The sequence below is a fragment of the Notamacropus eugenii genome, chromosome 2, assembly GCF_028372415.1.
Source record: "Notamacropus eugenii isolate mMacEug1 chromosome 2, mMacEug1.pri_v2, whole genome shotgun sequence".
NCBI classification, from domain to species: Eukaryota; Metazoa; Chordata; class Mammalia; order Diprotodontia; family Macropodidae; genus Notamacropus; species Notamacropus eugenii.
In genome coordinates this window covers 433,688,710-433,760,798 of record NC_092873.1, presented here as the reverse complement: position 1 = coordinate 433,760,798, position 72,089 = coordinate 433,688,710, and the positions used below count along the sequence as shown (strand labels likewise).

Sequence of the window (72,089 nt, the reverse complement as noted above, 5' to 3'; positions counted from 1 at the left end):
TACATTTGATAAAGACTTGGACCTTCCTACCACACAGCTCTGGCAGTTAGATGGCAGATAACAGTTATGCCTCCTGCCAGCTCCTCACTCTTCCTAGGCCACTAAGACTAATCTTAACAGAAACCTGAAGGAGCTTTGGGGGAAAGGAAGGAGACCTAGAGATGCGGATGATGTCCCATTTGGTAAAGGAGCAAGGGTCGTTATTATTAGGTTCCCCAGGAGGACTAAGTGCTGAGATCTAATAGAAATCAATCAATCAATAAACATTTATTAAACACCTACAAGGCAGGGGATGGAGTGGGAAGGGGGTAGCAGCTAAGTGGAATGGTGGATTGAGCGCTGGATTTGCAATCAGGAAGAATCCAGACTCATTCCTAGCTGTGTGACCTTGGGCAAATCACTTAACCTCTGTTTGCCACTGGAGAAGGTATGGCAAAGTACTCCAGTATTTCTGCCAAGAAATATCCATGGACTGATGTCCAACAGAGTCACAAAGAGTCGGACCCAACTAAAACAACTAAACAAAAACAAACACCTGCTGTGTGCCAGGCCCTCACTGAAACACAAAAAATCCTCATCAGTACTCACTTGTAAGAAATTTCCATTCTAATGGAGGTAAGGAAAAGACAATGAGTACATACGTAAATATGTACAGCATAAGTATAAGATAATTTTTCAGCCTGATTTCACAATGAATTAGAAGAGTTATAGACTCTTAGAGCTGGAAAGATCATAGGTTTCCTCTGGTCCGACTCTTATCACATTAAGGATAAGGAAAATGAGGCCCAGATGAGCTCAGTGATGTGGCTAAGGTCTCACATCTGCACTCACTATGATCTAGCACCTCCTGACGTAGCCGGGAGGCTGGTCAGTCTTCTCAACATCATATCATCCTGTGCTGATGGTTTCAGTCCCGGCTAGGATACTTAGAGTGTGACTTTGGGCCAGGTGATTGACCTTGGAGTCTGTCAAACTTTCCCCTCTGTTGAAGAGCTGGCAAACAGAAAGGAAAGATTATTAACAATTACAGGGAACCCTGAGTGGAACAGATCCCCTTCAGAAAGAATCAATTCCTTCCCCCCCTCCCCAGAGATTTTTGAGGAAAGACCACTTGTCAGTCAGGTCGGTCCTATGTGGGATTCTTGGTTAAGTTCAGCTAATCTGTTTGCACAGTGCTTTTGTTTTGAAAAGGAGCAAACTGAGGTCTGAAGAAAGGAAAGTGACAAGTTGGCTTTGAGTGGAAAGAGAGGAGGAAGGCAGGTACTGGATTCAGATTCAGCCCTTGGTTCAGATTATAGCACTGCTAACTCACAGGCTGTGTGTGACCCCAGACATGCTGCTTCAGCCATGTGGGCCTGAGTTTCCTTAGCTACAAAATGAGAGGGTTAGAGTAGGGTCCCTCCAATTTTCGATCTGTGATCTAATGAAAGGAATCTGTGCCAAGGAGGCAGTGGGAATGAACATATGCAAAGCAACTGGGCTCTACTGGGACAGGGGAGTAGATATGCTATACAGAGCACAGATAAAACCTAGTGTCTGGCACATAATCGGCATGAAATAAATGGTTGTGGATTTGATCAAATGTAATATTGAGAGCAGGAGCACTAACAGCCACATGAAATGGCCTGTAAGTTTTGCTGTGCATTTCTTTGATTCTTTCTAGGGATCTATGTCTGTGGGGGCATGGAGAAAGGGTGGTGACAGGGTCAGAGAGGGAGATGGGGGTGGTGGCAGGGGCAGGGAGGGAGATGGTAGTCTCATCCCTGGAGGGGGAAAAGTCTTCCCAGGCCACTCAGCACAGAGGTGTCCAGAGCTAACTTTGGAACTCCTTGCCCGAGGGACAGCCAGGGGAGTGGGACTCTCTGAGATGATTACACGGTCCCCTGAGTGCCGTGTCATTAACAGCAGACTTCATTCTCCCACAGACTCCTGGCCATGTTGTCAAATTGCCTTTTTAGGAAAAAGTCACCAAAGCATACTCTAGCTACCCCTCTCACAGCTTACATCCTACAGCAGCTAATTGTGCAGGCTGAATCACTATCCCAAAGGGAAAATCAAGCCTAGATAATAGTGAGAGTGGAGGGGTATACCGAGGGAAACCTCTCCAGACTTTACTCGTTTCTGCTTCCAAAGGTATGGGAAGTGGGCATTGCGGCTCCAGTTAGATCCAGGGTTTTGAAAGTCTCTGACTGGTCTCCCCACTCGGCTCAGGAAGCAGCAGGAATTCTGTCTGACCTTGGGAAAGGTCCTTACTATTCTGGAATGAAAAGACTGCTGAGGGGGTTGCTCTCCCCCACAGAGCTGCTTCTCAAAGTCCTTGGACTAGAAAAGACCTACAGCGGTCATCTCAACTCATCCCCCTGCCTTCAGAGACTGTTCTGACACTGTGTGTGGGGGGGTAGGGGGGTGGGGAGGGGTGTGTGTGGGTGTGTGGGTGTGATTGTGTTTGCAGGGAAGTGGTGTCATCTAGTTCCCTCTGCAGCAGAATTCCCTGTGACTCAGCTGCCTTTAATGCAAAAGCCAGTCAAGGCTGATTAAAGGAGGTGAGATGCGTGTCTTACAGCCTGGTGTGCAAACTGGCAGTCTTCTCTTTCTAACTATTCCTGTTGATTTTAGAAAGAAGTTGTCACTGATTATTTTCCTTCTTTCCTCTTAGCTCTCAAGCTCACCTTCAGCTTGAGAGTCTGCTGGAGACATTATAGTTGATTAAGGAGGGTCTGAAAGAAATCAGGCAGAGACAAAATGAGCTGATTGTATTCAGGATCTTAGATCTGCAGTCGGAAAGGAGCTTAGAAATCACCTAATCCAGGTGAAAGAAGAAGAAACTCAAGCCTAGAGAGATGACATGACCTAATCATGGTCACCTGGTGAAGGAGTCAGTATTCGTTCATGGCTCCAGTTCAGCTCTCTTTTCCTCAGAACCCCCTGGCCTCCCAGGGTCATCCTTCTCAAGGCAATTGCTTTGCTCCTTCTCAAGGTGTTATTGCTGACTGACCTCTTTAATCAGGACCAGTTGCAAGAGCTTGAGGACTTTTTGGGGAACATACAGCTAACTTTATGAATGTAGAGACCTTGTTTTACATTTTGGTCCAGTGACACTGGGCCTCCTGGCTATTTCATGATCCAGACAATCCATGTCTTGGTCTGGGCATTTTCTTTGGCTGCTCTCCCTCCTCTGCTCAGACACTGACCTCCCTGGCTTCTAAGTCCCATCTAAAATCCTACCTTCCACAGGAAATCTTTTCCAACCCCTTTTAATTGCAGTGTCTTCTGCTTGTTAATTGTTTGTTATCTATCTGGTATATACGTTACTTCGTGTGTATTTGTTTGCACGTAGTCTCTCCCGTTATATTGTAAGCTCCTTGAGGGCAGGGACTGTCTTTTACCTCTTTTTTTTATAATCCCCAGCACCTAGCACAGGGGTTGGCACATAGTAGGGACTTAAAAATGTTTATTGATCTATTGGTTGAATTCCTACTCAGAGCCTGGCTGTCTTTCAGTATCCAACACATTATAGTCAGTTAATAGATGTTTGTTGACTGAATGACAGAATGAATGAACTTTCTATTATGTCTGGGTTGACTTATGAAAGAAATGATCCCTCCCTTGAGTATCTCCGGCCAGTTTGCCTTCTCCTATATTCTTAATAATTAAAAAAAAACTTATACAATTGTCTGTCTCATCCTTCTGCTAGATTGTCAGATCTCTGAGGGCAGAGCCTGTGCTCTTTTCCCTCACTGTACCCCCTGATGCCTAACAGTGCCTTGCTTTGATTAATATAAGCTTGTGGAATGGAATGTCATTCTATTCACCTAGAGTTCAGGTTAATAATCCTCATAATCATTATTTTTACTATCATCACCGTCATCATTTATTTATTGCTTTTGGTCAGACCTGTGATTTTACTCGTATGGTGAACTCCCAAGAAGAAAATACCCTTTGCCAGTCAAGATTGGCACCCACTTTGCAGCTTGTAGTTTTAGAGAATTGTCTGAGGCACTGAGAGGTTGGGTGACTTGACCCAGTCATAGAACCAATACGTCTGGGGGGGGTGTGTGGTTCCTTAACCTGTATGCCACACTGTTCCTAGGACTGTGCATGGTTGCACATGCATGGTTGAGATTAGAAGTCATACTCTTGACTTCCAGTCCAGATCTTTTAAAAGAAGAAAGATTATTTGTACAAAATTAGCAAAATACTACAGGCAGCTGATTACTTCTTCCCTTCTTGAATGGGTATTCCGTCCTGCCTGACACATTTACTATCCTACTCTGTTTTGATGGACAATTGGCTGGTACCATCCAATGACAGATTTAATCAGTATTTTGTTCTTAGGTAGCAATACCTTGTCCAGGAAATTTGAACTCCTTTTCAGAAAATAAGTCTTTTCATCTGAGATACACAGAAAGTCTTCATTGTCCTAATTCTTAACCCCTTTATGTTCAACCCATGAGAAACAAAAGGAGGCTTTTCTCCAGTGTACTTGCACCTTTACTGCCTGCCTGGGAGGTTGTTGAATCCATCTATATTCTACCTGCGGGCTATTAGTGATTGTTTTCCAGAAGTCCAGGTATGGTTGGCAGGATAAGCTGTTTCTTTGCCTTGTTTTCCTTCTTTTTGTTTTATTTATATATAACTCTACTTTATTTTCAAGTTTGAATTCTTTCCCTATTACGTCACTCTTTCCTCCCCACCCCACCCCCACCCCAAGAAAGCAAGAAAAACAAAACCTGTTACAAACATATGATCACAAGGTGGGCAGCATATTTTATCCTGAGTCCTTGGGAATTAAGGTTGGTCATTGTGTTGTTCAGGGTTCCCAGACCTTTCAAATTTGATTGTCTTTAAATATTTTTGTTATTATATAAATTGCTTTCCTGGTTCTGCTCACTTCACTTTGTATCAGTTCATACAAGTCTTCCTAGGTTTCTCTGAATCTCTCCCCTTCATCATTTCTTACAGTACAATAATATTCCATCATATTCGTATACCATAACTCGTTCACCTATTCCCCAGTTGATAGGAACCCCTCTATTTCCAATTCTTTGCTATCACAAAAAGAGCTACTGTATTTTTGTGTGTATGGATTCTTTTACTCTGTCTTTTTACCTCTTTGGGGTACAGACCTAATAGTGGTATTGCTGAGTTAAAGGGCATGCACAGTGTAGCAGGAAGGAAATAAGTGATTATTAGGCATCTATTATATGCCAAGTACTGTGCTAAGTGCTTTATACATATTATCTCATTTAATCTTTACAACAAACCTCAGTTGAGGAAACTGAGGCAGACCGAGGCAGTTTGACTTGCGCAGGGTCACATAGTTTCTGAAAGCCAGATTTAAACTTAGGTCTTCCTGACTCAAGGTCCTGTGCTCTAGTCACTGGACCACCTAGCTGCCTCAGCTAATGCTTTCTAGATTGCCTAGATCAGTTCACAGCTCCATCAGCAGTGCATTAATACTTGTTTTTCTACAGCTGCTCCAGCATTTGTCATTTTCCTTTTTTTTGTTCTCTTTGCCAACCTAACAGGTGTGAGGTAGCATCTCAAAGTTGTTTTAATGTGCATTGCTCTAATTATTAGTGATTTAGAGCATTTTTTCCTTATATCTATTGATAGTTTAAATTTCTTTCTCTAAAGCAGTGATCTTTCCATTGAGACTTCCTAGCTGGTTCTTAAAGACCCATAGTGGGATCAGTCTATAGCGTCCCCACCATTCTTAGAGGTTGGACAGGGCCTCTAGAATAAGGCAGCATTGACATTTTCTCAGTGCGTGCTGTAAAGGTCTGTGTCATGATCACATAATCATCCAACAGAACCCCCAGCCAAAGTCTATAAGTAGCCCCAATGCCTACAGTTGAATTGCATCACGGGAAGAAAGCCAGCACCAAGGTGACCCAAACAGGTTCTACAAAGATAGAAACGGTGGATGAGATAAAATCAAGGATCTCAGAACTTAGCTGATTTTAGTTTAGAGGGAGACCCAGACTGTCCTTCCTGAATTTCAGAGAAAGGCTAGGAGGGCCACAAAGGAGGATCTGAAAGTGACAGAGGGAACAGAACTGGGTGGCTATTTTACGGCCTGACATGACAGTCACATTACAAGAGCATGAAGTCAGCAATATCTGTTGGCAGTGAATGCTGAATTGGCTGCTCCAACAAGAAGGGAGATTTCAGGAAAGGGCTAGACATTTTTCTGAAAGGGAGGATGAAAGCAGTGGCCCAAGGGGAAGGGAGAGAGAGGACTTCAGTTCCTCTAGTTTCAGTATTTAGGCAAAGGAGTGAAGAGCAGAGAGGGAATTTTACAACAGGCCATTTTCTAAGCAGGTTCTTTGTTTCTCCTGATCCTGGGCGCTTTATTAAAAAAGAGAGAAACACTTCACTTTTTAAACACAGAAATGAGAAAATAAGACTTAGAACACTTGGCCAATGAAGGGTTGAACTGGGTCCCTGGATGAGCAGAAATTCCAGTTCCCTGTCTTTCCAGTCTCATATCTCCCTCAGGGGCAAAGATGAATGAGGCAGAGTTTTAGGGTTATGGGAATCCGAGAATCTCCTAGTTGGAAGAGGCTTCAGGGGCAAACTAGTCCTTAATCTTAGCGCCTTCCTTCTAAGATTACCTCTGATTGATCCTGCATAGATCTTGTTTGCATGTTATCTCCCTCAATAGACTGTAAGTTTCTTGACGGTAGACTAGGTACTTTTGTTGCTGTTGTTTTTATGGGTTTGGTGTTTTGTTTTATTTTTGTTTTGCCTTTGTATCCCCAGCTCTTAGGGCAGTGCCTGACATACAGTAAATGCTTAATAAATGCTTACTGACTTGAGTGAACTACAAAATACCCAGCAAGTGCTAATCCAGCCTTTGCTAGAGACGTCCAGCGAGGGGGGAGCCTCTGCCTCCCAAAGAACCCAGTCATTACCCTTTAAGGGAGCTCTAATTATTAGCAAGGTTTTCTTGACACCAAGACTACATTTTCCACTTTTCCACTTCTACCCAATGCTCCTGGTTCTGCTCTCTAGTGTCAAACAGATCAAGTCTAATCTCTCCTCCTCCACAAGACAGCTTTTCAAATGTTTTAAAGGGAGTATTATGTCTCCCTAAGTCTTCTATTCACTAGGCTGAACACTGCCAGTTCCTTCAACTGATCCTTTCACCCTCCTTTTCAGCCTTCTCTGGACACTCTCCAGATTATTGACCCCTCTGAAATGTGGTGCTCAGGGATGCACACAATTATCTAGATGGAATCTGACCAGAGCAGAGTACAATGGGATCATGGCTACCCCAGTCCTGCTGTGATGCTGCTTTTAATGTGGGCTGATTCCATTAGATATCTTGGCTGCCATGTTGTACTCTTGACTTTGTTTTCTAGCCCTCATGCCTTCCCCCCTCCCCATCTTGTACTTGAGAAGTTGACTTTTTAAATCTAAATTTAAGAATTTACATAAAGTTTCATCATTTTTTTATTCCACCCATGGGTCTACTCTCTCATGATTTTTTTTGGACTCAATGTCAACTATCATGTTAGCTATTCTTCCTTTCCAACTTTGTGTCATCTGCAAATTTGATGAACATACACCATATGCCTTTATCCAAATCACCAGCAAAAATGATCCACAGGATATAGCCAAGCATGGATCCTTGGGATACTCTACTTCAGACTTGCCCAATTTACATTGAACCAATAATGACTGTCCTTTATTTCTTTTTCTAAATGTCCAGCATTCCTTTAATAAAGATTCCTAACCTCTTTTGTATCATGGCTCCTGTTGGCAGACTGGTGAGACCTGTGGAAGTCTTCTCAGAATGTTTTTAAGGAAGGAAGGAGAGAGGGAGGGAGGGAAGGAAAGAAGGAGGGAAAGGAGAAAGGGAAGAAGGAAAGAAGGGAGGGGAGAGAGGGAGGAAGAACGAAAGCTCTTACTAGGCACCAACTATGTGCCAGACACTGTATTAAGCACTTAATAAATATTATCTCAGTGGATCCTCACAACACCTCTGTGAGGTAGGTGTTATTATTATTATTCCCATTTTTTTTACAGTTGAGGAAACTGAAGCAATCTGAAGTCATTAAGGGTCTCTTTCTCTCTCTCTCTCACACACAGACACACACAGCTAGTGAGTGTCCAGTGTCCAAGGCCAAATTTGAACTCAGGTCCTTCCTGATGCCAGGCCCAACCTAGCAGCATAAAATACACAGGATTACATAGTAACTAATTATAGTGACATGTAGTCACACACACATATTTTAGCTCACAGATCCCATGTTAGAACTCCTTGGTTTAGAATTTTTCAGGGAATCAAACTAACTGTTGTATGTGACTCCATTGCCTTCCTTTTTGAAAACTGAGGTATATAACAGCATTTAGACAGCACTTTAAAGTTTGCAAAGCGCTTTACATATTCACTTCTTGTGACCTTTCAAAGATCAGAAAGCAGCTCTTCAAGGATGTCCCTCAGTTATTGCCAGTTTTCAACACCAAGTGTGGATTTGAGCCTGGTAACTTGAACGAATCAAGGTCACTTAAACGCTCTTTCCTAGGTCTCCCCAACTCCCCCACAACACTTCTCGAGTATCTCCCAATTAGCTGTTTTTGTTCTATCCTATTCAATTCAATGATCATTCTCATTGGCACAGAAAACAGAAGTCAAGAAAGAGTTGGACAGATCGTACTCCTCTCCACTGTCAATTATCATTGTTTTCAAGCAATGATCCTAGACTTTCTTTGATCCTCCCCCTTTTTCCCTAATAGAGCTTTTTAAAAATCCACCCCTTATCATTATCTTTAGATTTTTTCCTGAAGCTCAATCTGGGCTTTAGCAAAAATAAGTTAAAAATTTAAAAATTCAAAAATAAGTTAAAAAATTTTAAAAAATAAGTTTTATTGGTGCTCTTAATCTTTTTACATCACAATCATTCCCAGACATACCTTTCTAAAAGCCCCTTCTCTTGTAACAAAGGAAAATAGTTAAGTAAACCCAGGTGACACTGTGAGTTTATCTGAGAGCAAATACGGCATTCCACACCTCTCTACTAAAAGGAGGAAGGCAATGTGCATCTCTTTTCTGGGACTAAGACACAACATTATAATTATGAAGCATTTGACTCAGTTTATGTGTTTTAATTTACATTATCACAGTCTCAGTGCCATATGTATTTTATTAATCTAAAATTTATTGAAGTTTATTTGCTGTTGTTTTGCTACATGGCTAATGTAGAAATGTACTGCATGATCTTATATGTATAAAAGGTATTGTATTTCTTGCCTTCTGAATGAGTGGGGGAGAGGAACAGGGAGTGAGAGAATTTGAAAGTGAAAAAAAATTTAATTGATCCATTATTTCACTGTGCATCCATTCACATTTCCCCTTTTCTTCCTCATGGATATGGTTTCTCTTTCTGCAGAATTTCATCCTTGAGAGTTTTCCATCCCTCTTGGGCTGACTTCTCCAGTAAAATTTAGGTCATGGGATCCTAACTAAACCTTCATTGGACCCTCTGAAATCTGTTCTTTCAAATTCTAGGAGGCATGTCTGGATTCTGGATTCCTTCCCTATTACAAGTTTTGGAGTCAACAGTAATTTCCTTACAAGCTTTCCATAATTTCTACCCCAGCATCACAGTTTTGTTGTTGTTGTTGTTTTTAATGGCAAGATCAGATCTATTGTAGAATTACTCTTTGCTGGTTCCTTCAATTTTTGTAGGAAAAACCTTGTCATTCAGGCAAGTCAAGAAATCATTAGCTGTTAATGCTTTAATTGGAGAGACCCCCAGTATCTCTAATGGGGCTGCATTCTATCATCACTATTCCATCATGCCTTCATGTCAAGCTTGTGATGTTTCAAAAACTTTGGATCTATTTTCTCTTTCTGTTCTGGTTGGTCTGCAGTGTATTCTGATAATACCAATAGTTTCTATTTTCCACGAGCTTTACTAAAATGGTCTCCACTGTACTTCCTTTCTCTGATTACAGTGTTTTCTCAGGAATATCTTTTCTTAACTTAACAATCCTACCCGGCCATTCTTCCTCTCTTCCTTTTACCCATCTTGTTTTGTTCAAATAAGGCAAATTCTTCCCAGAGCCACATTCTATCCATGAGCCCCAATCCAACCTATCTCTGAAATACCTTTGGGGTCAAATTTTACACCATGTATTAGGATCTTTAGTTCATCTTTTTGGTTTCCCATATGTCTAAGGAGGACAGCTGGGACCTGGGGTGGTTGAGATCTGCATAGCATATCTATCAGTTCCCTTTTACACCCTCTTAATGCCTTTTCTGCCAGTTCCATTTCCTTACTTTCTTCAGGAAGCCTTCCATCATCAACTAACCAACAAATAAATAAATGAATGAATGGACAAAGAAAGAAGGAAGCAAGCAAGCAAGCAACTCTACTCTGCATGCCCTCAATACTTTTGCATGTAATGGAAAGAATCTTGGTCTTATGAGACCTGGATTCAAATGTCATTTCAAACTTGTTAAGTCACTCTAGGGCAAGTGATTGCCTTGTTTTCTCTTCTGTTAAGTGGGGATGGTAATACTGGCATTACCTACCTTACGAGGTTATTTTAAGAATTACAAAGTTGCATAGCCATAAACTAAAATTTTTATTAATCACTGCCATTTAATTTCAATTGGTACAGTTGTTTTCACAATTTAATGTAATTCAATAAACATTCCTTAAGTAACTATTATATATTAGAGACATTGGGGTAGCTAGGGATAAAAAAAGTCAGATCCAGTCCTCAAGAAGATAACAATCCAATCAATCCAATGGGGGAGCTAGGAATAAAAAAACTGATATGAAGGAGAATAAGGAATGTGAAAAAAGATTCCAGTGTTAAGACAAAATGAGAACAGGGAAAAAAAAACAATTTTACCTGGGAATGACAGGGAAAGTGTTAGAGGAGGTAAAAGCTGAGTTGGACATTAGGACCATAAATTTAAGTCTGAAAGGTCCTTATAGGTCATCTAGTCTGACTCCTTCCTTTTACATGAGGAAATCGAGGCTAAGAAGAAAAAAAAATTACTTACCCAAGGTTAGAGGCAGTAAATGAAAGAGGGAGAGACTGAAAAAGAATTCATTCCCAAACATGGAGGATGATGTAAATCAAAACACCAAGATTTGAAGACAATTACAGGGGAAAAAGAACGGTCTAACTTGGCTGACTACTTTAGGGAAGGGAATCTAGGTTTTCCCCATGTGTTCTGTCCCACTCCCATCCCTCATCCCCTATCCTCCACACCTCAGCACCTAGCACAGCTGAGCATTCAGCAGGTGTTCAATAAATGTGGTTTGATTTGTCTCATTCTGGTCCTCAAATCTCTACTGCAACCCCCCCACCCCCACCCCCACCACCATCCCTAACTTTGGAGATTTTCTAGGAGAAAGCAGATCAAAAGGGCATTTAGTTCTCTAGGTCAGCTGATACCCCAGGTGGATGTGAAGGGGAAAGACACAAAGAACTTAGCTCCTGGAAAGTTGTGTATTCTGTTTTCTACAGCCTCTTCAGCTGGCTTGTCTTCAGCTCACTTCAGCAGGAAAGCTGAAGGAAGGGAATGGGAAAGTAACATGAAAACAATGATGGGGAAAGGGTGAGAGGGAGAGTGCTGAAAGAAGATGCTGCCAGAGTTGGGAAAGAGGAAAGTTGCCTACAGTCTGCACATCCTGGAATCTGCCTTCTGAGCAACTGCTTGGGAAAGGGGTCACCCCAGCTGTTTCCGGTCCTCTGTGTTGTTCTTTTTATCACACCTATGGTTCAACAGTTTCCCAGAACAACCATCCAAAGGCTGCACTGAACAAGAAGGTCAGAGGGGAAGTGGAAGATCCTGTAGTCTTAAAATGGGACCCCAGCCAACATTTCCCTCTCATGCCTTCCCTCTGAAGTAGCTGTTCCAGTCCCCAGTAGCTGTACCCAGTAAGAATGGGGCAGGGGGCAGCTTGCACTCCAGACCTTCCTTTCTGAATCCCAAGCAGCAGCCGAGAAGGGCTATGAGTGGAAATGTGGGTCTCCTGGTGGGGTAGGATGCTTAAACACACAAATCATCCTGTATTCATCAATTCTAGGAAGAAATACTCCCCACACAACTCTCCTTGCTTTGGCTTTTTTCAAATCATAGCTTTGCACAGCCTAGAGTTAGCCCTATAAGTTTTGCAGGAGCCAGTTTCTGAGCTGGGTTAGGCCAACAAAAGAAGGGATAGTGACTAGGAGGAGTGAAGGCAGCTGCTTCTTTTCTGCCCCAACCTAATACCCCCAACAAGGAAACACCAGGGACTTTGTTTCTCAACTGAACAGAGTAGGGGAACACCTTTTATTTCAGAGATAAACCATGTAATTATTCTGGGGAAGGGGAGACTCTCAAGAGTTTCCACCTCCTTTAGATAAAATGGGGAGGGGGATGTGAATAGGGAGGGGCTGGTGTTATTGGGGGTGTTAAGCTACTAGGCTCCAGAAAGAACTCTGACCCACACTCGTCAGAGATGATGACCTTGGAATCCTGGCACCCAGTTTCCCTGAATAAAAACACTTTAGAATCTGGAGCTACCTTACACTGAAAACTGAGGGTTTTCAATGAGTTGTACAAAACTTCTAAGTTGGAAGGAACTTCAAAGGTCATCTACCTGGCCAAGAATCCTGGAGTCAAGGAACTGGTCTCAAATCTTTCTGCCACTTAACTACTGGTGTGACTTTTGGGTGAGTCATTTAAACTTTTCTGGTCTTCAGTTTCCTCATCTGTAAAATAAGGGGGTTCTAGAGGACCTTAAAGGTCCCTTCCATATCTAAGTCTATGATCCCCAGTGCAGTCAAGCCTTTGAGCCAGGCTTCAAATGAGGGGAATTTCCTACCTCCTAAGGCCAATCAGCTTTGGAAAAGCTTGAATCATGAGTACATTTCTCCCAACACCATGTCCAAACCCCCATCCCCTCTTCAAATTCAATCAATCTGTACTTAGTTCTTTCCTCTGGGGCCAGGAAGAACAATCTAATCCATCTTCTGAGTAATAGCCCATCCAGCTGAATACAATTATCATATGCCCTCTAAGTCATCTCTTCTCCAAGGTAAACCACCCCATGTCCTCTCACAAGACATCATCCTACCATGGTAGTGTTCCTTTGGACACACTACCTACCACAGGGTGTGCCTCCCGTATCCAATCTGCCCCAGGCTTCAGCTCAAGGATGGACAGAGCTGGGATCAATGCTATCTTTGTCCTGCCTTGGACTAGCTTTCTCCTCATCAGTTAGTCAATCAACAAATATTAACAAAGCACATTTGTTTCAGGGACAGTGCTAAGTTTTGGGGATACCAAGATACAAAATCAGTCAGCTAATAAGCATTTATTAAGTGACTAATATGTGGTAGGAGACTGGGGATAAAATGAAAGTCCTAGCCATTCAAAGCCTAGTCCATGCTGAAGAGCCTCATAAAGCCCCTTCTAGGCCAGTCTTGAGATAGAGCAAAGGAATGGCTGGTGGGTTCTAGGAGTCCTAAAAAGAAAGCTGCTTTTCCCTGAATACCTGTGAACTCAACAAAGGACAGGCGCTTCGTCTTTTTTCCCCCCATAAAAAAAGATTGTCAGTAAAACTTTTCTCAAATCCTTTCCTAGAATATTGTTAAATATATAAAACATAAAGAATTACAAAGGAAACCAATTATACTGAAAGTTATAAAAATATTTTTAAAGAGTTCACAGACCCTGGCTCTTAGATAAACCCTCTGAACAGGAAACCTACAACTGTGAATCCCTAGGAAACATTCACACAAGCCAACAGTTTTCTGGAGAACTCATTCCCCCACCTACCAACCTCCTATTGCTCAGGAGAATACAAAGCCCCCACCTCTCTAGATATCTATTATCAAGTCAGTGAGTCTTAGATCAACTTTCACCCAACTCACTCCACCTCCACTGACTCTATCATGATAGGGGCGTGTGAGGGAAGCAGCAAAACTGATAAAAAGACCACTTCTTTCAAGTAAATAGCAGTCCTGTTTACCCAGGCAGTGTAAGCCTCTTGGTGTGTTTATTCTAAAACATTTACATAGCTCCAGAAGAAAGTCAAAGCAGCTGGACTTGGAGAGGAAATCTCTTAGTACCTCTGCCTACTCAGTATGGTGGACCCGAGGAAATCAGCAAGATCCCTAGAACCAAAAGTCAGGAAAAGGCACAGCACCTTGAAATGGAACTCAACTATATCACTAGAGAAGCAATGAGAATCAGGGTTTGGGCTGCACAATTAGTTCAGTGACCACTTGCAATGTCTTACAGCTGCCAGTGCAACATGAGCAGATTTTATTCCTTCTTCCCTCTACCTCTAAATCCAACTCTTGTGGGGTCTCTCCTCTACAGAAAAGTGGTGTGTCAAATGAAGAATGAAGAGGCTGACACCTCATATGAACAGCAAGAGGTCTTACAATAAGACTGTGGACCAGAGTTGTAAGTTTAAATTCCGTTGCCTCCTAAAAAAAAAAAGAAAAAAATTCAAAGAACCCCAGTGATGGGTAGCATTTCCCTCAAATACTGGATATTCTCTAATTCACTCCAAGGACTGCTAGGTGGCAGTTATATTTACCTGCCTGACAATGGGCATCCTATTTCATTTATCCTTACTACTAGCTTTATCCTAAGACACAGAGTGCTTTGGCTCCCAGAAGTCTTCTATGATTTAGTTAGAAGGGACTTTTGGGATCTAATCTGGCTTCTTCAATACAGATGAAACACTATAGGCCTGGCATATAAGGGGGTGCTTAATAAATGATTATTGTTTGATTGAGATGAGAAAACAGCCTGAGAGATCCTGGAGGGATTTGTTCAAAGTAAGACCTAAGTAGCAGAAATTCTATGTCAACCAATCCCCAAGTCTTCTGACTCTGAATATATAGAGATCTTTTTTTTTTTTTTTTACTTACACATTACTGCTGAATAACTACCTCTCACTTTAGAGGAGAAAACTGTGGTGTTTGGGAGTTGTACAGTAGTGGGACCTTAGCAAGAGAAACTCACCTATTTCCAAACAATTCTGTAACTCACCCTTAACCTATCTTTCTTAGGAAAAACTCCTGCTTTCTAAGCACAAATTCATACATCAAGGATATCTTGAGAGTCCCTGAGGCTTTTCACAAAGAGTACCTTTCTCAGGAAGGGACAAAGGGGCAAGGGGCATGTATTTGGGGAACCAGTGGGAGAAGCCCAGTGAAAGCTAATGGGCTTCCTCAGATTTGACCCACCCCCTTCAAGGGGATGCTAAAGCAAAAGCAAAGGTGCTAAAGCAAAGATTATTAACCTTCGTGTCTATGAAATTTTTTTTTTTTGTTACTAATTTTGATCACCATATTTCAATAGAATTTCTTTCCTTTGTAATCCTATGTATTTTATTTTATGCATTTAAAAACTATTTTTGAGAAAGCCTCTCTAAGTTTCACCAGTTTCCTTAAGGGGTTCATGACACAAAAAAGTTAAAAATTCCTGTGCAAAAAGTGTTCCAAGGGAGACCCCATAACATAGCTGTCCATGGGCATGAAGTAGTCACAAAAGTCCTCTATTTGCCAGGTGTAACATAGGACAAGAATAAATAAACAGCTATAGCCTGAGGTGAGGCAGACATGAAGACAGAGTAACTGTGACATGTTGGCTTTATGAGGTCCAGTTCTCATCACTCCTTTCCCTCTATTTACTCGGGGATTACTTAATCATCCCACTCTCTATAAGAAAATAAAAGCACCTTCAGAAAAAGGTCATTTTCCTTTGCACTGGGAATGAAAGGCATTATGGTCCATGAGACTCTAGCCCTCTGCTAACATTCAATCAGTTCCTCATCTCTTAGAGGATGATTACCCAGGGTGTGGATTATCCAGGACACTTTGCTTCTATGCCTATCTATTAGTGCTTACTTTACTGCTGGGTGATATCTCCATTGGAGGCTGAGTAGGGTAAATAAAGAGAGCTGATTCATCCAGCCAACATAATTAGAAATTGTTAGAAACAACCTTGGTGAAAGAGGTGACAATGGCAAAAATATATGTGTGTGTGTGTTTAAGGTTAGGGGTGTTGAAAGGATAATCTGTGGGTTTGCGTTATGTAAATTCTCTTCATCCCACCCTTGCATAAAAATTGATCTAGAACAGGGATTTTTAATCATTCTTTTGTGTTGTGGATCTCATTGGTAATCTAGTGAAGCCTATGAACTTCTCAAAATAATGCTTTTAAGTCATAAAATACATAAGATTATATAGGAAAGCAATTATATATTTTTTAAACAAGTTAATAGACTGCAGATTAAGAACCTCTGACCTAGAATGAAAACAAATAGTTTGTATTACAAGAGAAAAGGAGTAACTTTAAAAAAGGTGATGATGGGAGGGTATTACTCCACTCCTTCCATACAGACGGAAGAGATATCGGGGCACTGAGAAAAATAATTTTCTAGAATGATACATAGGGACAAAAGAGGACTTGGTCAACATTACTTAAAAAGCCTTAAAAAGTGCATAATAACTGCCTGGCATGAGTAACACCACCCTTAGCCAACTGGCTTTGTTCAATGAGGGAACAAACAAAGTGGTGAAGATCTGAACAAGCTGATCCTTTGGCATAGTTTTACTAACCCTCCTGTATAGGGCAGGAGGGTTTAGGTTACAGCACCTCTATGCCTCTTCCCCCTTACATAATCTGATGCAGTTCCCAGTTCCATTTCTACCCTCCCTACTCTCTCCTGTCACAGTAAGTAAAAAATAGTGATAAGGAAGATAAATTTGAGGCTTATGCAACAGAAATTCACTTTTAAAAACAAAAATCTTAACTGAATCAGGAAGACAACAGAACTATTAAAGGGGTAGTTTAACAGGATTGGAGAGGTAGGAGTTTCAGGGTTCTTAACTCAGCTCTTCCACAGGCCCACTGGGTGAGTTTAATTTAGTGCTGGTCCGTTTGACTGAGCTAATTTACTCACTGCACAAAGAAGTAGGGTTAGCCTGTCTCTAAAGTTAGTTGTACTACTACTATTCTTAAGGAACAGAGGCAGTTCTCATGACCCTAAACTGACATCTATCCAAAACTCTTGATGAGGGGCAGGGCTTGTCATGTACAACATTAACAGAACCCTGCGATGGTAATTAGGTTGATAATGTGAAAACTTCACCAAGGTCAAGTGGCCAGTTCTATCTCCATAAGCAAGATAACATGACAACAGAAACTTTTGGCTTCTGAGAACTATTATCTTATCTGTCCAAGAACGAAAATGTTATTAAAATCTGACAGAAACAAGATAGCAGGCTCCTGATCAACTTAAGAGTATTTGCACATTCGGATCATTACACAATTCTTGCATAAATCAAACTTGGCACTTTTTATATTTTTTAAAAGTACCAAGCCTCATTATCTGCCTGGAGAAATTGGTTCCATTTTGTCCACAACTCTAGGGTTAACATGCTGCAAATTTGTAAGAAAATAAGATCCAATTTCCTGTTTAATCTCAGCATTGACAACAACACACTGTAATAGTACTATAAATATTACTTACTATAGAACAGAATTCAGTGTAATGCAGGGGGTCATGTTGAACTGTTAGTCCAAGATTTTGTTACCAAAGTAGCAAAAAGAACTTAAGAGGCAGTTTTGGCCTGTAAGTAAAGAGGTCCCTATATGACAGGACAAGCATTATATTAAAGCTCTGAAGTCACAATGACATGAGTGTGCCAGATCCCAGGGTCTATATCAAGCCAATTATCTAGACTTTCTGACAACTGCATTAATGAGGTCAGTCTTATGAGATATACTTATCTCCATGGAATCAACTTCAAAATGTGAAGGTTACAAAAATAAGCCCTTTTTCATCACACGTTAAAAAGGTGATGCTACTGACATTCACTCTGAACAGTTTGGTTCCCAACCCTGCCTCCCTCCCCTCCCCCTTGAGTAAGGTGATGGGTCATAATCCTTTACCTGATCCCTATGAGCACAGGCCTGAAATGTGTGCCCAAGGTTAAGAAATGCAGGTTGCAAGCCTACAAGTCTTTTTTTTTTCTGCCCAAAGTGCACTCAACCATCATGTTTCATACTCTTAACCAAGCTTGACAATTTATGCTGGAGAAAACAACCTGAACACAGTATGAGTGACTTAGAAATAAATTATGCTCCTGCCCCTCCCCAAAATGTGAATTGGTTAAAATTTACCCTACTGCAGCAATATTCCTACTAATGAATAAACTCATTTGTGCTTCAGTGAGAAAAAGGCCAAAGTGCTTCAGGAATGAAATGCTGGCCCAGGGCTGTTGAGCTGCCTAAAGGAACATCATTAGTCTCATTCATCTTGGATGTTGTTCATCATACCAACTTGTAATTCAAAGGGACTATTTCTGAGGAGCTCAAAGCACATTACAGACATTACCTCATTCTCACAATGTCCCTTTGAGGTAGGGTGGAGCCAGCTCCTTCTTACTATCCCCATTGTGCAGAAGGGGGAAAACAGGCATAAAGGTCTGTAACTTACCTGGGTTCACACAGCAATCCATACGATCTGGTCATTTCGGTCCAATCTCCTGACCCTGTCTTCACCTACTATGAGCCACTGGACTTCTCAAAAGATCATGAGGTGAAAAAAAAAAGATTTCAAAAAAATATCTATACATAGACCCAAATCCTTTAAATAATACTCCAAGGGACAAGGCTTCCAACGTCTATTTTTGCTAATCCAATTCCTTCCTCCACATATCTGGTGAATTTTAAGCAATATGAGTATTAGTGATTGACAGAGATACTTTCAAGAACAGAAACTTCAGAAATTCTCATTTGGCTAAACTTGATGACTTTCAGTTGCACCCTATTGTACCCAAGTGCACTGACCTATTTTTCTTTAAGTGAGGAGCACACAATTTGCCGTGTTACCAAATGGACTTAACTCCCCCACGGTAAGAACTACCACCTTCTTTGGCATTCCTCCCTTTCTGGGTACTTTGTATTAACTAATACAAACATTTGGGGTAGGGTCTACCTTGAGCATGTGAGACGACAGGGCAGGAGATAGAAAACGTTGACCACCTCAAGACTTACCTATGCTGGTTAACTGGTACCCTACTGTATATCAGAATTGCGGCAACCAGTCCCCTCTGTAACTGAATACTGTTTACAAAGAACCATACCAAAAACTCCCTACAACAAAGGTCTAGAACCAAAACTCTACACTGTTTGAAATTAAATTAAAAAAAAAAAGGTATATTGAACTCAATTCTGTGTCTCACTCTAGGGGTGGTGGGCTTCCTATCCATATTTCCGGCTACCTGGTTTAATAATTTTCTTCAAAAAACACCAACCTCATGAAAACCAACTGACTTTATCCACCTCATTCACACAGATAGAAAGAGACAGAGACAAAGAAAGGAGATACAGGAAAAGTGGTGAAGTAGGTCAAAGGCAGGGCTGAAAAGAGGAAGAGCAAAAGTGGGAGGAGGGGAGTCTTTGCAACTGAGCCATGATATGCATTAGATATGAAGCTACTGGCTTTGATTCTAGTTACAAGATATAATCATGGAATGGAAACTGAGTCTTTCAAAACTTCTGAAGATAAATTTAACAGCTCCATACTGCAGCATTATCTTAAGAGGTGAAATTATCTTTGAGTAAGAGATACTTAATACTTTAAGGAAAATAATGGGGGGGGGGGGATGTTAAAAGACTGTATACAATGTCTAGCACACAGCAGGCACTTAGTAAATGTTTACTGAGACCCAATTTGCAACAAATCGACAAGTTCTAATGTATGTCTCCATGGGGCATGGTCCAAAGAACACTTTCCCTATTTCATTAAGATGAAAAGCAATGTACACATGCTTTGCCACATGTTCTAATTGGCTACAGTTACCAAATTACCTAAGATGCTTCTTTATCTCATGTAAACTACCAACTTCAGACTTTAAGCCTCTCAAGAACCCTAGGAACTCTTAAAACTGCCCCTCAAGCTGCCCATCCCTATCCTTAAACTGACCACTAGGGTACATCTTGTTCACTACAAAGTGAAAATGTTTTCCAGAGGTTACTCTGCATCCAAGCCAATGTAAGGGGTGTCAACCACTCAGGCTTTGTAAATGCTCAATTGCTGTCCACTCTTGACATTCAACTAAAAAAAAAATAATCTGAGTACCAATTTATAACTATAGCAGGGTCTTTAAGATGAACAAAGTCAAACATTGTATGTCACTGCATTTAGCACAATGAAAACACCAGTTGTACTAGCTGACCCTTTGTCCCTCTAAAATGTTTCACAATGTTTGCCCCTGATGTTACTACTAAAGGAAGGGGCCACAACCACAAGTGATGTGATTGTTGCCACTGGTGACCTAGGCCAAAGCTGGGCCCAAAAGACACCCCAGTTTCACACTCTATTAAGCGGAGAGGCACAGAAGGCAATGCCATCAAGGCAATGAGATTTTAGACCACTGGACAATCCTGAAACAAATTTCAGTATTGCCTGCATGCTGAACACATACCTGTGCTGTTTGTGTAACAAGTAATTAGAGCTTAAAGGCAATTTCAAAAGACAGCACCTGTTTCAAAACAGAGCCAAGAGTTCACAGCTGCTACTACTTGGGAGCTCAGTTTGTACTTGGCTTTCTCAGTACAATCTACTTGAAAAACACCTAAATGGTAAGAAAGGTCCAACTGAGAAATTAGGTATTTTGGATTAGGTAGTCCCATTCTAGGTTAAAAACCTTTTAAATGTTGGGTGCAGAATGTTATAGGGATGCTGTGTAGACCTATTAACCATGAAACTGGGAAAAGACAAAGAGAGAAACATCCTCTAGCACAAGTATTTGACAATGAAATAGGAAAATGACTACTCTTCAGGCTACCCTGATCAAATAAATCAAGTGAGGACAAACATCTCCCTCTGCTGGCTGAAGATGTAATCCTTACACCAGATGATGAAGGTGACCTTGTGCATTCCTTCTATTAATAACTCTTCTGTCTCATTAAAATTGGATCTTCACACCATCCTCAGAAAATGTACCTTTGAATAAAACAATAACATAACTTTAAGTAATTTTAAACTTGTGTTCCTTAAACATCAGAGAACCAGGCAATGCAGATTTTCAAATCTCATCAAATTCCACAGAATCCAAGTTAGAAGAGAACTGTAAGGTGAACTAATTAAGCCACTACAAACAGGAATTCCCTCTATGTAATTTCTAATAGGTATTCATTCAGTTTTTGCACTAAGACCCTCCCAAGAGATTGGAAACCCCCTACTCCAAGGTAGGCCATTCTACTTGCTTTTTTTTAAAAGGGAAAACCTTTATTTCTGACCTCTGAATAAAAGTCTAATCCAAGTGAAGCTCTACCAAGACTTCATACTTCTGTTTCCTTAGAACGCTGATTATAATTTTAAAGAGCAAAATGACCACAAAGCCTTGAAGGAAGAAGAAAAATCAAGCAGTCTGCACGCACCACTTTATCAGGCTCTGAAAAATTAAAACTTGGCTTTAGTTCTAACAAGTTATAAAATGTTTTCTGTCCAAGCCTCAAGTCACTTTGCCAAATATTAACTCTCAACTTTCAAAGACAGCCAAAATGTATACTTTGCCAAATCTGGATTCAGTCAGATTGCAATTGTCTCTCTGCTTCATGTGCTATAAAATTTATAGTGTCTCTGCTCCTGTATTATGTGCATCAGTGATAACAGGAAAATATGTGTATGCCAATTGTTATATCTAGGAAAACAAAATTTATACAAGCTGCAAGCAAATGCTTATAGGTCCTACTTCCTTTGAGTCTGAAGTTAACTGTGACTCAGACTACACAACCTCATCCACAAATAAATGACAGTAAGCTAACCTTATTGGAGGACACGGACAAAAGGCATTAAATTTACAAGTTACAAACTGAGTTGGGTTCCCATTACGAAGAAGCACAACACTCATATTTACATGGCAAAAAAAAAAAATCCCATACCAAAGTAGACTAAGACTAAATCAGAACCAAGTTAACAATTCTATTGAACCAAATACTGTCATGTTCTGTATCCTAACAAACCTAGCAGCAACACTTGTAATAACCATCTTTTTTTTTTTTTTGGACAGATCCAAGACACAGTGGATAAAGTATGGGACATCTGAGACATTTAGGCACTATGTGAGGCTGGGCAGTTACATTGTGTCCCTTTTCTTATCATGAAGTGGGGACTGCAACAGGCCTGAACTCATTGGGGTGGTTGAGGGTCAAATGAGTGAAAATATATAAAATGCGATGTAAACTTTACACCTCTACACAAATTGTCATCTTGGTATTACACATTTATAGCATAAGAAACAACTGGTGTAGGGACTACAACAGGTAAGTGGGAAGGGAAAATCAGTAAGTCTTTAAGAAACAGCATTTTAATTTTAAAGTTACCTGAAAAAGAAGATAAATTCTATGTGAGCATATGTACATTATATGAAGAATTAAAAACTTTTATCAATTTGCATATTCATTTGTATACTCACAGCACTGAACCATTTCAAACATGTAAATGAGTGCATGGAGAAAATTCTCAGAATAAAAAAATCCTAGAACATTAAAACTGAAAGGCACCTTAGATTGCCTAGACCAACTTGTTTTAGAGTACAAAACTGAGATGAGGACGGTTAAGGCGATTAACTTACTTGAGGACAAATTGTTAGTAAAGTTGGGGTTTGAACCCAATTCTGACTACGTAGTACTTAAAAAAAAAAAAACACATTCACTTGCCTTGGGATCCTTGGTGTCCTCAACTCCCCCTAAATGAACTCTAGAAAAGTGAAATAGCAATCTGTTCAATTCATTATCAGAAAGCATAAATTGCTCATTTTGAGACAAGACACACTTCTCTAGCTGCCAGTGACTGAGGTGGTCACTGTCAATGTTTATAAAGGATTATTTAGGGAATACATTTGTTTTCCAAAGCCAGGTCTAAATTAGAAATATTTTTGGAAAGCCAAGATTACCTGTTGTAGTATAGCAAAAGCAAGTCACCACAAACTACCTGAGAGCATGAGAAGAAGTACACAGAGGCGCATATCTGGGTTATAAAAGCCCTTTTATAAAGCCATTTTTAAACAAAACAAAAAAAAGTTTACAAAAGAAAAAAAGATACAGAAAAAGAATAACTTGCTTCATATATTCCAAAAAGAGGAAAAAAAGGGGGGGGGGCAACAATGCCAACATGCTCAACAATTAATGGTTCTTTTTTTTTTGTCTTTTTTTTTTTTTTAATACAAAATACAAGCAAAGGATACATATACTTAAAACAGAGCTCAGGAGCAGGTACACGGTCCTGGAAACCCCTTCAATAAAAGTAAAGCAGAGTTGTTTTTCTTTTTTCTATGCAGGTACATACAGAGACTGGAATATGTAAAATTAAGCATCACAAAAGACCATCACACAATTCTACCAATGCATGTTTTATCTATAATTCACGAACATGGTCAACAAAACATGTTCACTTAAACCCTGTTTTATTACATTCAAACTTTTAACTTCCTTAGTACCATGCTGTAGGTGTCAGCATTGTCAAGGTATTGCAAGAGTGCCCAAACCTCTAGTGTTTGATCTGTGTCCAGCAATGCTGCCAAATGTAGGAAAAGATGTTATAGTCTCAGGCCATAGACAGAAGACCTCTTCTATCCCTTCCTCTTCACTAGATGGTAAAAGACGAGGAACTGAACTGGCAAGGAATGGGGGTGTCCGTAGGGCTGGTTATGTGAAAAACCCACATAGGATGACAAATATTACCTGCAAATCATTGAGCTATGTTTGGCTAACCTGTATGCCATTCAAGGGTTACTGCTTATTGTGAATTTAAACAAACAAAAACCTTTGGAGTAGGATATGTATGATCTGTTATGAAGACATGCTTATGGTAAACAAAGTAGTGCTCTTATTTACATTATAAAAAAACAATTGATTCTGCAGAGGGGAAAAAAGGAAAATTCACAAATTTCCAGAAGACAGAGGGTTTAAATTGTCAGACACATCAAATACACTCGCACTCACACAAAATACTTCTGGGGATTCTATACATGTTATTTGTGGCATAAGCTGAATATTTTCCCCCACCCCACCAAAAAAAGGAAAAAAGGAACCAAAAGCCCCTAATCCTATTCCCACCCCCAACCCTTTCCCTCCCCAATCTAGAAAACCCTCCCCTCACCTTGATATACAAAGCATATACACAATGGTGGCTTTATACCAGTCACACGGAGCATGCTCAGACAGATGTCACCATTTAGGTCGTTGCACTGGCACTGTGTTGGGCTGCATTAGAGGCTTCCTCCAATAGTGGTTGGATACACAAAGTCAGCACCACAGTGAACTTTGTAACTAGGCTTTTAGGGAAAAAAGAATCAAGTTTTAATTTGTGGGTTTAGGATTCTGAAAGAATCTTGGTGGTAGAAAGTCCATTCCAAGGCAACTGCCATCCTTCTACACACACCTCCAACAAAGGCAAGGAGAAATGGGTTTTATTTTCTCTGCAGAATCTGAAAGTATATATATTTTCTTCTTCCAGGACTCAAACTGTAAAATGTCCTATTAAATTTCCCTCGAAATAAAAAATCTCAAACTCAATTTTCTTTCTTATGAAATTCATAAAGTTTCACACCCCACAATCAGAATGACAAAATGAAGTAATTTTCTCTTCCTTTGAAATTAGCAACTTTTCGTATCCTTCTCTGTCCCTTTGTGAATGACTATTATCTTGCTCATTTCATCATTCATATGTATTTATGTATATAGGTATGTATGAAATATAGAGAAAACAACACAAAGAAAGAGAACCTGGGTTTCTCATGTTTTCCCAAACCATAAGTTGTCTTTTTAAATGCAGCCACTGAGCATGCTCAAAATGAATTCAGCCTTACATTCACTCATTACAACAGACACACAGTAAAAAGAAGTCATTTTTGTCTCCCACACCTCCAACATGAGATAGTCTGCTCAAGCACATGATCATTTTAAAAAGCTTTCCCCAAAGTTCCCCCATGCTAAATTCTGTTCTGGCCCTCCAAACACCCTAAAACCTGACTAAGCTGAAGTTTGTTTTAAAAAAAAAAAAAATAGAAAACCCAGAGTGTTCTAAAATTTATCTTTGTTACTTTAATGCTTCTTAAGAAGTAAAATCAAGAAAAGCCATTAAAAATCTTTCAGTGTCATGTTCAGCCATAGTTGTTCAGGTCTGCGAGCAGTATCAAAGACTTTTTATCTGGCTAGGAGCTCAAAATTCCACTTTGTATTGAATATTTACATGCAAACATCAATAAAGGAAACCCACAGGAAGCCAAACTATTCACAAGAATAAGCTGCTACATGAGGGTTGAGCTTGGAAGCAGCAGCTACATGAGTGAAAAAAATTATTGGCCATCAAAGCTTCTTCATGGGAATCAATACAAACTTACTCCTTGAGATTAAATAACAGCCCTTACAATCTTATACCTCCCCTAAATGGGATAAGATCAAAAACTTTCCTTCTTGGAATTAAAATGTCAGGAAAAGGTACAGAGAGGATGATATTTTAGAAAGTAAAGTAAAATATACTGTTTCTATTATTAAATTCACTCCTTAGGTCCAATCCCATACCTTTTGGGGTGGGAAGATAGCACACTTTATAGATTGGTTTCACAATTTTAACTGGATAAACCATCAAGCACAGCAACATTTCCAGCATGTTAAGGACAACCTATGGTCCAAGAGTCTGAATCCAAAAGATTCTAAAGAACCAGAAAACAGTGTCAGAATGGGCAGCTGAAAAACATGGAAGGTACATCTGTTTCAAAGCTAAACCCCACACTAGTCAGAAAACAGTGTTCAGGGGATGATACATACCAGCACGTTCATGTTTAAATAACCATCTACCTTTCAAGTGCTGCAAGTTAAAAGACAGTGGACCCTATATACATATATATGTATATATATATGTGTGTGTGTGTGCGTGTGTGTATTATACACACATACATACACACGCACACACACACTTTATAACCATGGACACAGAGCCAACCAATATAGCAAACACTAATGACTATGGTCAACTATACATACTTCCTTAAGCCAAGGTCACAGTACTCAAAACTAAGCACCTAGGTTTCCAGTTTGAATTGTAACTATTCCGTTAAATGGGTGGAGAATTTAAGGGAATGACTCAAGCCTGATAAAATTAAAAAGATAGCTCAACGTTTCCATGGTGAAAACATGACTTTTAGAGTGTAGCTACTCCATCAGGAAATAGATATTTTTTTCCAGTCTATCAGAAATGCACATGAAGAACATTTTCAGCTTTTCCAGTCTAAGAATTAAATTGTTTAATAATAGAACCCTCAAACAAAAAACCCAACCTGAATGCACGTAAGTAACCTAATAGAAAGGAATAATTCTAATGTACAAGCAGATGAGTCATAAGATGACCAGAGATGTTTATGGAGAATATATTAAACAAAACCAAACAGGTTACAATACCACAAATTATTCTGACATAATTCTGATTTAGGAAATTCTCCACCCCCAGCCCCAAACCCCCAGCTTAAAGAAATAAAATTTAAGAAAAATCACAAATACTGAGAAACAGGAGCTCATCTTCACTTCATTAATGGAAGAGGGGGCACACGGATGTATGTGTAGGGGAGCAGGAATTAGCTACCTCTAGACTGAAGCCCAGAATGAAGTTGTATAGTCAAGTTATAAACCCCTAAAAATAGAGGTCTGAAATGGAAACACTGATATATCTTTTACTGTAGGAATACAAATAATATAAAAAATGAAGGTGTGTGTGTGTGTGTGTGTGTATGTGCGTGTGTAAATGAACGGACTGAAACTTGCAGAAACCCACGAAAGCAAATTAATCACCCTCATTATAAAGCCCACAGCTATGAATTTAACCACCATACAAAACATTAACGTCTACAGGTTTGGCTCTGCACTAGAAACTCCACGTCCTTTTTAAATGCACAGAGGCCATATGCTACTTTGAGCATGAGCTGCTAAAAACCAACCCTAAAAGCACCTCCTTTGTTGAGTGAGGCCTTTGTTCTGAGAACACTTGCAAGGTATTGACTAAAAGAGAAAATTCTTATAAATGTCAAAACAAAAAGATAAAACAGCAAGCAAGGTACCTGGGAGAAAATCCCAGAAAAAAAAAAAGGTTCAGTTTTTCCTTTCATTTCAAATTTACTAGTGTATCATATCCCTACACCTTATTTCCATCAGGACTTGAAGGGACAAAGCTCAGGGAGGTGCAGGGGTTTTCATGAAGGCCTGGAAGATAACAATTAACTGCAAACATGCCTCCTGAATGCAGAGTTGGGTCCTCCCCTTCTCTTCTAATGAACCCGTAAAACTTCAACTTTATTTGATCAATACCTAGACAGAGGGCCAACAAGTCAGGAGCAGCAGTAAGTAGTAAACCCCCATCGGGGGCAGAAAGGGAAGATGAACTGTAGGTGAAGAGAAATAATGTCCTAGAATAGGCATGAGGGGGTCTGTGTTCCATACTGCAGCAGGAAGTTCACAGATGTACATACCGCATTTCTGGGGAGGAACAGGAGGGTGGGATAGGAAAACATTCTGTTCCCAAATTACCTTATGAATTAACCAAAGCATGACTCATGGGATCTGAGAGCATGGATATGCCATAACAGAATTCCACTTTTTAAAGGAAAAAGCCCAACTCTCTGTGATTTAGTTTCACATTAACTGGTTCTTTATTGGCTTAAAACCTAAACATTGTCAGTTTGAGAAGAAACCCACTTTTGATGTGGTACAGCAATCCTGCTGTTAAAATCTAAATTCCTCTTGATCCTTGGTAAAACTTATTCCAGGAAAAAGAATAGGTACATATTTATTTTAAAAACACGAGCCATGGATATTCAGATCTGAAACAAAGTCACTTAGATTTTGATGCACTTGCTCCCCTGATTTTTAGGTTGAGCATCATTTAACTCCCTAAAGACCTTAGCCGGAGAAAAGGATTTCTTACTTGTTCCTATTCTCCTTGAGATGACTAGGAGTGAAATAGAAAAAAAACAAAGCAAAACAATAACAACAACAAAAAACCCACACCAAAAGTCATGTGGCTTGGTTGTTCCCAAATGAAGTTAGAAAACATGGGAAATTTAAAGCTGTATTCACATTTATCACCTTCCTGCCTAGTCAATGAAAGTTTAGATTCATGATTAAAAAAAGAAAATTAAATATACGCATTTCTGTTTTTGCTGATGGTGATTTTTTTTTTAATTCAGGTAAATAAAGAACAACCATTTGCATTTGGAATTCTTATTTTCAGGATTCCTGCTCACCTTGACAACTTTTAGTAAAGTTAAAATTCCAATAGGGTTTACCTCAAATCTTATTGCTTCACCCATAATAACCCTTTCATTTTTTAAAGTTAGGTGGTAAATTCATTGGATATTTTGTCGTGGCTTTTACTGGAGACTGGGAGAGGAAGAATAGCCAATAAACAAAGGTAATTTAAAAAACATGACCATAATTTTCTTTTTAAAAAAAGGGGGGGAGGGGAGGGAAGATGCTGTTATCTCTCACCAGTGGGGGAGGGGGAATGGAAAGGGGGAAAGCATTCAAAGCCCATGAGTCAAGCCATAGCCAAAACCACATTCTACCCCTAAGTAGATTTTCATTTTTTTCCCTCTTTTTTTTTTTTTTTTTTAAATAAAATCTCCCCAAACCATCACTTTTTAATCTTCCCCAGACTGGGCTTCATCTTCAGACCCTTCATCCCCAGACTTTTCTGGTGGTGGGCTAGCAGACTTTTTCTTTTCTGGAGGGCTTTCCGGCTCCTCATCCTCTTCTTTAGGGGAAGGAGTCTTTTCCTTTGATGCCTTTGATGCTGTGGGACGGCCCACTTTTCCTTTGCCTTTTACTGGACTTGGTGTCACTAAAAGAAAAAGAAGGAAGGATTGGGAAAGGAAACAGACATAAAAACAAAAACAAGTTTTTCATGAGGACTAGCTTCCCCTAAAAAGAAAAAAAACAAAAATTCTACACAGCATTTCCCAAGGAGGACCTTTTCAAAACCAACATGGGAGAAAAGCTGACCCTCAATTTCTAAAGTCAAAACCAGTCACGATAAATGGCTGCATATTTGTTGCAACAGAAAACCACTCTACTTTACAAAAACTCACAAGTATACAATCCTCCCAACCCCTACTTACTCATCAAACTTCAGGTTGTCTCTGTCAAGGCAAAGTGCAAGATTCCCTATCTGCTGTGAGGCAGGTGGAGCTGGGTGGACACTTTCTAACATGGTCTCTGACCCTGGATGCAGTTCCTACTGCACAATTTGCACAAGACAACCAGCCCATGGCCTCAGATATGCCACTATTTAGTGTACTATTTACGTATTTCTTTACCATTTAGCATGTATGAAATTATGATTTTATTTATGTTCCTATCTTTTTAATGCATCACTGAAGAAATTTTTGAGCAGTGCTCCTAACCCCATTTCCCCATGGGTTTTTATTGCACAATTTTGCATTATGTGACATTTTTTGGGAATGCATATGTTGTGTTATAGCAGAACTGACTGTACATTGTTCAATGACTTGCTGAATGAACTAAAAAAAGTGTAATGTGAAAGTTAAAAACTGAAAATAATAATCAAAATGAGGAATTGGTAAACTGGAAAATAACAGCATGATAAAAATATAAACACAAAGAGCAAATTCAGCACTGATGTGAGTGAAGAAAAAATTGATTCTTATCTGAGTGTGTGAGTATAGGTGTGACAGAAAGCTCAAGGGCCAGAGAGAAAGTAAAGCCATGTTGCCTTACAGGTAGCTAACATTTTAATTTTTATGATGAATGTTTGCATATATTCATGATTTCAAAATTTTACTAGTAGTTTAGGAAATGGGTATATTATCAGCAAAACCAAAATCAAACAAGATTACAATTAAATTCTAATAGGTATATTGATGAAATTACAATCACATATTTAAAGCCTCACATAATTATTATTCCTAACTCTTGTTTATATCCTATGGGGGCCACAAAATAAAGATAAATGCTTCAGATTCCTGGAAGGATTGTAGTCATTATTCCCTAAGATATATCCTTTCCTGAAGGAGACACTCATTCAGTCAAACTTCATTTTTATAGCAGCCATGAGCCTTTTGAGTTTCTAGCGTTCCTTTTAGATTAGCCAGCCCAATATCAAGCGCCAATGGAGAATATTTCTGCAGATGAAAGTTTTACTAGTTCTTGAACGATGATTTTTAAAAAGACCATGTTGGCTTCCCCAATACTGGGCTCACCTGTAGCCTTTAGCCTAGGTTTGGGCATTTTCTTTTCTTTTCTTTCAGGCTTGGATTTCTTCACAATCTTTTTGTTTTTCTTTTTTGAACTTCCATAATCACTATCATCATCATCTTCCATTAGGAAGTCTTCATCACTGCCAGAATCTTCTAAGGGGAAGAAAAAATTTCAATGCCTGGCTTAATTTATATACTCTTTCAAGTGAACAAAGGGAGGTATTGGTCTAACAGAGCATGGAATTAGGGAGTCTACTATTCCTGCATTCTACTCCCAGCTGCATAACTGACTTGTTGGGTGCCGTCAGTGGCCCCATCTCTAAAACAGTTATAACATGTACCTCACATGGGAGTTGCATGACTGACTTGTTTGAAGAAAAGATCAACAAGAAGAAAAGATTTATACAACCTAACATGAGTAGAAATTGGTGTTTTTAGTTAACTACAGAATACATGGCAAAAAAAAAAAATTACCCAAACTGAAATTTACGAAATATCTATATGCTATTAATAATACACCTACAAAGGTGTGGAAAAACTCCAAGCCCATAAACAACCAACATATACTTATGTGGAATTATTATTTAAACAGCATTTTTAAGAGTAGAAAACATATATATTTATGAGCCAATATATCTCTAATTCTCCAGCTGGTGATCCTGACACTCTAAGAGGGAGCTCCCTAGTTATTATTGGAGGATACCCTTAAGAGACAGTGATGGAGGTCACACTTTCACTTACTCTCCTGGAATGGTGCCTCTTCTTCCTCCTCTGGTTCTTCTTCGCTGCCCACGTCTTCCATGAGCATCTCTCTCTGCTTGGAAGCTGCTTTGGATGCTGCCTGGCGCTGCTGGCGAACATTTTTGTGATCTTCTTTTTCATCTTCACTATCCTCTGCAAAATTAAAGCCACAACAATACAATGATATAAAATGCTTTGATTCCAGGGGCTAACCAAGGAAGGAAATAGATTCTTAGCCAGTATGGAATTTAAGAATAAAATAAGAAGCAACAGATAAAGGGTGTGGTCAAATTTGTTTGGCTGCACAAGAACATCACCAGTAATTAATTTATATGTGCAAAATATAATTCATTTAGCTTAATTGAATACAAAAAGGTCAAATCTGAAAATCCTCACTAAGTATTAACTACAATTATTCTAAAAACTCCAAATTCTAAAAGTAATGTGCTTAAATAGTACTATCACTCTAGATATAAAATACTATGAAGTATATGTCTGTAGACCAGTGGTATCAAACTTAAATAAAAACAGGATCCCTGTTAGCCAAACACTGATTTAGAAAACCACATATTAACATCATCTATGTTGCATTATACTTTCATGTATTGTTAAATATGTCCCAATTACATTTTAATCTAGTTTGCATGATAGTTTTGCAAAAGTTCAACACTTCCATTAAACAACATTAAAAGGGTAAACTTGAAGGAAATGAACTTCCAAAAATGAAAACTCTGGGTCTTACTTGTCTTTCCTAAAATTCTGAATCACAATACATTGGGCTATTTTAAAGATCTGGGAACTTGAGGTTAGAAAAAGAAGTCTGTCTCAAAATATTGTGGAGACAAATGCTGAAAACTAAAAATAAATTTTTTTAAAAAAGAAAAATGTGGGAATAGTAGAAAAGAGATAACATATTTTTTAAAAGACCTCCTTCTAAAAAGTAGCAAAAAAGAACATTTCACCTGGAGTTAAACTGGATTTCAGCTCCTGGCTCTGTTACTACCTAATTAACCTCCAAGAAGTGATAACCACTCAACCTATGAGTTCTTATCCATAAACAGAGATGATATTTGTCCTTCCTTGTCTCATAGAGTTGTGAGGATTTAAAAGACAGAACATATAAAACGGTACTATAAACACATAAGCTCTTATTACTGGTGTTAAAATATAAAGTGCCTTAAAAATCATTAAATGTGATATACATTACAGTTATTATTACTAGTTTGACAAGTTTTTAAGCTGGGAGATGCTTTATTTTTAAATAAATTTTTACTGATGTTTTTGTTTTAGATTATTATAGTTATCTCCCGTATCCCTTCTATATGGGAACTCCCCCATAACAAACAGTATTTTTAAAAGACACAAAAAGAGAAGAGAAAGAAAAACCAGCACAAAGGATCAAGGTCTGAAAACACGGGCAATATGTAACACCAATGGACTTTCCACCTCTACAAAGGGGTAGATTAGGAAATGTCCTCTCATATCAAGTAATACTTAATATTTATAATTTTGTTACATTTATTTGTTAGCAGATCTTAAGATACTGTAAATGTCAAAGTGCCAATCAATGAGGAATATGTTCTTTTATTATTTATATCTTACATACCAAAATAGAATATATTTTGTATATATAAGAAAAACTTTTAAACTTTTCACTTATATAAAAAATCAGGCAGTATACAGTTGTACTGATCAAAAATAAAAAACACAAAAGAAGTTCCTTCCACTGGCAATTCATTTATTAAAAATCATCCAAAGGTAGCTATTTCTGAGTAAGTCAGGTTAATGTACTGACTGCTGGGCCCTAGGACACAGAGCCAGGTATCCCTGCATTGGTGATCACCTGTAACCCCTTCTATAGATTTGGAAGCATGATTGTTCTTTTCAAATTTGTTTTTTTTTCCCCTTTGGAGGGTCTCTTTTGGTAATGTCCATCAGCCTTACCATCATCATTAGCTTTGAGGTCCATCACCTTTAATGCTCAAATTTTCTTACTAAGAGAACAAAGGATCCCCTGACATGAGTTACACAAAATTTAGCCTACCAAGTTGGGAACCATGATTAATACTAAGAGAAAGCATCTTGTATCCTTTGGACACTCAAGAAAATATTAAAGAATTAATGATTTGGTTTGTGGTCCACCTAGGAGGTGGTTCTCTAATAAAACCATAGGTGAATGTCATGGGGACAGAGATCACTAGGTAGAACCAAAGGTTAATGCAATTTCTTTTGCATTTAGAAGTATGAGTATTATTACACTTGAATAAAAATAAAAGTGAAAGTAATTTTTAGAAAGTGAAAGTACTCGACAGGTCTGAAGTCATCAAACCCTTGTTCACATGGTAAAAATAATTAAATTAGTAGCCTCATTTCAAAGAAAGTCTAGCACTGCAAGGGCAGGTAAGAAAACAATATGATTAAAGTCTGTTGGAATAAAATTCATTCAACTCTGGTAAGAGGTGACAAATCTTCACATCCTCTATGACAGCACCCTTCACAAAAAAACCTCTATTAAGTTAAGAGGAGTCCAAACTAAATAACACAAGACTTCAAGTGAAATTCTGACGAAAGTATTGAAGGCATCCTCTGGGAATGCTTCATAGGAGTGGCTTTCTAAGTGAAGAAGGGAAAAATAATATTTCTAGTAAACCTAACTACATAAATACCTGGTGAGTGTGAATCATCTTTCTTGGTCTTCACATCTTTTTCTTCAGAGTCCTCACTGTAGGTACAAAAATTCATGTTAATAATCTCTGAAAAGGCTGGGAATGACTCAAGGGACACTGGATACTCTGGAATCTCACATGAACAAAGACCTGATTGAAGACTATTATTTTTTGTCAGAAACAACTAGAAATAAAATGGATATCCATTAATTGAGAATGGATAAACATTACAGTACATTAATGTAACAGAATATTACTGCTCTGTAAGAAACGATTAAAAGGATGAGAGATCTGGGAAGAATTGTATGAACCAAGGGGGGTCCAGTATAAGGACAAAGTATAGAACTTAAAGAATCAGGGAGACCTGTGTTCAAATCCCACCTCAAACACTGACTGTGTGATCCTGAGGCAAGTCACATAACCTTTATTGCCCTTATTTCTTCATGTGCAAAACGAGAAGTTGGACTAGGTGACCTCTAAGGTTCCTTACAGCTCTCAATTTCTGAGCTATAAATTGATGAAGAATTAAGTGGCCTGAACCAGTTGAACAACTAATAGAAATGACTGCAATAATATAAAAGAAAATAGCTTTAAAAGATAATGCAGTAATAACAAAAATCACAATTGCAGAACAGTAGTATCAACCTCAAATAGACACAAGAGTTACCAAACGTTACATAACAATCCCTGTGGAACACACATTAACTTAGAAAACTACCTATTTCTATATTGTTAAGCTGTCTGGTCAGTGCTGCTTATTTATCTCACTAGCAAGAACTTCCCCTCTACCCCCAAATAGATAGCCATAAAAAACATTCTCATTGAAAATATTATTCTATATTCTATTCTATTTTTATTTTGTTAAATATTTCTCAATTAAATTTAATCTGGTTCAGGCTGCATTCAGGAGTGCTGGTGGGCTCTAAGTTTGACACTTTTGCTATAGCAGAACAGATAGATGATGAAGCATGTCCCCTGCCTCTTGTAAGAGAGGTAAAGAACTAAAAAGTAAAAAAAAATGAGACATACATTTTAAGACAATGCGTGAATTTGTTTTGCTTGACAAAACTTGTCTTTGTGGGGAGGGTTGGTGATTGTGGGATGGAATGACAGTAAAACCAAAAAAAGAACATCCACAAAAATCATTAAAAAAAAAATGCACATATGAGAACAGGGGCAGCTAGGTGGTGCAGTGGACACAGCACCAGTCTGTGGTCAAGAGGATTTGAGTTCAAATTCAGATTCAAGATATTTACTAGCTGTGTGACCCTGGGCAAGTCATTTCACCTTAACTGTTCCCTCACCCTCCACCCTTCTCCAAATGCACATATGAGAACACAGATGTGCAGAAGAGGACATAAATAAGCAGGGCAATATGATATTCCTTATAATGTATCTGTTATTGTTCAGTTGTGTTAAGATTCTTTGTGACCCCATTTGGGGTTTTCTTGGCAGAGATACTTGAGTGGTTTGTCACTTCCTTCTCCAACTCCTTTTATAGATATATAGGAAACTGAGGCAAACTGGGTTAAGCAAGTTGCCCAGGGTAACACATCTACGAGGGTCTGAGGCCAGATTTGAACTCAGGAGGGAGTCTTTCTGACTCCATGACCAGCACTCTATCCACTGGGACACCTAGCTGACCTAGTATATTTAAGACACATTTAAAAAACAAGCTATATGTAAGTTTCACATAAAATTCTCAGTTTTTGTTCTCTGCAAAGACACATTTTTATATCTGTTAAATTCAGAAGAAAAAAAAAAGCTACAAGTTTCTGTCTTACCCTGGACAGTTAAATTATAATAGAACAAGGGCAACAGATTCCTCTTGCTCCTAGTATTTTTAGTAGGCCATCTATTTGATAAATTTATAATCCTTCATAGCCCCTATGAAAAATACTGTTTCCAAACACCAGAAGAGCAAATGATTCCTTCAAAGGTACATACTTCTCAGGTATATACAGGCAAGGGTTCATATATGGACATAATCTAAGGGTAAATGTGAATATTGCAAAGTAACTTTATAGAGAAATGTATAGTGGGGGTTTATTAAGCTAATATTTTCAATGAGGATGTCTTTTATGGATATCTATTTGGGGGTAGAAGGGAAGTTCTTGCTAGTAGGATAAATAAGCAACACTGGCTAGACAGTTTAACTTACTGGCAGGTCTATACATCTGCCTTAATTTATTGGCAGGAGACACATAGACATCACTTCCTCTCCCTGATTATGCACATCATTCACTTTCCCACCAAATACCTTAGAATATTTTTAAAGGAACATAATAAGCTACACAACCTAAAAGCTATTGTATAATAATTTTCTGACCAAGCAAAAGCCAACCTAAAATGAGCCAGCAAAATAATAAAAGACAGAGAGAGGTGTTTTAAACATATACCCATTTCTGCCCCCCTTTCTCCTTGAGAGTACATGAAAATAACATGGTACAATGGAAAGAAACCTAGATTTGGAGTCAAAAGATCAAAGCTTCATTCTTGGTTCTGTCTTCTTCTGTGACCATGGGAAAGTTACAAGCTCTATGGACCTCAGTTTCCCATTTAGCAAAATGAGGGATGAAGGGATTGGGCTAACTGATCTCTAAGATCATATCTATCTATCTATCTAATACTCTACCATCTTATCATGCTAAGAAAATGTTAATCCTTTCTCCCTACTTTCTCTTTAGAATCCATTTTGCTTCACTAATGACTCCCTTAATCTCTTACTTCCCTCCTTTTCTCTTAACCCTCTGTCCCTATTTCCTTGTTGGATAAGATGTCTATCTGTACCCAACTGTGTGTACACTGTGTGTAACTGTGTATGCTTTCTTCCTCTAACCAACTGAGATGAGTGAGGTTTAAGTATCATCTGCTCCTCTCCCCCACGACCCCTCCTTGCTGTATAAATTCTCTGCACACCCCATTTATGTGAGATAATTTTCCTCACTCCTCCTTTTCCGTCCCCCCTCCTCCCAATGTGTTCCTCTTCCTCACTCTTTCCATTCTTTTGAGATTATCAAAATAAAAAGAATCACTGCCTGGACCACTGTTTAATTAGACCTCCTCTATGACCCCCCCCAGTGATAACAGAATTCTGAGTGGCTACATGTATGACCTTCCAATATAAGAATTTAAAGCAATTTTACTTGATTAATCCCCTATGACTGCTCATTCATGTTCACTTTTTTATGTGTCCATTGACTCCTGTGCTTATATGTTAAATTTTCTACCCAGCTCTGCTCCTTTCATCAGGAATGCTTGTCTTGTTAAAAGTCCATTTTTTCGTCCTGTAAGGGAGTATATAATGATAAGATAATACTCAGTTTTGCTGGTTAAATTTTATTCTTGGTTCTAAACCTAGATCCTCTGTCTTCTGTAATACTGCATTCCAAGCTCTATGAGGCTCTATCACTGTGGCTGCTAAAACCTGGCACTAAATTCGTTTTGCCTACTTGCTGTATTCTCTTTCTTTTTGACCTGGGAACTCTGAGTTTTGGCTATAATATTACCGGGAGTTTTTAATTTGGAATTTCTTTAGGAGGTGACAGTAGATTCTTTCAATTTCTACTTTGTCTTTTGTTTCTAAACTATCTGGACAGTTTTCTTTTATCACTTCTTGAAATATATCTAGGTTCTCTCTCTTATTTTTTGCTTATGGCTTTCAAAGCAGTCCAATGGTTCTTAAATTATTTCTATTAAATGTTTTCCAGGTCAGTTGTTTTTGCTATGAGATCCTTCATTTTCTTCTATTTTTCAGACTTTTGTCTTCATTTTATTATTTCTTGATGTCTCACAGAGTCATTACCTTCAATTTGGCCAATTCTAATTTTCAAGCAGTTGTTTTCTTGGATAAGGTTTTGAACTTCTTTTTCTAAGTTATTAATCCTCTTTTCTTATCTTTCTTCCCCAGCTCTTGCTTCTTTCCCCATCTTTAAAATATAACTTTTACATCTATTTCTTCTAGGGATTCTTGTTGGATTAGTGTACAAAGCTGCATTTTTCCTGGAGACTTTGCTTGAAGATTTTTTCTGAGTCATGCTCCTCTCTGTCTTGAGCTTCCCTGTCACTATAACGCCTCTTTATGATGAGGTTCTTGCTTATTCTCCTTGACTTTGTACTTTACATTAGTCCTGGGGCTAACCCACTCTTGGGAAGACAGGGTGGAGGTGTGGGGAAATGACTAGTCCAAACTTTTGTCCTCATGTCCTTCTTTTGCTTTCACAGCTCTGTCTGCAGAGGGACTTGTGCCTGTAAGTTTTCTGTGCTTCCAAAGCAGTTTAATCTGGGGAGATTTCTGATCTTCCTGATATGAGTCCTGCAGGTTCTTGACCCAGGTTTGGATTTGTCGGTTTGTTCCTGGTTGGGAGTAGACGCTCAGCCACTATTAGCCGGCTGGGAGGCTCTGAAGTTGGAGACGCTAAGCTTTGCTTCCAGGATCAGAATCACACAGCTATCATTTGCTTCTGGAACTTTTTTCTTGCTTAGTACACAACTGGATCACTGTTCACAAATGCTCCTCTCTACACTGGATCTGTGACATGGTGCTAGGTAGTAGATGACAAGAGCTGCCAGATGATACCTGATCCCACACCCAGGGATGTTCAGGGATCCCCCAGGATCACTTTCTGGGATAGCCCTTCCTGCCTTATATCTTGGCCCTTTCAGTTCCTAAGTATCAGGATGCTCCATAGCATGCTCATGACCAGACTCCATCATCAGGGTCCTCAACCCCTGCTGGCTCCCAAAGTTGCCCTGGGCTGAAAAAATGATTCACTCACACTTTTTCCTGGTCTTTCAGATCAGATATCTGTCAAGGAGATGTGTCAGGTGAGCTAGACTCTTAATGTTTCCTTTCATTCTACCATCTTGATTCAGAAAATACAAATCCTTAGATTCCTTCTAATCTTAATTCAGCAAACTGTGTTCTAATCCGGGCTCTGTAATTAACTGTCAGTTACATGATTTTGGGCAAAGTACTTCACACCTCTCTATGCCTTACTTTCTATATCTGTCAATGAAGGGATAAGACTGGCTATCTCCTGAGATACCTTCTAGTTTTATAATTCTATGATTGGGAAAACTAAAGGAATAGATATTCATGCAGAAAGGCAGTTCTTATTACTAATTAATTTTTGAAAATAAAAGGACTATTGGTTCCCCTATTCATACTCAAATTATTCTATTAAGGCTAGGAGTAACTAACAAAAGAGATCAGATGAACTAAAAGATCCACTTCAAGGAATTCTGTCATTCTGAAAAATATACATACTTCTCTATTATTACACTTGTCAATTATTATCTGTTAGTATAAGACAAACAACTCAAATTGCTATCCAGTTTGCTATCACAATTACTACACCCCTACAGTTGTCTTCAGTCCTCCTACAGTTCTATATACAGACTTTTAAGGCAAAGCCTGGAACTCTATTAGGGAAGGACTAATAACAGTTGATTGTAATTACAAGTGCAGAATGCACAAAGAAAAATCAATTTCAATTAATATGAAGAAATAAATGTAATATATATTCAATTTGGTAACAATTCATTCAGTTACCATGGGACAACAGAGGGATCACTGAAGCAAAGGAAAATTCTTAATAATATAGGCCATTACTAGTAACTGACAATTATTTATGATTTGCAAGGTTTGCAAGGCATTTATACTATAAATTATATTAACTTGCCCCTCATAATAACCCTGTTAAGTACAAATATTACTCTCATTTTAAAGATGATAAAACTGAGAGTCAGAGAAATTTTAACTTTGCTTATGATCATACAACTAATGAGTAATGCTGATAGCATTTGAATCCAGGTCTCTCCTGACTCCAAATCTGACACTTTTTCAAATATGAATGTACAAAAGGAAAGAAAATAAATTTTAGGTCTAATTAACACCAAGCTATATGAGAAGAGGAAATCATCTATAAAGCCAATTCTTGGGAGAACTAATAATAAGAGCACAGACACTCATCAAAGTTGAGCTAAACAGTCTGGCCTAAAGGCAGAGGATAAATATGGTTCAGTCAGGACAAACAGATTCTGAGATACCTTCCACCTTTAAAATTCTGTAATTCCTTCTACTTCTTTTATTTTCTACCCATAAAAACTCACTTTAAAGATTCTATAAGAAAAGCAAATGAAGATCTTTAGGTTGGATCAGGATAACTAGAGACTAACCTAATGTTTTAACTTGATACCTAATGTTTTAACTCCTACCAACTTAGTACTTCATTAAATTAACTTTTGTTTGGTCTCATTTTGCTACAATGAGTTCGACACTTCAAGGTTAATAACTTAAAATAACTACAATAAATATTTTTTACTTGATCTTCCTATCAAGTCAAACAAGACAAGATAGTTTTAACGTTCTATTTTAAGTCAGCCTTCCCCATCACAGACACCTTCTGTTATACAGGATACCTATTTCCATCATAGCTATTCTCATAAGGGGACCTGGGATTCCCCCCTTTACTAGCCTCCAATTTAGTAAAGGTTAAAAACTAAAGTCTTTAATCAAGGGAAAACGTGAGCCTGTACTCAAACTCAACTCCCTTAACTCCTGATCCAGTCCTTTCTGTTACAGACCAGAATTTTGAAAATGTGATCAGAAACAAGTTTGAGTAGTAAAAATTCTGGATATCTACATATATATCTATATCTATATCTATATATACAGATGTACAATCTATCTTAAAAAACAATTTTTCTCAGGAACACTAATTAGGTAATTTGATCTCCAAAAGTAAATGGTTAAAATATTGGGCATATATATCCTAAAAAAAGAGACAGAGAATAAAAGATCTCATATATAACAAAATCACAGTAGCACTTTTCATAATGGCAAAAAGTTGGAAAGGAATTATGGCATAAATTGTGGCATAAAATCTGTAACAATGACAAATGTGAGGAATTTCAGAGAAACATGAGATGACTTACATTAACTGATAAATAATGAAATTAAAACCAGGAAAACATGGTCAATAACCATGATAAGGAAAATTAAAACAACAGGTAGTAGGTAAAGTCCAATTAATTGCCATAACCAAGATAATTCCTGGAGAACAGGAGATGAAATGCATTTCCTTGCTCTTGGAAAGAAAGCTATTTTGCTTAGCTGTGTTTCTTTGTTACAAAGGAGGATTTGATGAGGGAGAAGTGAAGAAGGTATATTAGATAACGAAAACAAGAGAAATAGCACCATTCTTACCTATCTTCCTGTGAATTTTTCCCAGACCGCCTCTTGTTTTTAGCCTCTCTGGGTGATGATCGAATTTTCTTAGCTGGAGGGGCTGAATCTCTTCCATAATCTTCATCTTAATGGTTAAAAATGAAATTAATTGTTTGCTTCCTAGAATAAAAATGAGCACTACATTCTTATTCAAGGTGTTCCTTTGTAATAGATAAAGTAGGTGGGATCAGGTTCCCCCTAAAACAGGGAGTCTTAACCTTTTTGTATGTCACGAACCCCCAGGCAGTCTAGTGAAGACTCCTCAGGATTAAAATTTTGAATGCATAAAATAAAATGTGTAGATTACAAAGAAAATTTGATACTGAAATAATTATAAATTTAAAAAAATTCATAGATCTCCAACATTCTATCATTTCAGACAAATGTTTCATAACTACAATTTCACAGGATTAAAAAACCCTCTGGATATAGAGGCAAAAGAGTTTTATCATAGCAAGAGATTTCTTACATATTAAAAAGCATTAACAGGACCTCAGAATTTGTGCTCATTCAGATAAGCTTATTAGAGAAAATTGTATCAGAAGGTTGAAATCTAAAAGAATGAATTATTATTATTGATAATTCATATATACTTACTATGTGCTAGGCACTGTGTTATTTACAAATTATTACCTTATTTGATCCTCACAAAAAACCTGGTGGTAGGTGCTATTATCACCCCCATTTTACAGATGAGGAAACTGAGGCAAATAGTGGTTAAGTGATTTGCCCAGAGTCATACAGCTATTAAGTGTCTGAGACCAGATATGAACTTGGGTCTTCCTGACTTCAGGCCCAATACTCTATATACTAGGCCACCTAGCTGCTTATCTACCAAGAAAAGTAAACCTGAAAATCCATAAGCCGTAACATACATACAAGATCCTAAAAATAACTTTTCTTTAGACTTAATTATTAATAATAGAAAAGAAAAATATTCCATTTTGGGGATTCTTTTCTCTGCTAAAAAGTCTAATGAATACAAGAATTAAAAAAAAACCAACACAAAAAACTATTTTATTTTTTCAAGATATCCCTATCACAGAGTTATAAGGTAGGTGGTACAGTAGATTGAGTACTAGACCTGGTATCAGGCAGACCTGAGTTTAAATCTGGCTTCAAACACTTAAGTAGCTGTGTGACTCCTGGGGAAGTCACTTAATTTCTGCCTGCCTCAGTATCCTTTTCTGTAAAGTGGGAGTAATACCTACTTCATAGGATTGTAGTTAAGGATAAAATGAGATGTTTGTAAAATGCCTTGCAAATCTTAAAACTCTACATAAGTGCTTCTTACTATAAGACTGTCTGGGTATTATACAGAAACAGGATTTTCCTTCAAGGTGAGACTTTTAAAAAAGCATTTAATATTATAGTACATTTGGGGGTATATACTACTTCTTGAAAGGGTATAAACTTACCTGCATCATCAGATTCCTGAAACTGTGAATAATCGACCACCTTCCTGTTTCTGTAAGGAAGAATATATTGAGCTATTAGAACCACCATTCAATAACAGTCAAGAGGAATAACAGCAACACCTCTTTGTGGATCTTTTAAATGTACCTCACACAGATGTAGGGATTTTGAGATCCATGACAAAGACAATGTTTATAAATAAATTCCAACTAAGATGATGCTTCTGCCCCCAAAAGGCATTTTTAATGTAATTTAGCACACAAAGGGCATGATGATTCAAAGAAATTCAAACTATGAGCACTACAATTTTAAAGATCTTTTTATATTTGAAGAAATTCATTCCCATTCACTGGACTAGGGACCACTGCATTCATTTCTAATGTGCTTTCTCATGATCTCACCCAGAAATTAAAATGAACTTTAAAAACTAATTATACAGAACTATATGTTTTCATTTTAATGATAATACAGATCCATTCACCAAACTAAACAAAATGCACATCGAGTATTTTAACAAATCAAATATAGATTATTAACTCAAGAATTAACAATTCTATATGCCCAAAGGGCTATAAACCATGCATACCCTTTGACCTAGCAATTCCAGTACTAGGTCTGTATCTCAAAAGGGATAAAAAAAACAAAAAGGAAAAGGACCTATATGTACAAAAATATTTATAGCAGTTCTTTTCTGGGGGTAAAGAATGAGAAGATAAGGGTAAGCCTATCAACTGATGAATGGATGAACAAGTCTTGGTATGTGACTATGATGGAAAACCACTGCTCTAAGAAACGATGAGCAGGAAAGACTTGCACAGGCTGATGCAAAGGGAAATGTGCTGTGTGCAAAGTAACAGCAATGTTGTAAAATGATTCAACTGTGAATGACTTAGTTATTCTCAGCAATACAATAATCCAAGACAACTCTGAAGGACTTAAGGTGAAAAATGCTATCCATCCCCAGAGAAATACGTGAGATGGTATCTGAATATAGATCAAAATATACTTTTTAAAACATTATTTTTCTTGAATTTTGTCTATGTTTTTCTTTGATTATTTGACATGGCTAGTATGGAAATGTTTTGCATAACTACACATGTATAACCTATACTGAATTGCCTGCGTTCTCAATGGGGGCGAAGAGGGGGAAAAGGGAAACAATCTGGAGCTCAAAGTTTTAAAAACAAATGTTAAAAATTGTTTTTCCCTGAAATTGGGGAAAAATAAAATACTAAATAAAAGCTAAAAAAAAAAAATTAACAGTTCCAATAAAGCCTGAGAAATCTGACATTTTTTTGAGATTTATCTCTTTAGTTAATCACTTAATTTCTACTGCCCTGGTTACTTGTTACCAGCTATTCTCACATCAAGTTGGGTGATTTTTCTTTTTATTAAAAGTTCACCCAGTCTTGCTATTTATTTTCTTTAGATTGCCCAGTATTACTGAACAACAGAAAAACAGATCAAACTTTATATCCACTTCTTTATTCCTAGTAATACATACATACTCAGTCACAAAGTTGACTATTACTGGTGTCATCGTGAAAAAAAGCAGCTTTTCTCCTCACAATAATGATACTGTTAATCTTTTTTAATTTTTAACACCAATTAAGCAAACTGGAAGATTAAGTTAAATGACTGCTTTTTATAACTGAACTAAAAATAAGTTTTCCTAAATGCTCGATGTTGATCAAATATTTTAACGAAGGAAATTATCACTGCCCCTAATTATTAAAATTATTTGACTTATTTGGTTAAGTGACCATATTCTCCTCAATCTTCAAAGGATGCTATGTATTATCCAATATGCAATTAAAAGTAGAAAAGGTACAAATATATTTATATCCATGGATTGACTTAAAATTTGAAAACATTTTCCTATTTCCCACTACTGTGGGGACTTTTCAAAGCATTTTTTTCAAGTCCTACTTAACACAAAGAAAACTCTAAGTAATTGTCAATATACTATATTACTCAACATAAAGATAATTTCAGTTTTAGTTTTTCTTACTTTTCCAATCTTCTGAATTTAAAGGGTGTTAAAAATTGTTCCTTTAATAAAAAGTTTCAATATCAACGTCCAAAATACATGAAATCTCAGAACAGCCTTAGAGAGAGAATGGTAGGGCTATAATTACTTTAATAATAGCAGTTCTACAAAGAAAACAAACATTAAAGGATTAAGAGAAGCACAGTAACATCACTACAATTAACCTGAGACAAACTGGTCAGTCAGATTCAGTTTCATTGTTTCAACATCTAACATGAGAAGGGATTTCTCAAAACACGCTTGAGGGATGAGAACAGAGAAGGAAATAAACATTTCTGTATACTAACAGCATTGTAGGTTCTCCAATTCCTTACTTTAAGTAGCTTGAAGTCTGTTTTTTTTAAACTTTAAAGACAACTGAATATAACTGTGGTTAATGAATTATTCTCTGTTTGCCTATTATCCCCAATAGTAATAGTAAATAGTAATCCTTAAGTACAAAAATATTTACAGCAGCTGTTATCACAGCAGCAAAATCTGGAAACCAAGGAGGTGCTTGCATACAATATGGGATATGAATGCAATGGGATATTAATATGCTCTAAAAAAATGAAAAAGAAAAAAGTACCACTTCAGAGGAAGCTGGGAAGGCCTGTATAAACTGATGCCAAGTGAAGTAAGCAGAACTAGGAAAATAATTTATACAATGACAACATTACAGAGAAAAATAATTAACTTTGAAAGACTAGAAGTCTGAACGATGAAATGATTAAAATATAGTCAAGAGGACTAAAGAGGAAAGAATGCATGCTGCCCACTCTCCTGCCAGAGAAGGACGGATTTGAAATGCAGAATGAAATATATGTTTTTGGACATGGCCAAGAATTTGATCATGAATATTTGTTGTAAGGGTTTTTCTTTTGGTTATTTTTCAGTTAGGAAGGAAAGAAAACCGCTGTCTTGGGGAGGGAGTGGGGAAGGAGAGGTAGGGAGGGGAAAAAAAAATCTAAGATATATGGAAGTGATTGTAGAACACTGAAAATAAATAAAATAATTATTTTTAAAAAAGGAGAGAAAACAATGCTTGTTAATCAGTAAAAAATTGAGTGGAATCCCCACAAAAGTGCTCATGAGATTTATTTAAAGGCCTCTAACAAAGGAGAACCTACCACCTCCCAAGGCAACCCATTCCCATTTTTGGATGGTTCTAATTGCAAGGAAGCTTTTCTACATCAATTTACTTATTCATTGCCATTCCAAAGTACCAGAAAATTATTTCATAGAGCTAGAAAAATATTATAAAATTCATCTGGAAGGACAAAAGGTCAAGAACATCAAGATATTCAATGGAAAAAAAATGTGAAGGAAGGTGGCCTAGCAGCACCAGATCTCAAACTTGTATTACAAAGTAGTAATCATCAAAACAATCTGGTACTAAGAAATAGTGATAGATCAGCGGAATAGATTAGGCACATATGTAGTAAAAAATGACCATAGTAATCTAATATTTGATAAATGCAAAGATCCAAGTTTTAGGGACAAGAATTCATTGTTTAACAAAAATTCCTGGGAAAACTGGAAAGCAGTTTGGCAGAAACTAGGTATAGACCAATATCTTACATTGTATACCAAGATAAGGTCAAAATAGGCACATGATTTAGACAGAGACTGATGTAAGTAAATTAAGACAGCATGAATAGCTTGTCAGATTGATGGAGAAGAGAAGAATTTATGACCAAATATATGTCCCAACAAGAAGTAGAGTGTTATGAGATGTAAAATGAATAATTTTGATTACATTAAATTAAAAAGGTTTTGCACAAACAAAACCAATGCAGCCATGACTAGATGGAAAGCAAGAAACAAATTTACACTAAGTTTCTTTGATAAAGGTCTCATTTATCAAATAAATGAGTCAAATTTATAAGATTATAAGTCATTCCCCAAATGATGAAAAAGATGTGAATGGGAAATTTTCAGAAGAAGAAATCAAAGGTATTTATAGTCATATCAAAAAATGTTATAAATCACCATTGATTAGTGTGAGAAATGATTCCATTCCAATCAGTATTAATCAGTTTGATACTTTACATAAATCATATAGGGACAATTAGATAAGACTGGTTCTTACAGTAGGCCGGTACATTGGGCCTCAAATTTTAATGTAATGTTCATTACTCGTTTACCAGTTAGGAAGCTCACGTGCTCAACCGTAAGAATGCTGATAAAGATATCTCCATTCTGTTTTACTCAAATTCCATGTCCAAATACCCAGCATGGGTGAGACGTCTTGATTCTTTAGAAAGTCCTTCAACTTGCTGTTGTACTTCAGGATCACTATCTCTTGCCCAATATGAGCAGGCGCTCATCTTATGACCATTTGATTACCAAAGATGATTTGCCTAAGAGCAAGGTCTATCAATCAATGAGATTCTGTATTTTATCATGCCCCTTCTGCATATTTGGGTACCAAAACTTATAAAAACAAGGTCCTAAGCATTAGGGGCATTTCAGATCATGAGGAAGATCTGAGATCCACTTTGTTAGGGGGCATCATGGACCCTTTAATAAAGTGCCATTGGCTCAGAGGTCTTAGTTTCTTTTATTGCAGGTTGGATAATTTTAAACTCCACATTTAAACTCCATGTAAATTAAAACAACTCTGAAGTACCACTTCACACCTATCAGAGTAGCTAATATGACAGAAAAGGAAAAAGATGATGATGGAAGGAATGCAGAAAAATTGGGACACTAATGCACTGGTTGGTGGAGATGTGAACTGATGAGAACAACTTGCAACTATACTCAAAGGACTATAAAACTCTGCATACCTTTTGACCCAGCAATACCGCTACTAGGTCTGTACCCCAAAGAGATCAAAGAAAAAGGACCTATATATACACAAAAACTATTTATAGCAGCTCAGGTGGTAAAAAAACTGGAAACAGAAGAAATCCATCAATTGGAGAATGGCTGAACAAGTTGTATGAAATGATCAGATTGATTCTGTCTTTTAAAAATTGATCCTAAATTCCAAAAGACTCATGATGGACAATGCTATACACATCCAGAGAAAGAACTATGGAGTCTGAATGCAGATCAAAGCTTAATATTTTTTGGTGGGCTTTTTTCTTTCTCATTGGTTTTCCCCTTTGGTTCTAATTCTTCTTTACATCATGATTAATGTCAAAATATGTCTGATATGACTGTATATGTATAGCCTTATATCAGACTGCACTCTGTCATGGGGGGAGAAAATTTAGAACTAAAATCTTATAGAAATGAATGCTGAAAACTAAAAATAAATAAAAAATGATCCTATTCATAACCAAATGATTTCATCTGTTACTGCCTAAGTCATGGTTCTTTGTCTCTTAACAATTCAGAAATTCAAATGGCTTGTAATAAGTTTAGAAATCCAGTTCTCTTACTAATCACTGTTCTCAAGGAAATCTGTTATCATTGAGGGATGTGGGTAAAGACCACAAAGTCTTTACACCACCAGGTTTCCTTTCAAGGATGTCTAATTCGTTATTCCAAAATAATCTGGTCCACTATCTCTTTGTAAGTAGATTAAAACACCGAACATTTATTTCTTAGTCACAGGATGAAAGGAAGGGGTTGTTGATAGCTTCTCATTCCCAATCACACTGTCCCCCATGCCACAGATCTCTTAACAAATCACAGTGATTTAGGCATTCATGATGTTGAGCTCTTTTAACCAATCATAACTTGTTCCCAGCCTACGATGTTCTGTTCTGTACCTCCTTAAAACTATAAAAGAGAGATGTTTCCCTCATTTGAAGTCTTAGCTTTGCTAAGGAAGCTGAGATCCTATTTACTGGTAGATTCGTATTTTACTCATAAATTTATTGTGCTTGGAACTTTGTGCCTCAGTCTACCTTTAACTGCTACATGTGGTATATGATTTATAACAGCTCTTTTTTGTGGTGGCAAAGAATTGGAAACTGAGGGGATGTCCATTAATTGGGGAATGACTGAACAAGTTGTGGGATATGATTGTACTAGAACACTATGTAAGCAGTGATGAGCAGGATGGTTTCAGAAAAACTGGAGACTTATATGAACTAATGCAAAGTGAAGTGAGCAGAATCAGGAGAACATTGTATACACTAACAGCAATATTGTATTATGATCAACTGTGAATGACTTAGCTATTCTCAGCAATGCAATGATCCAATACAATTCCAAAGGATTTATGAGATGAAAAATGCTATCTACCCCAAGAGGAAGAACTGATGGAATCTGGAGGCAGACTGAAACATACTGCTTTACTTTATTTTGTCTTAGGATTTTTTGGGGATCTGTTCTCTTTCGTAACATGGTAACATGGAAATGTTTTGCATGACTGTACATGTATAATCTATATCAAACTGCTTGCCTTCTCCTAGATGGAGGAGGGAATTTGGAACTCAAAATTTAAAAACAATGTTAAAAATTGTTTTTACATATATATAATTGAAACAAAAATAAATGGGGAAAAAAACCTCCATATTTGACCCTTACATATCATGAACTCAAGATCCTTCACCATCCTGGTTGCCCCCTCTCTGGACACTCTCTAACCTATAAATGTAACTTTTCAAACAACACAATATTTCAAATGAGGTCTGGTTAGTACATAAAGTGGGGTTATAATCACCTTTTTCTTGAAAATTATAATTCTCATGTCAAATCACCCTGCTGACTCATAAACAACTTGTATTCCCGCATACCTCTGCGTTGTGTAGTCCTGCAGAATTTTAGCCCTTGGGATAGGTATAGATCCTACCTATCTTTCCTCTGGACCCTCTCAAATCTGGGCTGCAGGTCAAAAGATTTTAAGGCTTTCCTCTCCTTTTCAGAAATATTAGGAAGAAGTGATCGCTTCTATACTTAGCTAACCTGATCCTCAGAAGGACAGTCTGCTGCCAGATCACAGTCAAAACTTTTCCCAACATCTTCAAGCCCTGTAGAGCTTGACTTCCATAGCAAGCATTTGCAAATCCTGAACCAACTCTCTTCCATTATAAGGCATCTCCAAAATCACTTATCTATTGGAGAATGTTACACCCTAAGTATGAAAACTACCACATAAGAAATAAAAACAGGTTGCGTAATAAGAGAAGGATCCTTGTAACATACTCCAAAGATTTCCAACATAGAGGCCAAAAGACAGAAGCATTCAAAAACTTCAGTTCTGTTCTACCAAGTTAGAACTATAAGGCTACTATTTCAGATTCACTTGCATCATTTTAAAGGAGCAGAAAAATAATTTAACTATATAGCATTTTATTTTTAGCAGAGCCAAAATCATAAATTCTCAGCTATTCCCAGTTAAATTTTAAGACAGAAAGTCCCTGAGGAAAAAAACAAACCACGAAGTGATAAAATGGATAAAAGACATTAAACATTAAATCTGTTTAGTAATTTCCAGTACCAAAGATAATTTCTACATTACAAACTAAATTTATGTGCAAGAGAATTTCTCACTCACTATATCAGCTTATGCACTAGCTCTGCTTATTAGAATGTAAACACCTTGAAAGCAGGAGCTGTCTTTACTCTTGAATTTATATTCCTTTGTACTTGGCACATCCTAAAGGCTTAATAAAATACTTATTTATTCATTCATAATATCCTCTTATAGCCAAATATTATCTACCTGGAATTATTCAGTAAATCTTTCCTTAAAATCCACAGCAGATCCCTCTTACCTTGTTCTTGCAAGCAAAAGAAATAAAAGCCTTTTAAGGCAAAAGTCAGAAGATGTGAACTAAAAAGTTGGAGAAGTCCATTTTTAACCTGGAGCCTTTGAGATTAGTCTAACCCCTTCATTTTAAAGGAGAGTAAATGACAGCCAAGAAAAAGTCCAGTTCAGACTTCTTTCATACATGTGATAACAATGCAGTTGCCTCCTACCAATATAGTAGATGTCTAGGAATGAGGGGAGAAAAAGGAGAATAAAGGCCTGGAGAGCAGCACCAGTAAAGCTATTCAGTGATGATTTGTGCTATAAACTCACATGGTATTAGCCATACCTATAGCATATTTAAATACAAATATGAAACTATCTACTCAAACCACACACACAATGAATTCCTGGATCCTCCATACCTTTATCCTTCTCCATTAGGTCAGACAAAAGAGACATGACCATAGTTACAGCTTGAGCTTGAACATAAACCACCTATCTAGAAAACCCCTGGATGAAATAACTTCACTTGCTAACTTTTCAGAGTTGTCCCACACCATCTCTGGTTTTCGTTCTTCAAATATTTCAAACTTGGGAAGGGTGAAATCAAAGAATACACATTAAACACACACACACACACACACACACACACACTCTCACTCACTCTCTCCCTCTCTCTCTCTCTGTATTATTTGTTGGTTGGATTTCTGATGTATCCTTCACCAATTCCTTCAGCTGCAAGTATCTTATTTCACCAGAATTATGTGAGAGGGAAAACACATCTAAAAAGACATTTACAAAGCATTTTGGTTTTGCCAGTGCATCTATATGTTGTCTGGGACCACTGATGTATTTCACAAAAAGGATGTCCGCCTCTCCTCTCAATTTTCTTTTTTAAACATAAGTCATAACAACTCTATACAATCTGAATAGTGGAAGTCCCTAGGTTATTATGTGTACTAAATAATGCTGCGAACCTAACATTTATATTGGATGCTTTCACATTTAATTGTTTAACAAATGCACTTAAAGTACATCAGAAAAATGTAAGAATATCCAAAAAATATCCAACATCATTAAAAGAAGCATAGGCTCTTAGAAGCACATCAAGTAAGCAAGGGATAATTTTCAATTTCTGAATATGAAATTGGGGAACAGAAGGGAAAAATAAAGAGTGGTCTTTAACTTGTTTTGACATTTTTCAAGTTCAGTTTACAATCCCTATAGCTCTGTACCAATTTGGATATGCTATTCCTACAGCTATGTAAACACTGCCTCTTTTATAAGATATAGCTTATTTCCAAGGCAATCATTTCCCGAACTTCTTATATCATTTCCCCTAAGTCACACTAAAACTTTACTTCACAATGCTGCAGCAAAAGTTTAAGTATCTGACAGCTAGAATATGCTAGGCACTGATGAGAATGGACTTGTTACCTTCTCAAAGGAAAAGACCTGATGTAATCATAGGTTATTTAGCAAAGTAAAATAAAAACCAGCAAAGGATTTGGTTAAGCTGCTTTCAACCCTAGTTCTAAACACTATAAAGTCATTACTACCAAAAAGAGGATTGAACTAGATGATCTCTAAGGTCCAACTCTGAACCTTGATCCTGGATACGTACAAAAGAAATGTTAAGTATGATTGCAGTTTTTCAAATGAACTTCGGGAAGCAAAGAGGTGATCTGAGCACACCCAATTAAAAAAATATCTGGAATCAAGGACAATCAAAGCTTTTAGACATGTGTTTCTTTCTACATGCTACTTCTATAGTTTTTCAGGAATGCTAATGTTTATAGTAGAATATTGTTGGGGCCATAGCAGTCATGTGACTTCTGGTGATCATATCTGATATATGAGGCAGTGAGGTCTAATTTCTAAAAATGTAAGGCATGTTTTTTTCCTTCTCTTCCCTGAAATATTAAGTTACGTTTTGTTTGCTGGGTGATGGGGGGAGATTATATTCAGAAATGAAGGTGATGTAAAAACAAACTTATCAATAAAAAAAGGAACATTTTTCTAAGAGTGAAGGCAGAATATGAGAAATTCAGAGAAACATGGGAAGACTTGTATGAAATGAAAAGAGAAGAAAGCTGACTCAGAACAGTATACCCAATGAATAAATGAAAACATTAAGATGCATTAGACATCAGATAATGAACAATGTCTAAACTTTGTTCTAAGAAAAATAATTATGAAGCCAATACTTTTAGGTAAGAGTTTTTGGACTATATTTGGCTTAACTGTTTGTTCTTCGCTGTAAAGGAGTGTGGGATATTGGCAAATGACAGAGGTATAAAATATCAAAAACATCAAACATAAAAAGGTGAACCCAAGAGTGAAAAAAGAGGCACTATCATTTATTTTTACAGATAAGCAGGAGCACACTATATAGTCCAGATTCTTTTAAACTTAGCCTACTATAAAGAGAACAGACTTCAGATACATCATTTTCCTGCTCAAGAATGCTTCTGTAGCTTGAGACAGTCTCTATGATAAAATACACAATTCCTTGACTTGGAATGTATAATAAACCCTACCTTGGTATGTTTGTTCTACAACAATCCTCTTCACATAGCCTGTTACTGCCCAAATGGTTAGCTTACTCACTGTCCCCTCAAAACTCTTACCCCATGCCTTTGCGCAGGCTGTTCTCTTACATGCCTTGAATATACTCCTTTACCTCCACCAGTGCCACCCATTATTTTCCTGATATTATTAATGCCTTCTCCCTCTCCTCAAATTATCTTATTTTTCTTCTTAAATACATACATGTCATATGTAGTCACATTAACACATACCTCAAAGAAGAATGGAAGCTCCTTGGAAATGGGGACTATTGCTCACTTTGTCTTTGTCTTTGTATCTCCACTGCCTGGCACAACTGTTAAGTTGTTCTACCTAAAACTACAGGCTCTTGGACATTTTGAATTGGATTGTCAAAGTAGTCACACCTGAAACTGAATATAATATCTCCCCCCAATCCCAACCCTTTTCTCTTCCTAACTTCTATCACTGTTGAGGGTGCAGCTATGCTCCCAATTATACACTCAGAAACTAAAACTAAATTAGGTGTCAACGTGGTTCTGTCTCTCAATCACTCACACACACACACACTCACTCAACTCTCTCTCTCTCTCTCTGTGCCCATACAAACTGCTGGCAAGTCTTGCTGATTCTCTTTTTCAACCCTTCTACAACCCTGGTGTAGGACATCATTTCCGGGCTCTGTGCATTTTCACTGACTTCTCCCCTAGTCTGGAATCTTCTCCCTCATTACAACCTCCTGGCTTCCCTGAAGTCTTCATTAAAATTACACCTTTTTGCAAAAAGCCTTTCCCAGTCCCCCTTAATGCATCTCATGCATATTAGCAGACACACCCCACATAAAATTATCCCTCCATTTTCTGATCATGGATCCTATGTTAAAGCATGTTTGGGAGGGGGGAATCACATCAAGGGTGGTTATGTAATGGACATGTAGAGAAGATGGTGACCTAAGGGAGAACAGACCAATCTCTCTCCTGCTGGGAGGGTCTGTCTTGAACTAACGGTATATAGCTCATCCCACTTCTGTATCCAGTGGTCTTCCATCCTAAGGGGATGGGGAGGCTAAACTCACTTTTGGTCAAAAGTGTTCAATTCCTCTAAACTCTGCTGCAATAAAATTTCCTTGATACTTTATTAGTGTCAAGCATGCCTCTAACACTACCTATATTGCATCCACCTCACAAAATTAAGGAGCTTAAATGAGATAAAACATCTATGATCTTTTGCAAACATTAAAAATGCTATATAAATTGCATTTATTATTTGGATTTTGCACCCTCAAACATTAAATATAAGTCATTAATTCTAATGTTCAAAGCCTAACTACTTTCATTCCAGTGAGGCACATTTTCCTCAGGTCTCTTACTTTCTCTCTTCCTAATATTTTCCTATGTCTTCTAGGAACCTCTTGGCTCTCTTCCCTCAAAACACTACTGAAAAAAATGCCAAGCCAAACTTTTTTTTAATAACAAGCATGACATGGTAAATTAGAATAAAAACATTAAAGCTGCCCACAGTTCAAGAAGACCATCTACATCAACTTCCTCAATTTACATCTGAAGGAACTGAGGGCATAGGATAGTTAAGTAGAAGAGCCAGGATTAGAACTTGAATCACAAAATGCTTAAACACCTCCTGAAAACATAATATTAAAAAATAAGTTGAATAAATTAAACAAAGCATTTATGTATAAAATGGGCCAGGTTTTCCTAAACTATTTTTTTGTTAGAGCCTACGTATAAAGTATGTATTCAATACTGATAATAGCTCATCAAAATACAGTTTAAGTAATATCAGCTGGCCTCTCTTAATTCCTCATCAAGTAGCACTCGACATCTGTGTCAACTGCAAGTATTACCTTCAAAAAATTATTTTCCTCTTCTCACAATGAAAAAAACAAGGAAATTAAAAATTAAGATTGAACATGCCTTATTTGCACTGCATTTCAATTACATAGAAATTACAAAATGTTGTAACATTAACTTGCCCTTTGGATTCTTTAAAATTTTAAAAATTACTACTTTGGGTGAAGTAGTGCTCAAGGGATAAAATGCCTGTTTCTTAACGATCAGAACATGACCTTGAATGACTAGAATTTTTTTTTTGAACAAGTTCTATATGAATAAAATTTGCATTTAAATGATAGTAGGGTTCAAGGGATTTCTCTTTTTGTATGTCAATTGTTTTTAAGGGAAAGAATGATGATGGGGGAGAAAAATGTAAGTATGAGGAAACAATCTACTCCCCATTTATTAAATAACCTTGGTATGAATCTTTCAAATAACCTCTAATATGTAGAATTATACTGGAGTGTTAGAGTGTCACTCACATCTGGAGAGAAATACCTATAGAACATGTTATTGCGAATGTTCGACAACATAAATTCCATTACAGTACTGTAAATTTGCCAGCTTCAGCAAACTTCCCTCTTTCCTTCGGCCTTCACTCAGAGATAGTTTCTAAAGCTTGTTCCTTGATTAGGAAGAATATGTTGCATTTTAATTTTAGATTTCAGATATGTCCTAACCAAAATTCTTGCTGTTGACTGGAGCAATTAAGAATCTGAAGGAAGTTTTTAATTATTTTCCTAAAAGTCATATACAAAACAAGGGTAAAATATGGTAAAGTCAGTAATTTCTAAATTGTTTCAAAAACTGAATTTCAAAATTTTAAATTTAAGCCAGAGGATGGCAAAAACTCCCTTATAACCTTAAGCTCTCAGGTCCAAGAGGAACAGCTGAAACTACCAAGTCTCACAGACTTGTGATGATGTGCTACAAAGAAAAGGACAAACAGGTTTATTGGTATTCCTTTAACAGGGAGCTCTGTCACTGCAGAGAACACCACACTGAGAGTCCTAAAGACCAAGATTCTTCTAATCCAAGCAAATCATGGAACTCTTCTACCTCAGCACCCTTATTTGTTAAAACAGAGATTAATACCACTTCTATCTCACAAGGTTTTGGTGAGGGTGAAATCAGATAATGCATTTAAACCGGAAAGAATTTTTTAAAATGTTACAACAAACAACAATTATTATCAATTCTTTGAAGCAGAACGGGAAAAGGATCACATTGAAAAACCTGGATTCTGGTCCAAATTCTACCACCAACCAGCTCTGTGACTACAAGCAATTCCACAGCCTCTGGGCTTCAGTCTCCTCTAATGTAAGGTGAGGGAATTAGTCTAGAAGAGTCTGCTGATTCTATATCCTGCAACTGAATGCAAGAAAAAGGCACTTAAAAATGCTCATGGGGTGCTGTACATGCTAGGTGCTACAAAAGGACAGAACCTAAAACACTAGTTTTTGTGAGGTACTCAGCCTTCTCAAAGACCTTATTGATTAACAGCATTAACAGCTACAGTAACATTCTCTCCCTTTCCAAACCCCCAAGCATCCAGAAGAGTCAATTCCAATAAAGTAGTTTCTACCAAAGTACTTTGAGGTAGCTAGATGGTTCTGTGGATAGAAGGCTGGGCCTGGAGTTAGGAAAACCTGAGTTTAAATGTGGCCTTAAACACATACTAGCTGTATGATCCTGGGCATGTCACTTAACCTCTATTTGCCTTTCACTGGAGAAAAAAACCATTCCAGTATCCCTGCCAAGAAAAACATGGACAAAGCCCCACAAGATCACAAAGAGTTGGACATGACTAAACAACAACTTTCTACCAACAATCACTGAATACACTGCAAGTCAGAGTAAACATTATTACATTTCTGATTTTCTATTTTATTTAACATTAACAGGGAAGCTAAGGAATTAGTAAGACTTAAGGTCTAAACGAAAGTCATAAATATACAGAATTTTTTACTCCATACCATAGTGAAAATACTATTAAAATTTCAACAAAGGGGAGAAAACCACTAATTCCATTATTATCTAGCTTTGCAACACTTAGCCACAAAAACAGATTGATTTTCACCTAATGAGAACAAAGTTGTCAATGCTGTTCATTGATGAACAAAACTAGACTTATCTATTTGCACTCTAGCTAATTATACCTTAAGAGGAAAAGACTCCTTTGTGAGGGGCAAGACTGTTTTTTGGGGAAATAAAAATCAAGGAATACTCTACCTCTCAGTTTGATATTGGTTATAACTTCTAGACATTTACTGGGGAAAACAACAACACAACACCCCGAAGTACTGAGTCCTAAGCCTCTAAATGCTTCTTTATTAATTTTTGAATTTATAAATTTTCAGGTGAGACACTAAAAAAATCCAACTGACAACATAAACAAGCTTGTTAAAAGTTCAGCTAAATAAAGAAGGTAAAAATTAGTTACATCTCTATAATGCACAATGAAAAACTGATGCAGGTATCACCTATACCTAGAGAAATTTGATGTTTAAGCTGGGCTCCGTATATTTCCCCTCATGTGATGGAAGCAAAATCCAACTTCTTGAACAATAAAGTTCTGCTCTGGTTCCAATATCTAAATTTGGGAGAATAAACTCAGGCAGGTAAGAATAAGAAATGGTCACTAAAAGCATAATTAAGTTACTTAGGAATACAAAATTTAAAATTCATAAGCAAATAATGATCATTTGGAGCTTCCAGGACATAATAAAATACATAACCCAGCTAAAACAAACATTAGCTGTTCTAAGATCCTGTTTGATTCAGATTATCAAAAATATCTTGCATTTGACAGTAGGCAGGAGAGCCAATTTGGTAGGAAGTGCATTTCAGTTTTCTTCACCAGGAATCTGTGACAGCGCATCAGCATCAAGGAAGAGGGAAAGAGAGGAGGGTCTAGGGAGTAAAGAGAAGAGCACGGATGAACGTACGTCATTAACTTCCTCTCCCACCCTCCACTGTCACTCAAAACTAAAGTCTAAAAATATACCTTACCATTTTGTGGAAACGATGGTGACTAGGAAGCAGGGGGCCAGCCATGACTCGAATGGGACCCAAGAAGCGGTAGTGTCTACAGAAAGCTCGTTCCCGTCGCCAGCTGAGTGGAGAAGGGCTCTCCCCGGCAAATTTAGGGTCAGAGACCACAGGCAGCAGGGCAGACCCGGCCCTCCCAACACCAGTCCGCACTTAGAACGTCATCTCTCCCACGAGGCCACGCCCCCTCCCACGGAGGCCCACGCTCCGCTGACGAGGGTCGACGAGGCCATTCCACCATCTACCGGACCACAGAAAACTTGCCGGAATCCTGGGGTCGCGTGGGGCCTGATGGGCTCCCCAGCTACTCGGGGAAAAGGGGCGGGGCCGATGCCGACACGTGCTCTCCCCAGGGGAGGGGGAGGGGAGGAGCGGAGGGAGGGGAGACGGGGGCGCGGCTCGGGCAACGCCTCCCTCCGCCCACAAGCTGGAGGCCGAGACTAAGGGCACGGCCCAGGGAAGGGGCCGTCTCTGGCCGCGCCTCCCGCTCCCGCCCCCGCCCCCACGCGGGGGGCGGGGCCCCCGAGCAAGCTCGGAGGAGCGGGGAGCAAGCCAAGGCGACGCCCCCACGGAAGACGACGAAGCCCCCCACTCCACGACGGGGGCGGAAAGAGGGCGGAAAGGGACTCCACCGGTCCCACTCACGCCCTCTCCGGCCACTCCGGGATCCAGGCACGGGGGCAGCGACCCAAGGGGGAGGGGCCTGGTGGGGGAGCTGGCTTCCGATTCCCGCCCCCCGCCCCCACCCTGTCCCCAACCCCCTCGGGGCTCCGCACTCCGAGCAATTCATCCCACTCGGCAGCGGCGGCGGCGACGCTCGCTCGCGCAAAAGAGCCCCCGCCCCTCCAAGCCGCAGAAGAGACGACCCGCGCCGCGCGAGACTGGGGCGGGAGGGGTAGGTGCGGGTGACGCGCGTGCGCGCCGCCGCCTCTCCCCGCCCCCCCGCAGGCAACGCCGCGCGCCAGCCAGCAAGGGGCCCCCGCCCCTCCCCCACGCAGAAGCGCGCGCCAGCCCGGAGAGAAGCGGCGGCGGCGCGCAAGAAAGCGACCCAGCTCTAACCCGCAAGATACCCCCCTTATATATATTTATATATATATGTTTATGTCCCCGCCCCAAGTCCTGCCACCCCCTCCTCCTCTTCCGTAGCCCACCAACCCTCCGCACCCTGGCTTCCACAACGGCCTCTCCCTTCGCACTGACCTGACGGGCCGGGACATGTTCGCAGCCGAAACCGGACCTTCAGCGAAGCCGAGACCAGGCCCCCCCCCCCCACCCCGCGCGCTGGGCGCCCCTCCCCCCCCGGAGCTGCTTCGGCCGCCGAGGCCCGGGCCGCTAGCTTCTCAGGCTCCGCCGCTATTGGATCCAGGCCCCCGGGATCTGCCGAGCCCCCCGCTCCCCCGTCTCTTCAAAATGGATGAATCAAACCAGCCGAAAATGCGCCAAAGCCGCCGTGCAACCTACCCCGCTAGGCCTCCCTTGCCCCGCCCCCTGCCCTCCCACCCATTGGCGGCACCCACCCGGGGCGCCTCGCCTGTTGGCCTGTTTGAATCATCACGGTGCCTTGACACCGCCCATCCTCCCCTATAGGCTCCGCCCCTCCCGAGGGGAGGAGGGAATCCTGTTTCCCGAAGTTACTGTGAGAGCGCACGGCCGCAAAACAAAAATGGACGCCGCCTGGCCCCGGGCCCCACTCGCGAGCGGCAGATTCGCCTTAAGCCGTGCCCTGGAACCACTGAGGAAGGGAATTGACGTGGCATTCACGGTGATCTACTGTCAGATCAATTGGAGCTCATTTCTTGTCTGCTTCCGTGGTCCCGACGCTCTCCAAGGCCTAAGTCCTGCGAGAGGGCCGGCAGATTCGTCACCGAGGGGCTGGTTCGGAATTGGAGGGAAATTTCTATAGGTTCAAAGAAATTGACCTTAAATACACAAGCCCCTCCCCCGACTCGAGCCCCACCCCCCGGAGACCCACAGCTCTCCTGGAGCCGCAGGGACCTCATCCCGGGGAGAAGCCGTTCCCGCCCCGCATTAGGGCCTCTCCAGAATCCCTGCTCCTCAGGCTCCCGACGTTGGCTCGGGCCGGGCCGGGGGCGCTCGGGACTCCCCAGCCGCACGCCGACATCTCTAGGAAAGCCCTCCAGGACCAGGGTCAGCTGTCGTTTGAGTGCTCATTACAAGTCCACACGCTGAGCCGGGCGGATCGCGTTGAGTTATGGCCCTAGGGACTGGGGGCTTGGATTGGCGCAAGTGACTTGTCCAGGGTCACACATTCAGACGATGTATGTCATCAGAGAGACTTCAGCCCAGGGCCTCCACTCCGAGAATGAAGCAGTTCCTGCCTTTAGGAATATTAAATTAGAATATTTTAAAAAATTATTCATCCTTCATATCTATTCAAAGTTATTCATGGAAAAGAGTGGGTTCCAATAAGTCCCTTAAAGGATAGATTCCTCCATTTGTACCCTCTCTGGGGCTATTTGCCCCTTTTCCTAACCTCAGTGCCTTGCCTGCCCCAGCCTCTCTTCTGACTTCCAGTCTCACATTTCCAACTGCCTTTCAGACATTTCTAACCAGATTTTCAGTAGACACCTTAAACCCAACTCATTATCTTTCCCCCCAAACCATAACTTAACAGAGAATCAGGTTGAGAAGAAATAGGATACATCTATAACACGCAGGGAAATGCTTCGTGAAAACAGGAATGCTCCTGTCCCTTGAAAGCCCTAATTAATTTCCATGTAGATAATCCAGGGAGGAAGGAGAAACAAACCAAGGGTAGAACCCTAAACAGCTGTCTCTTGCCTCTTCTGTGGGCAAATGTCACATTCCCTTACCTCCAAGCTGGCTGGGTTACGGTCCATGCTGCTGGCAGAGAGCCAATGCAGAGGCTGAAGCAGTGCAGAGACTAGTGAGTAGCACAGTTTGAGGTTGTTTTATTGGGACAATTAGCAATTATTTGAGAGAGTACTGTTATTTAGGACTACTATAATGAGATAGAGGAATTACTTTGCTCAGTTATGAGATGATGAGTTGGGTACTTGGCATAGTATATGCTCAGGACAGATAAAAAACAGTGCCCATGTGTTCAGGGCAAGCAAAAAAATTGTGAGAATCATAAAATAGAAAGAATGTGAGAAGAGATCTAGAATAAAGCAGAATATGTTAGTGATAGAAGGTTCCATAGAGTAAAGTAGAAGGACAAGAAAAAGCCTGGGGAGAAATAGGGGTAATTTGAATGAGGGGAGAGGGTAGGGAGTGATAACAGGAGAAAGACTATACTTTTAGCCCATGCAGACAGATCCTGAACTACAAGGATTAGGGGAGCAAGAAGTTGGAGTTTGCTCTCCCAAGGGCTAGCAATTCATCAGGGTCTTCTCAATGGGCATTATAGAGAGTAAAAATCTGTTTGGACATTTTTTCTCCATATATAAGTGACAACAGAATCAGTATCTGGATCAGTGTCTGGTTATTGGGTCCCAAATGCTTGGACTGAACCTACATGTGACTCCAGTTCCATGGCCTTCTTAAATCATGGAGAGAGAGGCAGGAACAACAGCAGAATTTTTGAAGATGATAATTCATAGGGCTATGTGATCACATGGTTCAAGGTGAACACTCAAAGGTCAGAGTTCATCGATCCAGACCCTGTAGGAATGTCGAACTATCAAAGAAAACCACCTTTATTTTACAGATGAAGAAGCTGAGGCCCAGAGAAGTTTTGGGACTTGCCCAGGGTCACAGAGGTGGTGAGCAGCAGAAGAGGACTTAGAACCATGGAGAAGGCCTTCTTTAGTTCAGAGTAGATGTCTCTGCCTTCATCTTAATGATGCTGGAGGAAGGTGGTGGGTAAGGTAAGTAGAGTTAGGTCAGTCAATAGTAGTGCAGCAAACATGTATTAAGTGCTAATTATGTGCCAGGCATTATTCTAAGTTCTGGGGAAAGGCCCCCCCCAAAGCCATTAGCACCCCCAAAGAGCAGCATGTAAATAAGTAGGTATATACAAGATATATTAAGAGTAAGTAGAAAGTATTCTGAAATAATAGTCAATAGGCATTGGTTATATGCTTTCTATGTGTGAGAGATACAAAAAGAGCCAAAAAAGACTGTCCCTGCCCAAAAGGAGTTCACATTCTAAAGGGGGAAACAAGCAAATATGTACAAACAAGCTGTATATATGCAGTATGAATAGGAAATAATTAACAGAGGGAAAATTTAGAGGGGTTGGAAAAGACTGCCAGTAGAAGGTGGTATTTTAGAGGGGACTTGAAGGAAACCAGAGAAGCCAGTGGAAAGAGTTGAGGAGAGAGAGCATTCCAGGCATGAACGACAGCCAGAGAAATGCCCAGAGTGAGAGATGGAGTGTTTTGTTTGAGAAAAAGCAAGGAGGCCAGTGTCACTGGATTGAAGAATACATGTTGTGAATTAAGTTATAAGATTAGAAAGGTAGGGGGAAGAGGAGGAGGAGGAGGAGTGGGTTATGAAGGGCTTTGAACACCAAACAGGATTTTGTATTTAATCCTGGAGGTGATAGGGAACTCCTGGAGTTTACTGAGTAGGAGATGACATGGTCTGACCTGTGATTTAGGAAAATCACTTTTGTGGCTGAATCAAGGATGAATTAGAGTAGGAAGAGGCTTGAGGCAGGCAGACCCACTAGCAGTGGAGTGGTAATAGTATCAGAGAAGAGAAGGGAGTATATTTGAGAGATATAATGCAAAGGTGAAATTGATAGGTCTTGTCAATAGAGTAGATATGGAGGATGAGAGATAGTAAAGAGTTGAGGATGACACCTAGGTTGAGTGTATGGTAGACCAGGAGGATTGTATTGACCTCTATAGTAATAAGGAAGTTTGGAAGGAGGTAGCATTTAGGGGGAAAGATGATGAGTTTAGTTTTGGACATGTTGAATTTAAGATGTCTACTAGGCATTGGGTTCAAAATATCTGAATGAGAGATTGAAGGTCAGCAGAAAGGTTAGGGCAGGATAGGTAGATTTCAGAATCCTCAGGATGGAGATGGCAATTGTGTGGGCCTGAGACCAACTGACTCAAATAAAAATCAGAGACTTCTCAAGGTAGAAGCAAAGCAGCAAGATTTTATTACAATCTTGTGAGAAAGGGCATCTCCTCTGTGACAGGTAGTCAGGAGAGTGAGGCAATTACAGAAGGCAAAAATAGAGATTATATAGCCCTAACACAGATCCCACCCCGCCATAGGCCTTTTATTCCCATTGGCTGGGAGGCAGGCTCACAATCTAAACCCAACTGTCTACCCTGTGAATAACCAATAGGCATTATGTTGATGTGGATGTTGAGGCAGCAACCCAAGGTGGGGTTGTGTTATGCTGATATGGCAACCCAAGGTGGTTGTGTTGTGGCAACCCAAGGTGGGGGTTTAAGTTTCATATTCCCAAAAGTCACATGATTTCTTGGAAACCGAAACTTAGGCCCAACCATCTACTAAAAGCCATTTATTAAGCACTGAGAAGTCTTCACTAACTTCATTCCATTTGGTAATTAAATCCATAGGAGCTGATGAGATCACCAGGTGAAGTAGTAGAGAGGGAGAGAAAAAGAGGGCCAAGGACAGAACTCTAAGGGACGCCAATGGTTAGAGAGTATGACCTAGAGGAGGATCCAGGAAAGAAGACTGAGAAGGAGTGGTTTAATAGGTAGGAAGAGAACGAGGAGAGAATAGTGTCCCAAAAACGTAGAGAAAAGAGAGTATGAAAGAGAAGAGGGTGGTCTATGATGTCAAAGGATATCAAATGTCACAGTGAGGTCAAGGATAATAAGGATTGAGAAAAGGCCTTTGGATTTAGCAGTTAAAGACTTTTACTAGTAACTTTGAAGGAACAATTTTAGTGAAATGGTGAGGTTGGAAGCCAGACCGTAAGGGGTGAAGAAAAGGATGAGAAGAAAAAAAGTGGAGGCACCTATTGAAATGGCCTTCTCAAGCAGTTTAGCCACGAAGGGCAAAAGAGATATAGGACATTAATTACCAGGGATGGAAGGATCAAGTGAAGGTTCTTGGAGGGGGAGGGAGACATGGGCATATTTGTGGGCAGTAGGGAAGGAGCCAGTAGACAAGGAAAGGTAGAAGATGAGGAAGAGAGTAGGGATGACCAAGGGGGTGGGATTGCTTGTGCAGGTAAAGAAAAGGATTTGCCTTGGTAAGAAGTAGGGCCACCTCTTCATATAAGATGGGGGTGAAGGAGGAGAGAGTGGCAGAAGGCATCTGAGTGATATGAGGAGAGAAGAGGGAACTCAGGGTGAATGACCTCAATTTTTCGTAAAATATAAGGCAAGATTCTTAACTGAGAGGGGAGAGGAAGGGGAAGCCATGAGAGGGGAGGAGGTAAGACCTATGTTTAGAAAAATTACTTTGGTAGCCGAGTGAAGGATAGATTGGATCTGGGAGAGACAAGGCAGGGACACTAGTTAGAAAACTATTGAAATGGTTCAGATGGGAGCTGATAAGCTGATAGAGTGGTGGCTATGTAAATGGAGAGAAAGGGACATATAAGAGAGATATTGTGGGAGTAAGGAATGGAAGGTTACACTAAAGAATAAAAGCAGTTTCTGAATGTTCACCATGGTACTTCAGTGCTGAAGGCTTCCCTAGCTCTGATATTTACTGCCCCAATTATTTTCCTTCCTCCGGTGCAGTTGGGACTTAACTTTTTTGTCCTGTGGAAGGGAAGGCTGAGGGGCAGCACTGGAATTTCTAGAAATATTAATCACAGGTAATTAAACCCTGCCTTAGAATAGAACATCATCCCAAGGGATCACATTAATGCTATACTTGAACATTCTATTTTATCATATAATTAAAGAGCACAGACCTATGGATCAGTAGACCTAGGTTTCAATCCTGCTGGTGATAATGTGACCTGAGACAAGTTACTTCTCTATGGGCTTTAGCTGCCTCCTCTGGACTATGTGATCTTACCCAGTTCTCTCCTTGTTCTGAAATTCTATGATCTAGGAGCTTGCCTTGTTAACTAGAAAGAACATGGGTAGATCTTCCCTAACTACCTACTGCAATCACAGCCAACTGATAATGGAGAGACAGGTTGGAAACCTTTGTTAATTGCTCTTATGGAATATACTGAATGGCACTAAAGGGAAGCAAAATAGAGAATTCTGGATTAAGGAAAACAGTATAGAGAGTGACTCCTATCCATTTGCAAATGAACTTCAGGACCTGGCCTTTCCTTGTTTACTTTGACTATAATGTTAATGATACTATCACTTTTTGTTTTTTTATCCCAGTTATTTCCAGATAACCTCCACTATCATTCCTCTTCATCAGCATTTCTCCCTCCACTTTAGAACAACATAGAATCAAGGAATGTCAGAGCTGAAAGATGATTTTAGAAATTACCTAGTCAGACCCGTTTGTTTTATAGACTAATGTCCTGAGTCAAGGTAAAGGTACTGGGACTAAATCTGCTGTTTCGTTAGCATAGGAAACTCTTAAAGAGGAAAGACTCATTTGAAATGCAAATCAGAACCTTCTTTGCAACTTAAAGCCTTTAGGAGTAGCCAGGGGCACTAAGAAGTTGTGACTTACCTGGAGTCACTGTCAGTAAAAAAAAAAAAAAAAATGACAGGCAGAACTTGAATCCAGGTCTTCTTTTACTTTTTTTCGGGGGTAGGCAATCAAGGTGATTGCTGGGATCACACAGCTAGTAAGTGTCTGAGGAGGGATTTGAATGAAGATCCTCCCTAGCTGCTGGAATCCTGGTCTTCTTAATGCCATTCTGTTCTCTAGCCACCATATCACCCTACTTCTCTTTCCAACGTCATAAAGGTAGTAAGTGGCAGAGGTGGAATACAAAACCAGGTCCTCTGACTCAAATCTGAGTGTCACTAATGAAGAATAATGACAACATGGAAGTTCTGATGGCTCTCCCATCACTCTGGTTGTTACTAAAAGAGGTTCACATTTTCTTTCTTTAGGGAATGTACCATTGGAGTAAAAGGTCAGGGAATACAAAAGTACAAGCAGCTTAGGTTTGCATAAACACTTTGTTTATTCTGCTAGGATTGGAAAGATAACCTTTTGAAGACTATGCCAAAAGCATAAGGAAATCTTGATAGAATGCCTGCTACTTCTTACCACATCCAACTCACAGACACTCCGAACCAGCTCACAATTGCACTTGTGACCATTTTTCTTAGGTCAATATAAGTCGGGTGAAAAAACTATGCCTTTTTGATCCTTTTGCATCAGATTTTCTCCCAGCATCAGTTTTAAGAACATGGAATGGGAAAATTAATAAACTTTTATATAAAGGTAGATGATTTAAAGTACATGTATATTTATTTCCACATGTAATTTGCATAGGCAAAGAGGAAGAGTCACCAGAACTTTATTTCCCAGGAATCTTAGGGCCCAGAGTATAATATTCATTGGGAGAAATTCCTAGATGGCTGTGTATTTGAGCACAGAACAGTTGTTACACAAGACATGTTCTCTGATTGATAGTCTTCTGAGAAGCCACTGGTTTAGAATAATGGCTAACGTGGGGATGTTGTGGGGAAGTGGAGAAAGAGAAGGCAATCTGTGTTTCAGTCAATGAGAAAAGATAAGCAGAGTCATATGAAGTGGGACTGCCGTACCCTGAACCCAGGAGTCCTAGTAGAATCCTAATGATTTGGGAGTCAGCATAGAGCAAAACTCCTGAAGAGTTTTGACAAATTCTCAGAGACTAGGGGGGCAAAGAAAATGTGAGACAGAGAAGTTCCACCAAGGCAGAAGACACTGAAATCTGAAGTTTGTTTTCCTTTGGTCCCTAGGCACATGAATCTCAGAAGGGATTGCTTACCTCCTTTGACAGCCTAGGGAACTAGGGAAATAAATTTATAATCCATTAGGAACCTGTGAATTATCACTTACTTGTATACAGAAAGCTAAGAATGATTCAATTGCTTAATTTACCTTGTTCCTTGCTATTCTGTCTCAGTTAAATACTTTGCTATTGGGTTTAATGTTTCTACCTTGTACATGGCACTACAATGCATAAATAGTCATATTTGCATAAATTACAGTAACCCAAAACAATTCACACAGAACCCAGGTAGGAAAGAGTTCCAGAGCTGAATTTACTTAATAAGCTCAGCTTAATTTACACTAAATAGACTGAAAGGGACAGAGCAATGGATGTAAATTCAGTGGACCTGAGTTTAGAACCTGTTCTGCTGTTTTCTACTGGTATAACCTTGGACAGCCCACTGTACCACTCTGGGTTTCAGTTTTCTCATCCTTAAAATAAAGAAGTTGAGTTAGATGATCTCAAAGTTCTTATTATTCAATGATCCTAAGAAAGAAAACTCTCTGATACTAACCATTTTGCTCATAGTCCAGTAAAAACAGGGAGTCTAACTTAGAATCATAGAATTTTTGAATTTAAAGGGAGCTGAGAATTTATTTAGTCCAATCCCTTCATTTTATAAATAATAACAAAACTCGGTTTATATAGCACTTTAAGGTTTGCAAAGCACTTTTAAAATATTATCTTATTTTATCCTTACAATTAACTTTAGAGGTAGGTGCTATTATTATCCCCTTTTTGTAGATGAGACAACTGAGGCAAACAATAGTTAAGTGACTTGCCATGGGTTCATATAGCTAGTATCTGGAGTTGGATTTGAGCTCAGGTCTGCCTGACTACTGTTTCAGTGCTTTCAATAGACAAATGATATGATCTTCAGTATTACACAACTAGTTAACAGTAGAGGTGGCACTAAAAATCCTTGTCTCTCACTTTCTAGGGCAGGGCTCTGTCCACAGAGGTGTTAAACTCAAGGTACTAAACCAAATTAAAATGTAATTGGGAAATGTTTAACAAAATAAATAAAAATACAATAAAACTTAGATAATGCTAATTTGTGGTTTGCTAAGTCAATATGTGGCCCTCAGGGATCCTTTTTCTATTTGAGTTTGAGCCACTGCCCTAGATTGTACTACTTCTCATGTGAAAATGCCAGCCAACCTCATATAGTCTCATCAATACATGCTTTTTAGAGAATATCACAAATATTGCAAATCAATAACAAAGATTATTCCTAACTTACAGAGGGGCAAAGGTAGGAACTAAAAGTCTAGAACATATATATAGCACACATTTATAACGGGACATCACAGTCTAGGTGACTGCCTCCTACCCCTCTCCTGACACTGGAGTAAGCCTAACATTCACAAATTAGCCTTTCTAAAGTCCACTTTGATAAAAGTTCTTCTATTACCTATATCCCACCCAGAAGATGTGAGGAAAGCACTTGTCAACTTTAAAGTTCCATGTAGAGACTTCTAGGTCATCTGACCAATAAGATGGAAGATTAGATATTTTTTCTGATCCCTGGGACCTCTCCACAATAGGAATTATGCACAAGAGATGAAGTAATTTCAGTTGTTTCTGAGGTCTAAGACATCAAGAACCCAAATAAACTAGAAAATCTTTGAACCAACAGCAGAGAAAGCTAATCCCTAACTTTTAACATGCTTACTCAATATTTCCTCCCCTGCTGGCCGCCATGCTCCCTGCAGCAGGGTTGTAAAAACCAACCCACTTGCTTGCAAAAGAATTAAACTTTACACCCACCCCAGCCCTCTCCCTCCAGTGCCTCAAAGATCTAAATGGCAGAAGTTTGCTCAGGCTGTGACAATAGCATAACAGTTCTTTGCACTGCAATAGAGCTCAGCCGGAGAACAGAAGGAAAAGGGGACAGGACATGTGTGTATGACTGAACATGCCACTAATCCCAAAGGAAAGAGCCTAGCATCCAGATGGGGCCAGATCTGTCCCCCTAGAAGTTGCTTGGGGCAGAGAACAAGGCTGATGAGCCAATGAATTGCTCAGTATGAGAGGAGGCTAAGATGCTCTGAGATCCAGCCTCCAAGAAACCCACTATCAGAGAGGAGGTGGACAGAAAGTGAACAACAGGGAAGATAAAGGGAAATAAAAAGACTGAAATTACCAAAGATCTCAGGAGGAAGAAAACTCAATTAAAGACCCTGAACATAAACAGATAAATCAACAAAGAAGATAATAATAGAAAAAGGGAATATGGCCTCCAGAGCAGGTAAAAGAGTTCAAGTATTTATGAATAAGTATTTCAAGACGAATGAAAATAAATCAACACCTTCTGAGGCAGCAGATCCTAGAGATTCACAAGATGGCATAGAATCACAGCACAATGTTTCAGAACGGTTCAAAAGGGAAATAAGAATTAGGAGTAATATGAATTATGAAAACAATTTATGGCCTGCACAGCAGAAATAATTGTCAGAATAGAAAAATTGTATTCACAGTGGCAAGCCTTACCAAGAAACAAAAGACAGAGTAATAGATCAGGAATGCAAGTACATGAAAGCAAAGGATAATCTGGGAAAAGAGGGGCAAAAAGCAATAATATTAAAATAAAGTATGATCTTTATATAAGCAAAACATTGATTTTGAAGTTGGGATGCAGAGACAACTTAAGGATTATAGGGCTACCAGAAGAACATGACAAGTAAAAAAACCTGAACAACATAATGTAATAAAAATGCCCAGAATTTCTGAACACAGAAAACAAAGTGCCAATTGAAAAATCCACAAATTGCCTCCAGAAAAAGGAGGAAAAAAAAAAACAACCTTTGTTGCAAACTCCAAAACACATGGTGGCTAAAATGAACAATTTCCTGAAAACAAATTCTGCACACAAAGAGAAGCACCTCAAATGTAAAAGAAAGTAACTTAGAATCATACAAGACAATAGTCTCTGCACCCACAAGAAACCATAGGAGGGAATGGAATAACATATTCTGGAGGGAATGGAATAACATATTCTGGAGAGCAAAGGAACACAAAGTGCAGCCCAAGGTGACCTATCTGCCAAATCTAGAATATTTGTTAAGTGAGAAAAGATGGATGCCCAATAAAAAGATACATTTTAAACATTCTTAAAAGAAAATCAAACCTGAAGAAATTATTTGCTTCTCAAATGTTGGGATTGGAAGCTCAATTCCGTGTGGACAGTCTCGGGTGGGTAAAGGTGGGAGCTTCTAAATCTTAGAGCTCTCACGAGACCCCCCCAGGAAACGGCAGGGAATCGAGGTGAACCGAGCTATCTCGAGTAATTCCGCCTCTTCCCGTGAGAAACGTGATGGGAGAGAGATCTCCCCGCCCTCGAGATTGTCCTGGATCTGGGCACACCTAGTTACCTAACAGCATGGTATTCAGATGCAAACTATGCAGCTGAAGGTTAAGTAGGATTGAGGAAGCCTGAAAGCTCTCTTAGCACGTGAGGAGCCAAGAGGACAGTAGGCTCCGCTTTTTCTCTTCTCCTTCTCTCCCATCCCCCTCTCTCCCCGCTTGTACTTCTACTTCCAATCCCTTAAGATCTTAGCCTCCTTAGGAAATCTCCCCCTCTTCCTCCTAAGGAAGACTCCCCTGCACTTGTAACCGAGACCCTGAAATAAAGCTCAACCCTTGTTCGACTCTGGAATGTCCCTTCTCTCATATGAGCATCCGGTTTTGGCCAACCGAAGACCTCGGAGGTGAGGTAAGAAGACTCGGGTAGCCCACACAGGCCTCTAGGCCTGGCACTCAAACACCTCAAACAACAAATATAAGAAGGGTAAAAAAATACAACCACTAAAGACGTTAATAACAAAGAACAAAAGAGGGACCATTAAGAGATTTCTTTCTAAGTGTACACAAGGAGATGAGAGTGAAAGCAGAAGTCAAATAGAAGTTATGGTGGAGAAACAAGCCTGAAACATGACGAATTAAACCTTATGACCTCCAGTCTACAAGTGAATCAAGAATGGGAGAATATATAAAAAGGGGAAGGAGAGAAAGAAGATAGAGAGGAATATTTGATGTATCCTAATCAAATCAAAGGCTAACAACAAAGGGAAAATCATTTCTATGGTATCTAAGGAAGAAGACAGACTGCAATAGAAGGTGAGAGGCAAAGGGAGGAATTGAAAAAAAGGGAAATCTTGTTTCAGTGGTATAAAGGAAACCACTGATGAATGCAACTATGATAGAAGACAGAACCCCTTGGGCAGTTTACATCAAACATAATAGGCTGGTATTTGGTGCTCAGAGGATGCACTCTTGGGTATCCCAAGCAAGGAACGAGATCAGAAGCAAGGAACAGCGGCAGTGGGGCATAGGCCCCAGGAGTAAAGGAGGGCCTGTTTCAGTGTCTAGCCCAATCTAGAGCCTGCCTAAGAATAATCAGGGCAGGAACTCCAGATGAAAGGGAAGCCTACCATTCTGACTCTGAACCAGCAGAGCTTTTCAGTTGACTGATAGTGGCTGAGTTTAGCAACAGTAACTTGCTCAGACCCATATCCTAAGTCAGGAATTTGCAAAACTCAGACCAGAAGTATAGTGATCAAATTTAACCTGAGTCAAACAACTTTGAGATTACTGATAGCTTTCAGAGCTTCAGCCTGAACTGTTCCTAAGGTATATGAATAACACAACACTTGAAATCTCCAAGAAAACACCAATCAGCCAAGACCTTCTCTCCAGAAGTGCACAGAATCTAGCCCTAACATTGAGTCTGAAGTCAGAAAGTAGGCTAGAAGAATGAGCAAACAAGAAAAGAATCTCACCTAAAAGTAAGTGATAGGAACACTCAAGGCAGGAACCCACAGGAAGAGAGTGACTCTAAAACATTTACAAGCAGAACCTCAAAGAAAAATACAGCTTGAACAAACTCAACTGGAATTCATAAAAGAGATGAAGCAAGAGTTTGCTTTTTTTCTTTGAATTGAAAAAAATTTGTCAATGATATGAGAGCACTAGAGGTAAAAATTAGAAAAGAGATGAGAACCATGGAAAAATGAATTGGAAAGGGAATGAATAGCTTTGCACAAAAGCTTCATTCAAGCAATGAACTCCCTGAAAATTAGAATGGAAGAAAGAGAAGTCAATGACTCCACAGGATCACAAGAAATATTAAAACAAAGTCAAAAGGCAGGAAAAATAGAAGAAAATGTAACGTATTTCAGAGCAAGAACAACTGACCTGTAAAACAGATTGAAGAGAAAATATTTAAGAATCATTTGACTGCCAGAAAGCCAGGAACAACAACAAAAAAAGAGACTAAACATCCTATTTCAAGAAATCTTAACAGGTGAACTTCAGAAAAATCTGGAAAGACTTAAATGAACTGATGCTGAGTGAAATGAGCAGAACCAGGAGAACATTATACACAGTAACAGCCACAATGTGTGAGGATTGTTTCTGATAGACTTAGCCCTTCATAGTAATGCAAGGACCTAAAACATTTCCAAAGGACTCGATGCAAAATGCCATCCACATCCAGAGAAAGAACTATAGAATTAGAACGCAAAATGAAGCAGACTATTTTCTCTTTTGTTATGTTTTGTTTCATTTTGTTTCTCCCCCTGGTTTCTCCCACTCATTTTAGTTCTTCTATGCAACATGACTAATGTGAAAATGTGTTTAATAAGAATGTATATGTAGAGCCCATGTAAGGTTGAATGCCATCTTGGGGAAGGAGAGGGGAAGGAAAGGTAGAAAATTTAAAACATATGAAAGTGATTGTTGAAAACTGAAAACAAATATGTTAATTAAAAAAAAAGAAATCTTAAAAGAAAACTGCTTATATCT

The 72,089-nt window shown here is 39.0% G+C and overlaps 1 protein-coding gene across 2 annotated transcripts; it reads right to left on the bottom strand.

Annotated features, from left to right (window-relative positions):
- Positions 1-26,385: 26,385 nt before the first annotated feature.
- On the bottom strand, positions 26,386-58,934 carry NUCKS1 (nuclear casein kinase and cyclin dependent kinase substrate 1). Of its 2 annotated transcripts, none has more exons than XM_072648035.1 (7): positions 58,646-58,934; positions 42,315-42,364; positions 40,876-40,981; positions 33,666-33,721; positions 31,000-31,152; positions 30,262-30,411; positions 26,386-28,883 (listed from the first exon to the last, which is right to left on the bottom strand). In XM_072648035.1, exons 1-7 carry the CDS (start codon positions 58,660-58,662, stop codon positions 28,684-28,686), a joined length of 732 nt encoding a protein of 243 aa, XP_072504136.1. In that variant the 5' UTR covers positions 58,663-58,934; the 3' UTR covers positions 26,386-28,683. The 2 variants fall into 2 exon arrangements, with proteins under 2 accessions (XP_072504136.1, XP_072504137.1); XM_072648036.1 differs by having other exon boundaries at positions 30,262-30,408; positions 58,646-58,921.
- Between the last annotated feature and the right edge of the window lie 13,155 nt (positions 58,935-72,089).

Excerpts from the sequence above, each read along its gene's own strand:
- NUCKS1 (XM_072648035.1), bottom strand. Across the intron at positions 31,153-33,665 it reads AGATGATTCACACTCACCAG|AGGATAGTGAAGATGAAAAA; the intron begins GTATTTATGTAG and ends TTAATTTTGCAG. Across the intron at positions 28,884-30,261 it reads ACCTAGGCTAAAGGCTACAG|TGACACCAAGTCCAGTAAAA; the intron begins GTGAGCCCAGTA and ends TTTTTCTTTTAG.